The sequence below is a fragment of the Candoia aspera genome, chromosome 4 (assembly GCF_035149785.1).
Source record: "Candoia aspera isolate rCanAsp1 chromosome 4, rCanAsp1.hap2, whole genome shotgun sequence".
Taxonomy (NCBI): domain Eukaryota; kingdom Metazoa; phylum Chordata; class Lepidosauria; order Squamata; family Boidae; genus Candoia; species Candoia aspera.
The window spans coordinates 111,374,629-111,441,653 of NC_086156.1; the positions used below are offsets into that span (position 1 = coordinate 111,374,629).

Here is a 67,025-nt window from a genome sequence, read left to right on the forward strand (position 1 = left end):
TTCGGGGTCACAGAATTTTTTATCATCACTCTGATATCCTTGGACAGATACTTAGCCATTTGCCATCCTTTGAGGTATGCCACTATCATGACTTCTGGGGTCTGCCTTAAACTAGCAATAACAGCCTGGTTTGGAGGCTTTTTCTCCATCATTTGTCAAGTAGTAATGATTGCAAACTTACCCTACTGCACCTCCAACATTATCAATCATTTCTTTTGTGATGTGGGACCTGTGCTGAAGATTGCAGGAGGAGATACACGTCTTATTGAAGCCCTTGGCTTCCTAGTTTCTGTGGTTGTGATTATGTCCTCCCTGCTTTTCACCCTCATTTCTTACCTCTTCATCATCTGCACCATTCTCCGAATGCCTTCAACCACCCGACAGCAGAGGGCCTTTTCTACCTGTGCTTCCCACCTGATTGTAGTCTGCATTTTGTACGGGTCAGTCTTTTTTGTCTACTTAAGGCCAACTGTCAAGAACTCTTCCTTCAGGGTAATGAAGGTCGTCTCCATTGTGTACACTATGATCACCCCTGTACTCAATCCTTTCATTTACACCATTAGGAACAATGAAGTAAAAGAGGCTGTGCAGAAAATTGTAGGAAGAATGATTCCAGGTCTCCCAAAGCTCTAAATATTCCCTAATAATAAATAGCTGGCTTGCAGCTAAACCTCAAGAAAACCAAGATTATGGCAACCAGCTTGATTGATAACTGGCTAATAGAGGGAGGAAAACGTAGAGGCAGAGAAAATCTTTGTATTTCTAGGTGCAAAGATTACTGCAGATGCTGACTGCAGTCAGGATATCAGAAGATGTTTAACCCCTGGGAGAAGAGCAATGAGAAATCTCGATAAAATAGTTAAGAGCAGAGACATCACACTGACAACAAAGGTCCGCATAGTTAAAGCAAAGGTGTTCCCTGTAGTAACATATGGCTGTGAGAGCTGGACCATCAGGAAGGCTGAGAGAAGGAAGAGAGATGCTTTTGAACTGTGGTGTTGGAGGAAAATTAAGAGAGTGCCTTGGACTGCCAGAAGATCAAACCAGTCCATCCTCCAGGAAATAAAGCCAGACTGCCCGCTTGAGGGAATGATATTAAAGGCAAAACTAAAATACTTTGGCCACATAATGGGAAGACAGGACACCCTGGAGAAGATGCTGATGCTAGGGAGAGTGGAGGGCAAAAGGAAGAGGGGCCGACCAAGGGCAAGGTGGATGGATGATATTCTAGAGGTGACGGACTCGTCCCTGGGGGAGCTGGGGATGTTGACGACTGACAGGAAGCTCTGGCATGGGCTGGTCCATGAAGTCACGAAGAGTCGGAAGCGACTGAACGAATAAACAACAACAAAATATCCAGCTGTATATTTCAACCTGGACCAATCAAGTGATGCTGTCAAGGTCATGGCCCTGTGGAAGTGTGAATGGGGAGGAATGGACTCACATTCAATCCTAGAAAGACCAGTTGGCTGGGGATATTTGGACCATCTTGTCCCAGATTTTTTTTAGTCCCAAATGGGGTTATATTTCCATATTCTGGACTGATGAACAATCTGTATTTGCTATTTTGTTTTGAACTGTTTTCATTATTGTGTACCTCCAAGACTTGTTATGGAGTTGGGCAATCTTAGAAACTTAATAAATAAATCAATAAATACTGACTCACTTTTCCTCAAATACATGCCTTGTTCATTTGCACGATGATACTCTTTTTCTAAATAATTTCCCTGAAGTAATATATTTTTAAACAGTAGTTTTGAGAAATATCTATTTCTACAGCTATTTTCTCAATGTTTCTTCTTTTTACTTTGGGCCAGTGGAAGATGGCAGAAATTGTAACGTGTTGGTTCAAAAGTCCACAGTTGTACAAGTTTCTGGTCAAATGGACACTCCATACATTTCTTCCCCATGTCCAGGTGTTGGGGAAATGGAACAAGGACATTTCTGCCCAGGTTTGGACCTTTGGTGATTTCACATAAGATGGGCCATCATGTTCTGGGTCATGGTGTATAGACTTTGTGCTTTCAAGAAAATATATATTTTTTATGGTTTTTAATTTGCTTCTCATTTTTTGATGTTACATATACTAAAAGAGTATATATGGCTCCATGGCAAAGCAGGCGTGCCTCCTGTGACCTGCCAAATGTAAGTCCCTAGTCAATAGGACCCACAGGATGTCTATCTTCCCAGATCAAATGGGACAGGCTGATGTAATTAGGAAGAGGTAGTCCCTCAAATAACATGGTGCTATGACATGAAATGCTTTAAAGGTTAAAAACAAAACAAAATAATAATAATATAAAAGCCTTGAAATGGACCCGGAAGCAGACTGACAGCCAATCCATGGAAAAATAAATGAGGAAAAAGGGAAAGTAGGAAGAAAGCTATTATTGGACATCATCTCCAATCAGTTGAAGGCTCTTTTATTGAGCCTTCAAAGACTCTTCAACGACTTCATAATATAAAGAAAATCCAATTTCTCAGAATGGCCCTTGGAATTTGGTCCAAACAAAACCAGGCATTCATGTTAACTCAAACTGAACTATTCTGGGCATAATCTATGGATACTTATGGGAATTGAGAGACAAATATCTCTAGAGGTTAGGGTTACCCTAACCCTTTTGAAGAAAATTGACTGCTGCATCAGGGAAGATTTTCCATTTTCTCTGTTTGAAGTTGAAGAGTTGTGTGAATTAGACCAACTACAAAAGAGGTGCAGGGTTTGTTGGATTGCCTCCAGAGGACCTATCTTGGGATGGAACTTGAACTTGAACTTGAATTGAATTGAAATATTATCAGCCTTGTGTATTTTCTAGGTGTGGTGCTGGATTCTCATGGGAAGTTAAAGGCAAATATCCTTAAAGACTATATCCAAACCTTCAGTAGAGGATAAGTCAATACACTTTCTATTATGCAATCTGTTCTATGTTCTTTAAATATTAAAGAAAATATTTTTCAAGAAGTCTACAATTTTTTTGTCTTCCATTTTTTCCCCAACATCTGATGTACAATTTCTATCATTCTTCAAAACACTGTCTTAATGAATGGATACAGAGATGGAGTGAAAGGAACTTGGAGAAGAAAAGGCAGGTAATGAAGGAAGAAACAGTCAAGGTTAGGGTAGAAATATCTTTAGGTCCATGTTTTATAGAATGAGCACATGGAACAAAATTTCATTGCAGAAGTAACTATACCTTTTTAGCATATACAGACATACACACACACAACCCCCAGAGAGAGAGAAAGATTTTGTCTTTTATATTTCTATTGTCCTTTCTTTACTTACATCTCCATTTTTTAAATTATGGTATTATAAATCATGGTTCTTATGGTATAGGGATAGAGGCAAACAATCCTTGAGGGGAAAAAAAGGTGTCAGAGAATAAGCTGGTCAGTAAAAGTGATTAAATGCATCCATCATTTTTGAGGCCTTGACTTGTTATTTCCACAAAAGATTGGGCGTGTGAGTATGCAAGTGTATTCCTTGTGTTTTTTCATAAAAGGGGAAGGACAAAATCCAGGTCATTCTGGAACGATGGAGAGAAAGTAATTGACCTAATCTATTTTTCAAACCTTTTCTATTGATGGATGCTTTGGGTGACCATCTAAGAATCCCATTATCTCCATTAGGTGGGTTTATATATTTTTTTCTTGAGAATCTCAGCTCATATTCTCTTTGCTGCACAACAGAGTCTTTCATCCTTCCTTTACTCTTTCTCTATAGTTTAATTTCACTAAATCACTCACTGTGTCCCTCTTCATTTGCCCTCAACCTCCTCTCTGTGTTCCATGTCATCAAAAATATTATTCTTGTTCTTTTATCATATTTTTTCTATCACACTCTGTATTTTGCTTTTCAGTATTTTGCCATTCCAGAATTCCCACATTCCCAAGTTCAGATTTGAATCAAAATATTTTGGCTCCAGACTATGACTTCTGAAAATGTCGTTATACACTGTTTTCCAACAATGGCAAATTTCACACATCACACTAAGCTATAACAGTATTACTTTGGTTTTGGCCTCATGTTTTGTGGGATTGTGGTGATGGGTCTTTAGAAAAGGTAACTGATATTCAAATGTTTATATTGAAACATCTTATTTAAATACCAAAGCTAGGCACAACATTTGTTAACTTAATGTTATAACTCAATCTTATGTTTTCTGTGTTGCCGTCACAATAGTAGCATAGGGAAAATGTGTTTAGAAATGAAGCTAAGTCCTGATTCAATGAAGATTCCATCTTTTCTCTTTTTATAACAGAAGGGGAACATGAATTTGACCAACTGTACAAGAGCAACTGAATTTATCCTTGTTGGCTTGCCAAGTGTTTGGGGAATGCAAAATATGATGTGTGCCGGTGTCTTTCTGCTCTACCTGCTGTGTCTGATGGGCAATGGGCTCATTGTTGTGATGGTAATTGTGGACCGCCATCTCCAGACAGGGCCGCAACTAGGGCCTGTGTCACCTGGGGCAAACATGGATTCTGCGCCCATTTTTGGTGCCCCCCCCAGCACTCACTTTGGTGCCCCCCAGTGCTCATTTTGGCACCCCACCAGCATGGCACCCAGGGCACATACCCTGGTTGCCCCCCCCCCGCCAGTTGCGTCCCTGTAGTTCTTCCTTAGCAACCTTTCTGTCATTGGCATGGGACACACCACAGCCTTTATTCCTAAACTTCTGGTCAATTATCTCTCTGCCAACAATTCCATCTTTTTCTACTGCTGTATAATTACCAAGTTCTGATTTGTATCAAAATATGCTTCCAAAAATGTTCTTATACTTTGAAGAGCCCCTAAATGTGGCCACATTTTTCAGCAGTGGCAAATTTAGCAGATCACACTAAGGTATAGTCATTATTTCTTTTGTTTTTGCCTCATGTTTTGTGGGATTCCAGTGAGGGCCCTTAAGAAAGAATAACTGTTATTCAAATATTTATACTGAAATGTCTTTTTTCATGACTATCGCTACCCACAACTTTTGTTAACTTGATGTAAAAATCCAGTCTTATGTTCTCTTTGTTTCAATCACAATTGTAGTGTATAAAAATGTTTTTAAAACTTAATTCAATAAGGAATCCATCTCTTCTCTTTGTAACAGGAAAGAAATATGAATCTGACCAACTGTACAAGAGTAAATGAATTTATTCTGGTTGGATTGCCAAGTCTTTGAGGAATGCAAAATATGATGTTTGCAGTTGTATTTTTGTAGTTGAAGACAAGTGTGAATTAGACCAAATATAAAAGAGTTGCAGAGTTTATCCTGGTGGGACTACCTCCTGAGGACCTCCCGAGGACCTGTTATCTTGGATTGCCACTTAAACCTGGGTCCAAATAATATCAGCCTTGAGTATATTCTAGGTATAGTGCATGGATACTCCAGGGAAATTAAAGGAGACTGTATAGAGACTGTATCCCAAGCTTATGTAGAGAATAAGTAAATTACCTTTCCATGATGCAATCTGCTCTGTGTTCTTTAAATGTTCATAACATATTTTTCAAGAAGTCTACCATTTTTCCCCAACATAAGATGTATAATTTTCTATGGTTTTTGAAACAACTGTCTTGATGAATGGATAGAGAGATAGAGATAGAGTGAAAGGCACCTGGAGAAGACAAGGCAGGTAATGAAGGAAGACCAAGTCAAGGTAAAAGTGGGAGATCTTTAATTCCTTGTTTTATAGAATGAGCACATGGTACAGAATTTCAATTCAGAAGTGACTATGATTTACTAGCATATACACGTCCACACACAGAGAGAGATAAACATCTTGGCTTTTATATTTCTACAGCCCTATATTAATAATATCTCCATTATTTGAATTATTGTATTACAGATCGTGGTTCTTTTGGGATACAGGGATACAGGCAAACAATCCATGAGGGGAAAAAAGGGTTGCGGAGAATAACCTGGGCAGCAAAAGCAATTAAGCCTATCCGTCACTGCTGAAGTCTTGACTTGTGATTTGCACAAATGACTGGGTGTGTGGGTATGCAAGTGTATTCACTGTGTTTTTTCATACACAGCAAAGGACAAAATGCAGGTCACTGTGGAACAGGGGAGAGAAAGGAATTGACCTAATCTATTTTTCAAACCGTCTCTACTGGTGGATGATTTGGCTGACCATCAGTGAATCCCATTGTCTCTATCAGGTGGGTTGATATTCTTTTTCCTTGAGAATCTCAGGTCATATTCTATTTGCGGCACAACAGAGTCCTCCATCCATTCTTTACTCCATCCGTATAATGTGGCTTTACTAAATCATTCACCATTTCCCTCTTCATTTCATCTCAACCATCTAGCTGTGTTCCTGTCATCTATAAATATTCTTCTTCTTTTTCATCATTTTTCTATCACACTCTGGATTTTGTATTTCAGTATTTCACTGCTCTCTTCTTTAGATAACTAACAATAGAAAGAGTGTTTCTGCACGGAGGTATGGGACTCTGTCATCCCAGAATTCCCAAGTTCTCATTTTTCTCCAAATATTTCACTTCTACAGTAGACTACAGCTTCCAAAAATGTCATTATATATTAAAGAATTCCCAAATGACCTCTTATTTTCCAACAGTGGCCAATTTCACACATGACACTAAGCTATTATGGTGGTTCTTTGCTTTTGGCCTCATGTTCTCTTGGATTCCAGTGATGGGCCTTTGGAAATTCTATATGATATTCAAATACTTATACTGAAATATGTTATTGAAGTACCACAGTTATGCATAAATTTCATTAACCTGATTGGAAAATCGAGCCTATACTATATGTTACCTTGCCTAAGACTGATGGAGCAAGAGATCAGCACCCATAGCCCAGGATTTGAAACTATGATGCTAACAGCCATTACTTCAATCAATGTTGAATCCCAGGAAGGGTTTATAATGGAATGAGACCTTTTGAATATTATTCATTCATGATGAAAAAATATCAATTTTCTTCTTAATCTGCATTGGCTGTAATGTTGATCTACTCTGTGGGTTCCTGTGGTTGGAAGTTTGACCTGTGGGATCAATTTGCACCCTTTGTACTTCCTGGTATAGGTTATTGAAGGAAGATCATTGGAATCAGAGGACAATCTGTAATATGATGGTGGGAAAAATTCAGGAGATGAGTCTGTGCTGTCAATTTTTTGGAAACATTTTAGATAGTGCTCAGAAATAATTGATCATGACCTGGGATGAAAAGTAATTTTCAAAGGCATTTTGTAGTCTCCATCTTTCATCATAGGAAAGATGGAGCTTCACCTGCTGTTGATTTCGAAATACTAGGCAAGATATTGTTGTAACTTGTAAAGGGAGGGCAGAAATTGGCAACTCCAAAAATTTCACAATTTTTCTGTTTAGAGCATCAGAACTGGAGATCCATGGCTGCATATCTCATTTGCATTTTTTGTTTACTTTATAAATATTTCTATCTGCTAGAATTCCCCTCCCCTTTTTTTTTTAGCTTTAACTTAAATCAAACTCTTCAATGTGGTGCCATACCAACATCTTAGGCCTGTGACTGTCATAATTTAATACCAGCATGGGCAAATACTCCTGGAACAACCTCCTTATAATAATTTTTCACACACACACACACACAACAGCTTGGCTTCTCTCATATACTTATTTTTTGTTTATCTGCTTTGTTGGACTCAAGAATTATTTTTTTAAATTATGAACTCAAATTTATAAGAATTCAGGCACATCTTTTCCCAAATATGTATCTTGTTCATTTGGTTAATCATATACTTTTTGTTCCTGATTTCCTTAACTGATCCTTTTATGTGATATTCATGAGTATATACATTTTTACAGACATTTCCTAAATATTCTTTGCTTTTATTCTGGGTGAATGGCATGGCAAAATATATAGAGGAATATAATCTTAATAGGTATGTTTTCTTTCATGTTTTGGCTAAGAAACTGAACATTATGTAAGTTGACCATTAAATGGAGACTTATTGACAATTTCTCTTGTATATGAAGCTGAGGAAGGAAGTGATCAAGTGGATTTCCCAGCTGGGCACTTGGCCATCTGGTGACTTCAGACAAGCTTGGATTTCTTGGTTTTTGTCATACAATAAGTATATAATACTGTATGTAAGAAAATAATCTCTCTTGTCCATGGGAATTTGTCCAGTGGATTGAGATTGATTATTTGTACCTTGTGTCAGAGATATATAAAAAAACTGAATCATATGTGAGGCCATCCACAAAAGCTATGCTCTGTCTCTGGTTCACCCATGAACATTAACCATCTTTATTTTTTAATGTTTATGGGTGGTCTGGGGAAAGATAGCTACTTGCATTCATATTTATGTTCTCCCCCCATACCACCCTTACACAGGCACTTTTTTTGGTGGTGGGGGGTGTCTGAGTCAATATTGACTCCTGGCAACTGCTTGGAATAGTCATTGCCTTCTTCTTAGGGGTGAGAGAGAAAGACTGGCCCAAGGTCACCCAGCTGGCTTTGTGTCTAAGGCAGGGCTAGAACTCACAGTCACCCAGTTTTTAGCCTGATGCCTTAACCCAACTGCCACTACACCAAACTGGCTGTCATTTTTTAGGTCAGCAGATATAGTCAATTTTCATGAGTGTACCAGAGGTAGAGAAAAGCTAAATCCTCCAGAGGGAAGAGTAACAGCATCAACATCCAAGCTGAGTAAGTGTGGAGGCTATTTCTGGAGTGAGGTGGATGAGAACTATCTCTCTGAGGGGTTAATGAGAATTTTTGTGTTCTGCTAGAGAGGAAGAAACATTGCCTACCTTAACAAGAAACCTTGGTGGTCCTGTAAAGTACAGTGAGGACCCCTTGTGGTTGAAAGAAGTATAAAAAAGGTGATATTGTTAAAAAAAAAAGAACTAATAAACACTATCTCTGAACGTGGACTTTCTATTGACTTCCCAAGATCAGTGTGTCTTGTACAATAACGCTTTTAAATAAAGTCATCACCTGCACAAGTGCTATGTTGTTTGAACCCAGTTAAGAAAATAAAGCTGGAAATTAATGAAACCTCAGTATTCTGACAGAGCTGCTGAACTTTGGACTTCTAAAGTACTGCTTGTTATGGCATTTTGAGCAATGCCTGTTTCCTTTTTCCTACACTTTCTGGAGATCATTAGCATTTGAATGGGAGACAATTCAGAAATCCCAGGGCTGTGGTCTGCACTGGAAAGCTGAAAAAAATTATCCAGAAGAAAGCAGTGGCATACTATCTCCATATTGTTGCCAGGAAAACAACCTGGATATGTCCATGTGGACCTCAGGAGTTAACCAGAGGACTGCAAGCATTTATCTGTGGGGTTTTGGACCCAAGGAAGACTTGAATTTACATTGTTGACCACTCGATGGCACTAAAGCCCTAAGGAAATGAACAAACACATGCAACATGGTGAGAGACAGATGTTGTTTTTTAAGATTTTTTTCTCCTGCCTTTATTATTTTTGTATAAATAACTCAAGGGATCATGCCTAATACTCCTTCCTCCTCCTATTTTCCCTACAACAGCAACCCTGTGAGGTGGGTTGGGCTGAGAGAGAGTGACTGGCCCAAGGTCACCCAGCCGGCTTTTGTGCCTAACGTTGGACTAGAACTCACAGCCTCCCAGTTTCTAGCCTGGTGCCTTAACCAGTAGACCAAACTGGCTCTTTTTCTTTTCCTTTTTTTCCTTTTTCTTTGAAGGATCTTCTGTATAAACCACCAAGAGTTTCAATATTCTTTGTCCACTGTTCTTGCTCTGCCAACTCGACATGTAACTGTCTAAGATGACATGGCCAAGATGACATTCAGACAATAGAAAGAGTGCACATTGCAGCTCTCTTGAAAGGCTCTCTATCAGTTTTGCTTCCTTTTACGTCTATTTTTAAGAAGGAGTCAAGGTTCTTCCGCCTTAATTCAAATTCCATGGATTTCTTTTGGGGGTGTGTGAGTCAAAATAGCAAGGCTAGTTGACACAGGACCCTGAACCACCATAAACTAACCAAACAGGGTTTGTACAACATGCTAAACCACAAAAGTTGACCAAGCCTAGCTTGCTATAGGACTGCAAGCACAAGGTCCTTAAATGGCCAACTAAGTATAAGTAAAGTCATTCTATCCATAATTAATAATTACAGCAGGACTGGGGTATCTGTTGTCCTCCAAAAGTCGCCGAACTACAGTTAAGTAAAAGGTAGCAAATATTTTAATTCATCGACATCTGGAGGGCCACTTGTTCTCTGTCCTTGTATTGGTGAGAAAAATGAACAAATACTTCATAACATTGCACATTAACCACTTGATGGCAGCAAAGCCTAAGAAGAGAAAATGAGAAACAGATGTTACCCTTTATAACTTATGCAAAACCACAGCAAGTGTCAAAATTACTGGCTGGCCTGCATTTATTATTCTGTTTCTTTCTGCGGTTGGTCTTGGTTTCAGTAAGCTAGTGGTGGATTTTGTTTATTGGAGGCAAAGCTGTTATTTAGGTCCAGTGCTCTTGGTGGCGTTCTTGCACTATGGAAGACAGAACATTTAAGGCAGGACTAGAGAAAGTTTCCCTCAACCCATGGAAGAAAGCAATTTTCTATTGCTAATAGAAAGAGAAGGAGAGAAATGAAAGTTACGGGGCCCTAGCTCAGCAATGGTACTTGAAAATCAAGCTTCTTTCATTTCTTCTTGCTTGTGCAAGTTCCAAACCAAACCACTTAGGATCAGACTGCATTTTACACTAGGAGGTTCATGGTAGTGATTTGGAAGCATTAACAAGACAGTTTGGGTTAAAGACACTCAAAAACCTCTTTACTGTTTCTTCTAAGAGGAAGGCCAAGACTACCTAACAGGGCCCAGGCATCAGAATAAGCAACTTGCTAAAATACAACCCAACCTGAAGCCGAGTTCAAGAACCTGTGGTTCTACCAATGTTTGGGGCTATAATTTCCAGCATCTTGGGCCAAGCCATCTCAGGGTTTAGAGAAAAAACTAAAAGAAGGCAGATTCCCCATCCTTGGTTTAGACTAGAGAGATGACAGAAGGTTAAATTTCCCTGTTTTGCTTAGCTATCTCCTCTTTCTTTTTCTTTTACGTGTACGTGCACACACAAACACATTTTTTCCCCAGATAGTATGTGATTATTGTTCTACATTTTTGTTTGTTTGTTTTTGGAACAGCCATATTGGTTTTGCACACTGAATGACTGAAGGCATCAGCAATCAAAGCACATCTGCAAAGCATACATGTAAAAAGAGCCAATGCAGAAGAAAAGGAAGGTAGATTGGGAAGGGCCATGGAATTCACTGAGTCCAGCCATCTGCTTAGTATAGGAATCCAAGTTAAAGCATCTCAGATGTATAAATGTCTAGCGCCTTCTTGAATAGATCCAGCGAAGGGAGCCTGTCACCTTTCCGAGTAACTGATGGTTCTACCATCAAAGTATTTTTATTGTGATGATTTTCCTATTATTATTATTATTATTATTGTTGTTGTTGTTGTTGTTGTTATTATTATTACTATTCCAATTTCTATCACCACCCATCTCCCCTTAAAGGATTCCAATATTTAAGTGGAATATTTCCTCTTTCCTGACTTAAATCCATTACTCCATGCCCAACACTCTGGAAGGATAAAACAAGCCATCTTCTGTAGGGCATTCTTCTCTGAAGACTAAACATGCCCAGTTCTTCCAGTTTCTCTTTGTAATATTTCATTACTTGTCTCCTAATTATCCTTACCATCCTTCTTTGATTCTATTCCAGTTTGAATAGTCTTTAAAGTTTGCTGCCCAAAACTAGACCATGTTCTTGAGAAAAAGTCTAACTGAAACTGCGGTTTTAACTAAGCGGCACTGTTTCAATCTTGCGTATCAGAAAGGAAATTCTTCAACAATACCACACAATTGAAACTTCCTTTTTGGTATTTCTCTAGTGAAACCATCTGGTGAACAGGGAATAGAAATCTGTTTGCGGAATCTGAACCTTGAGATTGTGCACTTGGCATACATTTCTTTAAAAAATGTTAAGCCTTTTTTTAAAAAAAAAATAAGCCATTCCATTTCACAGGACAAATAATGAAACTTGGCTATGACCATTTCTCCATTAGTGGATTATCTCCATAGTATTACCTAGCCATCACCAAAGTGAAATAAAGCCGATTTTCATTTTTTGGGGAAGAATGGTAGTTGGGTGTCCCTAAATGATGCTCTAAATTGCTAATGGGGAAATGACATCCATCATCAGTTCCCAAAATACACCAGAATCACAAAATAGCATCTCTGGAATTCACAGAAATGACTAGGAGTCCAAAAATGTAAGCCAGAATGGAAGCATGTTTTTCCTTAGCTTAGAACTAATTGTACAAGTGAAGATATTCAAACCTATAACTTGAGAGATAGAGACATGGACATGTTCAATGTCCTAATAACAGTCTACAGCTGACCACTGACCAGCCTAATAGCAGTCTCTTTTTGTTTCCTTTTACTTGGGCTTCTGAGAAGATTAGAGCAAATGTACAGATCCATCTTGTGTGCCAATTGTGTCCTTGCCTGGACTGGGAGGCCTTGCTCATGGTGACTCATGTCCTGGTTGGACTACTGCAATGCATTCTGTTGTGAGTTGTGTTAAAGGAATTTGGGTACGGTGCTAGGTTTTTGTTGTTTCTAGTTTTGTTGTTTTATTGTTTTCAATTTTTTTTTGGTATGATGTATTTATATTGTGGTTGTGAGGCCATACAAGTATTTGAATGAATGAATGAATGTATCAAAGACATTTCTTGATTCCTGTTTAGGTGTGTTTGCATTGCACTGTTGAGTAGGGCTAAAGAGCAGTCTTTAAATTCTCAGAAAGCAAAATCATGTCCTTGAAGTGATCTGTTATAGCCACTGTGTAAAATTTAAGAGGACATATGCAACAAGTAGTAGTATGTATTGAACAAAGCTTGTGAAAAGCAACATTACTTTTCCTCCAAGACTTTTGTGGCACATGCAATTATTCCATTCACTGTTGTTCTTCTAGTTTTAATTACTTTAGAGATTAAAGAGATTCAAACACATATGTTTATTCAGACCTAAGCTCTTAGATTGCAGTTGCAGCTTAGTTGTACTTTGGTAGGTATAATTCCTCCTCCTCCTCCTCCTCCTCCTCCTCCTCCTCCTCCTCCTCCTCCTCCTCAGATAGGCTGAAGAAAAGGCCTGCAGGAACAGTAAGATGGGAATGTCAATCCTTCCCTTCTGCCGTAGAAATGTTAAAGAGACTATGTTTTCTTCCTGGACAAGCAGTGCTGACTGGAATCAAATAGAGATAGCCAGGAACCAAGAAAAGAAGGGAAATCTCTGAAATGCAAAATGTTTTGTTTATCCTAGATTATGTGAGAACATTCAAATGATCAACTTATCAGGGCACTATAAATACTTCACCCTAACATCTTGAACCAGAGGCAAATACTGATCCAATATTACAGAATGGATTGGTTTGCTTACATTTACACTCTCCTTCTATGTTTTCCTGGTGAGTAACAACTACAGGTGTTGGGTAAAAACTATCCCAAATAGATATGAGATGGGACATCGCTAATTCTGAAGGAGGAGAACCACAACAACCCAAGATAACTTTTTTTTTTACCCCCCAAACTGGATGCCTTTTCAGTATTAAATGTTACTTATATACAAGGATGTTTTCTTTTGTCCCTCTGGAGCTCATAATTTTGGGACAGAATGGCAGATAGCTATCATTAGCACCCATCCTTCATGAATCATTCAGCCTTTGCCTGGATTTCATTTTTTTAAAAAAAATTGAACTATCCTAAACAATCTACAAATTGTAACTTCTGTGAAATTCTCAATTCACATTCCATACTTCTCAATCAAAACCCTTATTTCTAAATTGAAACTGCTTCAAGCATTGTTTCTGATTCACTGACTCCATTCATACAGGCCTATTTAGGAATGTTGGGAGGTGTGTTTTCCCCCACAATCCAAAAATATTTTCCAGTACAGCCTTTTTATTGGAAAAGCATCTTGTATATGGAATTAACACCCCCCACCCCCCAACTCAGCGATGGTTTTTAAAGATGAGCCAAACCGTCAAACCCTATGAGGGTGCATAGGGAAAAGACATTTTGAATGGAAAATTAAAAATAAAATATTTAAAACTTAAAATTTAAAACAAAATGCCTTATTTCATTATTTTTCTCTTGCATTTCTTTTAGCAGGTTCCTTGGAATCGATTACTTTAACTCAACCAATTGCAGTAACAGCTGTTCCAGGAGCTTCTGTGACAATGGAATTCTTGGTTTCTGGATATGATATTAACTGACATCATATGCATTGGTCAACTCAATCCACTGAAAAAGGAGTTGTTTACATAGGTGGCTTCAGAACTGGGGATCTGGTTATTGTTGCTAATAAATATAAGGGACGGGTGATCCCTTTCACTAGCGGTTCTACAGGCAAACTGAGGATTGATGCTCTAACAGCTCAAGATACCTCTATCTGTTACTGTGCAAGAGGATATGCACACTGACACAGGATGATCTTTCCTTTGTTCCAGATCCATTCTGAGACTGCAAGTATTTAGCAGTGTATTTCTTAACTATAGGTGGCCTCCCGCGTCCCCTTTCTTTCAGTGCCTACTTTGAAGAGAGTTCACTGGGGGGGATCCAGAATTCCTCAGCTGAAGATTGCATGTCACTTGGATGTCAGAGATATATACATGTAATGTGTTTTTAATAAGAACAAAAGCCAAATATTATCTGTCAAGAGGAATAGATTTCAGGTCAATTTCCTGCATATTCAAATCACGTATTATAGCATTCTATTAAAATTAAAGCACTATGGAAGAACATGAACATAGTCTTTCCCATTTCATGACAATGTACTTTGGAATGGAAAGGTTGAGACTTGCAGAAATAAGCATGTGTGTGTATGTGTGTGTGTGTCTGTGTGTGTGCGCACACACACACACACACACCCCAGGGCATGAAAGGAGAATGTTGAAACTAAGGTAGGCCAAAGAAACCAACCCACATTCTAGGTGGATTTTATCTCTGCTGCTACTTGACCTTGAATATGTAAGTCTGAAAAACTGACCTTCTTTCTTCAACAATTGCTAATAGGTTATCCCTTTAAAAAAAAATGGATTATAAACCAAATCCATTCATCCACGAAATGAGCTGACATTGGCGATGAAACAATTGATTATTTCAGTACCTTTTGGGTTCCTTGACTTTCTTATTCACGGATCTCATACCACGTCAGATATCTGAAGAGGACCAACAGAATGGTGAGGGGTCCACAAACCAAGCCCTATGAGGGATGCTTAAAGGCTATGGGTAGGTTTAGCTTACAGAAAATATGACTATGGGGAGATATGATGGCAGTCTTCAAATATCTGAAAGGCTGTCATATAGAACAAGGGGTGAGCTTATTCTGTACTGACCCAGAGGTAGCAGTGGGCTAAGACTACAAGAAAGCAGGATCAGGCTAGACATGAGGAGAAGCTTCCTGACTACGTGAGCTGTCAGCTAGTAAAACAAGTTGCCCACGTTGTGATAAATTTTCCTTCAGTAGAGGTCTTCAAGCAGAGGCTGAATGATCATCTTTCAGAGATGCTACATTGAATCTTGCACTGAGTAAAGGATTAGAGGATCTCTAAGGTCCCTTCCATCTGCATGAGTCACACAAACTTATCACACAAAGAAGAAAGAGACTTTTTGCTGGCATTCCAGAGGTAACAATAGGACACAGCCTCGGAGTGTTGGGAATTGATCTGGATCCCCCTGCTTCAGTTGGTCCACCATCCGTTTGGCCTAGATCGATCACAAGCTCCATAAACCTAAATCCCATCAGAGGAGGGTTTATCCATTGTGAAGGCACCCCCTTCTGTACAAATGATCTGTAAAATAAATATTTTTTTTGAAGTGTGGGGAGTGGTGTAAGGTACCAAGTTATTTCAATTTTGGTATCAAAACTCTGGGATACAAGTTTTCTTTTCCCCCTGGCGTGCTACTACCAGACTATTGTTTAAGCATTTCGTACAATGGGGAGGATAACGCCTAGCCTCTGGGCTCCGTATAACTTCCCAAGCCCTTTATAGAAGCAACAAAAGACCCCCAAATGGTAGTGTTACATTACCTTTTGGTTGTGTGTATGTGTGTGTGTTATCTTCACAAACACCAAAAGAAAGGTGTGAGAAAACTCTGCATCCCATACACCATTGTTCTGGTGATGTCATCATGCGATTACTATGTGTGAAGTGCTTACTCCTCTCTACTCTGGACTAGTCAGACCATACGCAGAGTCAGGAGAAATAGTCAGGAAGTATTTTCCATTACCACAGAGCCAGAATCAATGGGCATAAGTTGTAGACGTCCAGCTTTTCTTTAATTATAAATTGTGTTTAATTATAAATGTCTCTTGTGCTCAGAGGCCAAACACAGTTTGAAAGAAATAAAGAGATGGGACATGAAAAAAGTGGTCCACTCTGAAGTCCCAAGCACTGATTGTGGTACACACAAAACTTTTTCCCCGTGCTCCGCTCACCTATCCAAGATGCATTTCTCATCTCCTTGTATACATACTTTATTCTTTCTTCTTAAAAAGACTTGGTTTAGTTTACATTTTGCATATCCACATATAAGTATAAAATATGAAGGCTGAACCAGCTGAAAACTTGGGACATGGAATATACAAGGAATGGGGGAAGGTGATAGCTATCTTCCCCACCAAGAAATAACATCAGGAAGTCTTTGTTTCCCCACTGATCTGAGGAATAGAGCTGACACTTCTCTATAAGTAGAGGGATGGAGGTAGAATTCAAATGAACATTTCTGAAATGAAAACTAATTTGCATGTCATGGATTACATAGGAATTAACTGTGAAACCTTCCAGTAGTTCAAACAGCTGACACTAAGTCCGTGAGTTCAAAGGAAAGATCCACCTGACATTATGAAATACTTCAATTATATTAGCTTTGCTTCTTTGCTCTTCTTGGCTGGTGAGTAATAACATTTTGTTTTGGGGGTTGTTGTTTTTTTGCTGCTGTTTTTTGCAAGCTCACTTTGTCAGTTAATAAAATTCCCAGTAAATATTATGAGTCCTCGGTAATGAAGAAAACAGTGAAACCAAAATTAAAAATACAACAAGGGTCTCATCTTCTATCTGTAGTTCTTCAGCACCTTAGAATGAAATTTAAGTGTCCATTTTGCTTCTCCAAATCTAAGGCCTCCTGTTATTATGCAAGACCTTTTTCCTTTTCTTGACCTAAATATCTTTTCCCATATAGACCTGCTGCTAGGTAAATTTAATACAGAAAATTCTCAATGGTCCTGTTATCCAACCTTGACAACTTCTCGCTGTATAAACCTCAACTCCCAGAATTTTCATCAATGGCCACACTCCCTTGGGACTTCTGGGACCTGAAATCCTCACCTCTGGAAGATGCCAAGGTTTGGAAATAGTCATCAGTGAGATTCTTCTAGAATCCTAGACTGAGGATGTAGCACATGGACAGAATAGGAATTCAGAAAGGAAGTGATACTGGAGCTACATTTCTGCATTTTGTATTATATTTCAATGGGCTTATGTTGTTCCTTTCGTCAGCAGGTGAATCGGCCACTGTCACTTTGACCCAGCCTCCTGAAGCATCTGCATTACCAGGGACCTCCATTACTCTGACTTGCCAGGTGTCAGGATATAATATCAATGACCACCATATGAGCTGGTGTCGTCAATCTAGGGGGGGAAAGCTGGTCTTTATCACATCCTTCAGGACTGGATTTGACACATACACTGCCAACGAATTTAAGGGCCGTGTAACTCCTTCCACTCGTGCTTCAACAGCACAGCTAAGGATAGATGGTCTAAAAGTAGGAGATACTGCCACCTACTATTGTGCAAGCGACACAGTGACCAAATTTGGGACAGTTGTCGCACAATATCTTGAAGGAGACCCAACGTATCTTGCTCAAGACCTCTTGTTCATGGGTTTTCCCCTCCTCATTCCATGGCTTAGTTTCACTTCCTTGTTTGAGTGAGGCACATGCTCTGTAAATTTGCTTCTTTTTGCACTGGGTTCAAAAAGGAGATATTCTTGCCACACATTTGCTTCACCAGTCATGCTGAGATGAAAACTCAGTGGTTTGCTCCCTATGTCCTGTATGAAAGGTCCCCTGTGCAAGCCCTGAGTCACGTCTGACCCTTTGGAGGGATGATGCTTTTGCGATGTTTTCTTGGCAGATTCTAGCAGGGTGGTTTGCCATTGCCTTCCCCAGTTGTCACCTTCCCCAGCTAGCTGGGTACTCATTTGACCGACCTCAGAATGATGGAAGGCTGAGTCGACCTGAGCGGGCTACCTGAGAATCCAGCTTCCTCTGGGATCGAACTCAGGTCATGGGGAGAGTTTTGGTTGCAATACTGATGCCTACCACTCTGCGCCACACGAGGCCATTCCCTTATATCCTACCAGGTTAAAAATCGTTTTGGTACTTCCAGGTTACAGATAAGAAGTATGTGGGAGTTCCTTTGAGTGCATGGCTGTGGCTGGCTAGAGGGACAAAGCTATTTACCTATTTAGCTTTATTTCTAGGACTTTTTATCTTTTTATCTTTACCTTTATTTATATTATTTATTATTGTATTTTTATACTGTGTATTTTGTGGCTGTTGTTTTTAATCGAATTTCGTAAACCAACCAGAGTCCCCCAATGGGAGGAGATGGGCAGGGACAAATTAGATAAGATAGGTAAATAAATAAATAAATAAATAAATAAATAAACAAACAAACAAACTTTTTATCCTCAGCTTGGCTTATCTTCAGTTCAACCATTTATTCCCTCATTGAGTTCCAGTGCCTTCTGCAGGTTGCAAAGGGGTGGAACCAAGGAAGGGAAGCACAAGAGGAGGAAGATCTGCTTTTCCTTCCTTCAGTTTGCCCCGTCAAGAGAAGCCCATGAAGGCCCAGATATCTCAGGGCTTCAGCCATTGGATTCTCCATTAGGACTGGAGGAAGCTTTGATTGGACAATTCAGTCTGAAGGTGATTGGATTGAATCTCCCTTTCAATTAGATTGCCCAATTAAATTCCCAAAGTGATGCCCCAAATCCAGCTAGAGGCCTGTTAATTGTTTTGATGAGCCGATGAACGTTTGTCCATATACTGAAGGCATGCTTGCAAGAGAATGGTTCCTGAAACGCCCCAGTGCAATGATTATTTTATCTCTTTTGTTGTTGTTGTTGTATTTTGTGGCTTCTCTTAGTCCAAATGATTGAAGCTGCATAAAGACTAGCTGTAAATAATCAAAGAAACAGATGCACTTGTTTTTCAGGCCCATCCAGATTCCTGAGAAATGAGGGACATTTTCCCCAGTCCAAAATGGAAAATAGCAGCTTAACTATCTGCCTCAACTATCTGCTGGGGGGTGGGGGAGGTGGGGGAACAAGCTACTGTATATTTAAAACTCAGAGAGGAAGGTTGGCCAGGTTGAAAGGAGAAAGGTAGGCCTGAGGAATCCTGGGGGTGGTAATCCAGGTAAGGGAACTCGTGGGCTTGAATTATAACATCTTGATTCAATCACAAACCAAGCCAAATATTAACCTTGGAGAATTCAGAACCAGGGGCATTTGCAGTGATGTCACTAGCTTCAAAACGGCAGGCACACCTGGGTGATCAAAGCACCCTTTTTTAAAAGGTGTCAACTGCATTGCATGCACACAAACACACACACCCACACACACACACAGAAACACAAAAGGAGCAGGACTTTGGTTGCCTGCTTGTACCCGCCATTTTGAAGCCAGTGGCTGTGGCTATGGATAACTCTGTGCAAAAGTATGAATCAGGAAAGTACTGTTGGTATATTGTTTTCTGCTACAAGAATTAAGTTACTATGGTAACAAATCACTCTGGCATGGTGAGAAGGTCAGACTTAAGTTTCCTCAGTTTTGGGTGTGAAAAGAATGACCATAAAGCTCCTGATTTGCCTAGAGGAAGCTTGCCTGGACTTGCTTCAGTTTCCTTTTTGCTGCCTTCCCTTCCAATCCTACTCAGCTCTGCGTGTGTGTGTCTATGAGCTTATAAAGCTTTTGTGCCTATCCAGGATATCTGGATATGCAACTATTTGTGTTTTTATGCTCTCTGTAAATATACTTATTTTTATAGAAATGCCTGGTGTGTTTGTTTTTTCTGTCCTCTTGGGCCAAATGCTTTCCAGAAAACTATAACAAGTACCTCACTGAAGTCCAGTTTGGAGTACTGGCTGCTTCTGAGCCAAGACTTTTGAAGAACAGAAAGGAAGGAAAACATGAACAAATAATAGACCAGACCAACCTGAAGGCCAACTGAAGACATTTAAAACTCTAAGGAAAAATGCAGAAAAGTGTCCTCTTCTATGCCACGTGCAGAACGAGACTGAACCGGGGAGCACGCATCATTTCACGATATGTGGTACAAGTCTCCCCAAAAGCTGATCACTACAAACTAGCAGAGTGCTCCTCACCAAGAGAAAGGAGAGCTAGAATGATTGTAGAAAAGACACAGAGCTGAGGGTTGGAATACTGGGTTGTAGGAATTCCTGGAGCTGGGCTTTCATTGGCAGATGTTTCATCCCTACTTAGGTATCAACTTTAGGGATAGGATCTTGGAGAACTAAGGTTTGTTGGTTAAGTATGGAACAAATCGTTGCCTGTTCTACATTCCATTAATAAGAGAATAACACCCCCTTCCCCACCTGTAGCTCTAGGGATGTGCAATGCATAAAAGGTAGATATACTGTAGGTAGGAAGGTAGGTAGGTAGGTAGGTAGGTAGATAGATATAAAAACATGAACCTCTGCAGACATGCATATATAAAGCAATGCATTATCATTTGCAAGATATTTCTGTTAGTTATAACACAGCTCGTGGAGCATTCATACATGCATATAGACGTTCATTGACACCAAACATGACCCACCACTGGAGACAGACAAGAAAGGAATGCGATTCTGTTTAGGGGAAGAAGTTGGGAGAATGCAAGATTTTTAATGAGTCACTCATTTTTCATGAGTCTTAGAAACTCATCTTTGTTTGTGTTACAGCTTTCCATAGACCTGATTTGAATTCACTGTTCCGGATTGTGTAGATGAAAGGGTTTAACATGGGTATGAAACTTGCGTGTGAAAGAGACAACATTTTATTAAGCTGGATGTCCCCATGGGTTGAAGGCCTCAAGTACATAAACATAAGTATTATATAAAAAATGCTTACAACAGTGAGATGGGAGGCACAGGTGAAAAAGGCTTTGGACCGTCCGGTGGCAGAAGGGATCTGAATTATAGTGAATATAATGTGCAGATATGAAATCAGTGAAAACCCAAAGGAACCCCACATGATAGCAGCGCCATAGATGAGACCTACAAATTCAATCACAGTTGTGTCAGCACAAGCCAACTGCAAAACTGGACCAACATCACAAAAGAAGTGGTCAATGACATTGCGTCCACAGTACGGGTATGACCACACTACTAACGATTGAGGCAGTATTAGTCCAAATGCACCAATCCAAGCCAGCAAGGACAGATTGAGACAGACTCCCCGAGTCATAATGGTTTGATAATGTAAAGGCTTGCAGATGGCTACGTAGCGGTTGAAAGACATGACGGTGAGGGTGATGAACTCCACAGCTCCCATTGTGAAGACAATGAAACCTTGGGCCATGCAGCATGCGAAGCAGATGGTGACTTCGCCAGAGAAGCTATTGACCAGCATCTTTGGTATCTGTGTTGTTGTGGAACAAATCTGAACCACAGAGAAGTTGACGAGGAAGAAGTACATTGGAGTATGGAGCCTGGGTTCCATTGAAACAACTATGATTATTAAGGAATGTCCCATAAGTGTCAGAAGGTATATCAAAAACAGAAGAGCATAAAACCCCATGTTCAGTTGATGAAATGCAGAAAATCCCAGAAGAATGAATTCAGTGATAAATGTAGCATTGGTCATCTTGTTCTTTCCTAAAACAATGACAGTAATTTATGGAAACACGATTGCTTGATGGTCCAAAAAGGAACAAGGTTTAAATAATGATGGATTGAAGCAAAGATTGATTTGCACAGATTTTGAAATAATGGCTGAACTGAATTACTTTGCATAATATTCAGCAGTATGTCTGAGCTGTTTAAGTGTCTGCTCCCTGTTCCAACCCACAAAAGTTTCATTAATTGGCTGACATTTGGAAATGTCATCATTCTGAGACAGCCTGTATCCACTGAATTTGGGGACTAGAGAGCGGAAGAAAACCACCTGGATCATGTTTTCATAAGGACCTATTGTTGTTGTTGTTTATTCGTTTAGTCGCTTCCGACTCTTCGTGACTTCATGGACCAGCCCATGCCAGAGCTTCCTGTCAGTCGTTGACACCCCCAGCTCCCCCAGGGACAAGTCCATCACCTCTAGAATATAAGGACCTATTAACATTCAATATTAATTTCTGTGACTGTGTAAGTTTAGTTAAATCTTGTCTTTTCAAATATTCATTTAACTTTTCTGAGGAGACTTCTTGTTTTTTATACAATTTTTTTTAAAAAAATGAAATGCTTTTTAAATCTTTTTATCATCCAAAACTTCTACATCTCCTTCCTGAATCTTTCATATCATTTTCTTAATATAGAATAGTCCCATAACCACCTTTGAAACTGTTGGAGCTATAAAAAGAACAAAATTGGCAAAATGCACCAATTCTTTACTCCTCTGTCTGTTGTAATATAACTCAGTGGTTGGTCATCTGTTTGGTATCAATGAACTTGTATACTGAGTTATGAATACTCCATCAGCTGTGTTTTGACTAACACATATATGTTCCATGTGATTACATGTTGCTTTATACATGCATGCCTGAAGTAGCTCACCCATTTTTAATGCATTGTAGACATGCATCCCAGAAGTCTAACAGGATGGACAGGTGTTATTGCTTAACAAAGGAAATATAGTAAAGAACCCAAAGCTTATGGTGAGTTTTGGTTAGAATAAGAAGTTGTGGGTATGGACAATTTTTAAACAGCCACACACCACCTTAGAAATTCGTCTTTGTTTTTGTTACTGCTTTCCATAAAGCTCTTTTGAAGTCATTGTTTCGTATTGTATATATAAAAGGGGTTAACATGGGTATGAGACTTGGACACACAAGAGATCCCATTTTATTTAGTTGGAAGTCACCATGAGTTGAAGGCTTCAAGTACATAAATACAGTTACTGTATAAACATGTTAACAACACTGAGACAGGAGACACAGGTGAAAAAGGCTTTGGATGTGAAGGCAGAAGGGAAGGTCTGAATTCTGGTGTCTATAAGTTACACATATGAAATAAATGAAAACCCAAAGGAACTCCACATAGTAGTTGAGGATGGATGGATGGATGGATGACAGATAGATACAGTAGATAGATAGATAGACAGAGACCTTCTCATCCAATATATTATTACATGCAAAGTGTTGAGGTTTGGCTTAACATAACAACAGAGGATTCATAAATTCGTAGAGAAGTTCATTGATATCAAAACAGTAACCGACCGCTGAGTTATAACCAGCAAACAGAGGAGTAAGGAACTCCAAATCTTCAATTTTCAGTCTTTGGTCTTCAATCTTCATTCAAATATTGTCAGTTCTGTTTAGAAATGGTGGGAATGCAAGATTTTTAAAGGCTCATCTACACCATCTTAAAAACTCACCTTCTTTTTGGTTACTGCTTTCCACAGAGCTGCTTTGAAGTCACTGTTCCGGATGGTGTAGATGAAAGGGTTTAACATGGGTATGAAACTTGTGCGCACAAGAGATACCACTTTGTTGAGCTGGGGATCACCCTGAGTTGAAGGCCTCAGGTACATAAACATATCCGCTGTGTAAAAAATGGTTACAACTGTGAGGTGGGAGGCACAGGTGAAAAAGGCTTTGGACCGTCCGGTGGCAGAAGGGATCTGAATTATGGTGCTTATGATGCGCATATATGAAATCAGTGAAAACCCAAAGGACCCCCACATGATAGTGACTCCATATATGGTCCCTACTAACTCAATCAAAGTGGTATCCACACAAGCTAGTTGCAAGACTGGACCAACGTCACAAAAAAAGTGGTCAATGATATTATTTCCACAGTATGGGAAAGTCCACAGCACTACAGACTGAGGAAATATTAGTCCAAATGCACCCAGCCAGGCTAACAAAGACAGATTGCGACACAGTCCATTGGTCATAATGGTTTGATAATGTAAAGGCTTGCAAATGGCTATGTAGCGGTCAAAAGACATGATAGTGAGGGTGATGAATTGGACACCCACGGTTGTGAAGACCATGAATCCTTGAGCCAGGCAACATGCCAGGCAGATGGTGTTTTTGCCAGAGAAGCTATTGACCACCATCTTTGGTATCTCTGCTGTTGTGGAACAAATCTCAGCCATGGAGAAGTTGAGGAGGAAGAAGTACATTGGAGTATGGAGCAGGGGTTCTACGGAAACCACTATGATTATTAAGGAGTGTCCCATAATTGACAGAAGGTACATCAGTAGTAGGACAATATAAAATGCCATGCTCAATCCATAATCAGAAAATCCGAGAAGAATAAATTCATTTAAAACTGTAGCATTTGACATCATCCTTTTTTTTTTTTCTAAAAGAATGGCAATAACATAGGGAAATAAGATTATTTGGCTGACCTAAGGTAAATGGTGCAACACAGCTGGATTGCTGAACTGTTTAATTTCTTTCCCTCACATTATTTATTGATTACTGGAGTTAATTATTAGATGATTTGGAAGCATTACTCACCTGAGACCTCTGCATCCCCAAAATTTGGGACATGCAGCGAGGTGAGAAATTGTTTTGTTTCGTTTTATTTTTACTTTCTACATTGTCTTAAAATTTACCTTTTCCTTCAGAGCAGGTTGAAACATTATAAAGTTGCATTTGGTTTGTTTCTAAATCTAATGTAGGGGAAAAAAATAAAACTGACAAACTTACAGCATTACATCAAACTTGCATCAGCATGGTTGAGAAACAGCTTGCACCGTTGTGCCTAGATTTTTAATGGAACTTCTTGTAAAAGTAAAGACTGTAGTGTTGAAAACTCAATAAATGATTGGAAAATATACAACTGAGAGATGATGATGATGATGATGATGATGATGATGATGATGATGATGATGGAGATGGAGATGAGAGACAGAGACAGAGAGAAAATTCTGTCAAAAAATGAAAATCAGAGCAATGAAATCTAGAAGGATTTGGGGGCATACCTGTAGACATTTATTTGCAGTTTGATGAGAACCACATTAATTTCTTCCTTAAACCTATGGGAAAAACAATTACATTCCATGTTTTGCATTTTATGAGAAAAGTATGTCTGGTCTTAAGTGTGAACTTTAAAATGAACATCATGCAACTTAATATTGGAAACTCCAGAGAATGCAGATGACCATGAAGATCTAATGCCAGATAATCATGATTTGAAGGTCATGAAGTCCCTCTTATGAAAACAAACTTTCCAAAAGCTCTGGAACTTAGTAACTGTGGGAATAGTTGGGACAGAAGAATAAATAAGGAATAGCCTGGGTGACAAAGGTGTTGGATCATCTTCTGAAATCCAGCAGAAGGATTAGAAAGAACCTGTACATAATATCCAAGAAAACAGATGCTAGTTATCTTCAACAGCATTGTGGTGGATGTCACTGATTCTTGAGGAAACTGTCCTAGGCAAGTGTAGGTGGTCTTCCAACAGCAGCTGGAATGGGAAGGTTCAGCCCCACCCCCAGTATTTGTCCACTAGGATGAAAGCCTAAAGTATCCTGTGAATATGGGAATACCTGCCTGAGGGCAAGAAGGTTGCATCCCAAACCAATTTGTTGAAATGAGTTATGATTATTTCTTCAGAGAAACTCAAAATGGCTAATGATTGCATTACTAAAAAGAAGGAAGAACATAGAGGAAAAATGTCTGCTAAACCCAATTTCATCAGTTTTGCTTCATTAAGGTTCCAACAACTCCACAACAGAAACTTTGCCCCAGTAGCTTAAAAACATTTGAATGTGTCTTCATTAAAAAATAAATCATTTGCACACAGAGTACTTCATTTCAATGAATACAAAGCATCAGATATGTTGACAAAATGGTCTTGGAGCAAAAATGCAGCAATATTCACATATGTCTTCTCCAAGTCCAGCTTTAAAAGTCATCACTCAGATTCAGTGCCATACAAATGTCTCAGTGTATTGAAAACCAAGCCAAAGAACATACCTTTTTAGCACTTTCACACCAATTCTGAGATCACTTTCAGTAGAAGTAATGGGGATATGAATTTTGTTCATTACATTTTGGCAAGATTCTGTTTTTGTTCTTTTGTGTGTGTTTTTTTTCCTTAGGACTTTCTTGTTGATGCTTGAAGGATTTCCTAGGAGGCCCCTGAGTGCCATATAGATCTCCATGGGCCAATCTAAGAAAACTAATTAATCTTGGAAAGTTTATGGACTAAGTTATTGAAATACATATCCATTTGTGTTTGTGCCTGTCAGTATCCTTCTGTGTATGCACACAGACATATTCAGAATATAAATATATATTGATATATTTCTCTACTAAAATAACAGGCTTTTTTTCTTTTTTTAAAGAAAAGTATGAAAGCGCACCTAGAAAAATAAACATTTAATTATCCAAATTGTTGTGGGGGTGTGTGTGATAATTTTTCTGGCAGACCATTACATCATTTTTGTAGATATTCTATTCTTTGTATTACTTTGCATTAACAGCCTTCCTATAATATTATTTATTTGATTCTCATGATTACCTCTTATGAAATACTTGACTTTTATCAACTGGCAATATCTCACATTTTGTATAACCACTCCTGTTTTTTCGTGTCAGAAATGCAGGAAATAGAAAAGGGGGAAGTATTAATTAAAAGTTAAAAAGTTAAAAACATTTAATAAAAATATAAAATTTATATAGCTCTAGCCCAATATTGGGCCACATTGATGGCAGAGGTGTTTCCGACCAGTGCGTCACTCTGTGTGCATGTCAGTCCCAAAGGGCACTGTAAAAGAGGGGTCGTTGTTTGAATATTGCCGCATTCGCACCAAATATCCTTGCCCTCAGGGAGAAACCCCCATTTGTATAACCACGGAGACGTTATTTAAAATATCTGATTTCCAAGTCATTGGCAATGAGGGCTTTTGCACCAGCTATGATGGGTTTGCAGAAAATGGTGAATTTCTCCTGGTGTGATGGCATCCCTTAAGAGATATCTATCACCTATTATCACCTATCATCACCTATTAACACCTATCTGTCATCTGTCATCTGTCATCTGTCATCTGTCATTTGCTATTTGCCATCTGCCATCTGCCATCTGCCATTTGCCATCTGCCATCTGCCATCTGCCATCTGCCATTTGCCATCTGTCATCTGTCATCTGTCATTTGCCATTTGCCATCTGCCATCTGCCATCTGCCATTTGCCATCTGTCATCTGTCATCTGTCATTTGCCATTTGCCATCTGCCATCTGCCATCTGCCATTTGCCATCTGTCATCTGTCATCTGTCATTTGCCATTTGCCATCTGCCATCTGCCATTTGCCATCTGTCATCTGTCATCTGCCATCTGCCATCTGCCATCTGCCATCTGCCATTTGCCATCTGTCATCTGTCATCTGTCATTTGCCATTTGCCATCTGTCATCTGTCATCTGTCATTTGCCATTTGCCACCTGCCACCTGCCATCTGTCATCTATCGTCTGTCATCTATCGTCTGCCAACTGTCATCTGTCATCTACCTACCTACCTACCTACCTACCTACCTACCTACCTACCTTTCTCTGATCCTGATGAAACCTAACATCTGTTCTGGAGGATCTGACTGTGTATGGAGATATAAAGGAAGCTGCCCCCATTATACAAATACAAATCCACTCATTTTCCATGAGATGTAGAGAAAGGTAGATACTAATGGAAGTTGCATGTCCATAGTTTGTCATAAAGCACAATAGTGGAATCAGAATTTATATTTCATCTATCATGTCCCTGAAATGCCCCTTTTCCTACTATTATTTTCAGGATGACTCCAACACCTAAACTCAAAAAGCTTTCTGTAGATAAGCATTGACCTTTCAGACTGTGTGGGGTGTGTGTGTGTGTGAGGGGATGAGGTGGGGTACCAACTATGATCTCCTATCTTCAGAGTTCCTGTTCATCAACAGATCAACAGATCAGCACTTATGTGTATCAAGGTCAGATTTCAGTCTGAATTCTCTAACAATGTAATTTTAGGTCAGTAATGGAACACTTTGGGCACATTAGATTTAGATCTCATTAGCTGCCACCAGCTTGTCCAATGTTCATAAATGATCTTTGCTTTGGCTTAAGCAATCTTTTTGGGCTAAGGGACTCATTTGGAATGGTGAGATTGTTATGGAATTTGGTTAAATACATGAATAAGGGTGGTACCTGCCTATTGCAACATTGCTGCCATGGGCATTAAAACAACCATTTACCTTAACCTTCTATAACCCTACAGGTTGGGCCCTCTTCTGACTTATGAAATACTTCCATTATATATTCCCTGACATATGACTGGCAAGAAAGAACAATCTTTATTGAAATCTTGTTATCTATGCAATTATTACAATATATTTAGTATGATTCCCCAGTGCAAGGGAATGTATTCAAATTAAAACTGAGCATGTATCAAGGATCCCCATGTAGCCCCATGTAGAGCTCATTGCAATAGTCTATCTGAGAGATAACAAGGGCATGAGTAACTGTTCGAAGGGCCTCCTGGTCCAGGAAGGGGTGTAACTGGTGCACAGCACGTAGCTGCACAAAGGCTCTCCTGGCCATGGCTGCCACCTACTCTTTGAGCAGGAGCCGTGAGTCCAGGAGGACCCCAAAGTTACGCACCGGGTCTGTCTGGGGCAGTGCAACCCCATTCAGAACCAGAGATGTTAATGTCCCGGATACAGAAGAACCATTAACCCACAGCCACTCGGTCTTACCAGGGTTCAGTTGAAGCCTGTTGTTCCCCATCCAGGCCCCCACAGCCTCCAGACACTTGGAGAGGGTGGTCACGGCATCACTTATGTCACCCGGGATGGAGATATACAATTAAGTATCATAAGCATACTGATGATACCTCATCCCATGGTGATGGATGATCTCGCCCAGCGGTTTCATGTAGATGTTAAAAAGGAGAGGGGAGAGTACTGATCCCTGTGGCACCCCACAAAGAAGGGGCCACGGGGCTGATCTCTCCTCCCCTATCAACACCGATGGGGATCGGCCCTGGAGGAAGGAGGTGAACCAGCATAAGACTGGTTCACCTCCTGCCCACCCCCAACTCCCTGAGCTGCCCCAAAAGGATACCATGGTCAATGGTATTGAAAGCCGCTGAGAGATCAAGGAGAACGAGGATGGATGCACTGCCTCCATCCCGCTCCTGCCAGAGATCATCCATAACTGCGACCAATGCTGTTTCCATCCCATAAACAGGCCTGAAACCTGACTGAAAGGGGTCTAGATAATCCGTTTCCTCCAGGACCCTCTGGAGCTGCAAAGCCACCACTTTCTCAACCACCTTCCCCAGAAAGGGGAGATGGGAGACTGGACAAAGATTGTCCAGAACAGTAGGGTCCAGTGATGGCTTCTTGAGGAGGGGTGTACCAATGCCTCTTTAATGTCTGCCGGAAACACCCCCCCTCCCAAGGTATTAACCATCGCATGGACCCAACCACATGTGACCTCCCGGCCTGCTTTTACCAGCCAGGATGGACATGGGTCTCAATGGCATGCGGTGGCATTTACTGTCCGTAGGATCCTCTCCACTTCCTCAGGTCCAACAGGATCAAACTACTCCCAGATAACTGGGTAAGCCTGTTCCCCTGGTATCTCTCCAGACCACGCCTCACGCCTGGAGTCCAACTTGGAGCGGATCTGAGTGATTTTGTTCTGCAGATGCTCAGCAAATTCCTCTGCACAGCCCTGTAGGTGGGTTGCTGAACCCACCTTCCCCAAAAGGGATCGAGTGATCTTAAACAGGGCCGTTGGGCGGCATTCCACATGCAGAACCAGACTGAACCGGGGAGCACACATGATTTCACGATATGTGGTACAAGTCTCCCCAAAAGCTGATCACTACAAACTAGCAGAGTGCTCCTCACCAAGAGAAAGGAGAGCTAGAATGATTGGAGAAAAGAGAGCTGAGGGTTGGAATACTGGGTTGTAGGAATTGGAGCTGGGCTTTCATTGGCAGATGTTTCATCCCTACTTAGGTATCAACTTTAGGGATAGGAACTTGGAGAACTAAGGCTTGTTGGTTATGTATGGAACAAATAGTTGCCTGTTCTATGTTCCTTTAATAAGAGAATAACACCTCCTTCCCCACTTGTAGCTCTAGGGATGTGCAATGCATAAAAGGTAGATATACTGTAGGTAGGAAGGTAGGTAGGTAGGTAGATAGATATAAAAACATGAACCTCTGCAGACATGCATATATAAAGCAATGCATTATCATTTGCAAGATATTTCTGTTAGTTATAACACAGCTCGTGGAGCATTCATACATGCAAACACAAGATCATTGACACCAAATAGATGACACACCATTGAGTTACATTACAGCAGACAGACAAGAAAGGAATGCAATTCTGTTTAGGGGAAGAAGTTGTGGCAATGCAAGATTTCTAATGAATCATGCACCATCTTAGAAACTCATCTTTGTCTTTGTTACTGCTTTCCATAGAGCTGTTTTGAAGTCACTGTTCCGGATTGTGTAGATGAAAGGGTTTAACATGGGTATGAAACTTGTGCGTAAAAGAGACAACATTTTATTAAGCTGGATGTCCCCATGGGTTGAAGGCCTCAAGTACATAAACATAAGTATTATATAAAAAATGCTTACAACAGTGAGATGGGAGGCACAGGTGAAAAAGGCTTTGGACCGTCCGGTGGCAGAAGGGATCTGAATTATAGTGAATATAATGCGCAGATATGAAATCAGTGAAAACCCAAAGGAACCCCACATGATAGCAGCGCCATAGATGAGACCTACAAATTCAATCACAGTTGTGTCAGCACAAGCCAACTGCAAAACTGGACCAACATCACAAAAGAAGTGGTCAATGACATTGCGTCCACAGTACGGGTATGACCACACTACTAACGATTGAGGCAGTATTAGTCCAAATGCACCAATCCAAGCCAGCAAGGACAGACTGAGACAGACTCCCCGAGTCATAATGGTTTGATAATGTAAAGGCTTGCAGATGGCTACGTAGCGGTCGAAAGACATGACGGTGAGGGTGATGAACTCCACAGCTCCCATTGTGAAGACAATGAAACCTTGGGCCATGCAGCATGCGAAGCAGATGGTGACTTCGCCAGAGAAGCTATTGAGCAGCATCTTTGGTACCTCTGCTGCTGTGGAGCAAATCTCAGCCATGGAGAAATTGAGGAGGAAGAAGTACATTGGAGTATGGAGCCTGGGTTCCATGGAAACAACTATGATTATTAAGGAATGTCCCATAAGTGAAACAAGGTACATAAGTAGCAGAAGACTATAAAATCCCCTGTTCAGTTGATGAAATGCAGAAAATCCCAGAAGAATGAATTCAGTGATAAATGTTCCATTTGTCATCTTGTTCCTTCCTAAAACAATGACAGTAATTTGTGGAGACACGATTGCTTGATGGTCCAAAAAGGAACAAGGTATACATAATGAGGAATTGAAGGAAATATTGATTTGCACAGATTTTGAAAGAATGGCTGAACTGAATTACTTTGCATAATATTCAGCAGTATGTCTGAGCTGTTTAAGTGTCTGCTCCCTGTTCCAACCCACGAAAGTTTCATTAATTGGCTGACATTTGGAAATGTCATCATTCTGAGACAGCCTGTATCCACTGAATTTGGGGACTAGAGAGCGGAAGAAAACCACCTGGATCATGTTTTCATAAGGACCTATTAACATTGTTTTTCTCTAAATCATATGGATAATGATAAATAAAACTTTTATAGGATATAGGAAAATGATAAGGGGTAATTTGAGGAAACCATTTGCAGGTTTCATAGGAACTGAACTAATTTCTCCCCCATCCCTACTAAACAAATTCAGATAACACATTGGTGTTTGCTTTTATCACTATTTGAGTATGTGGTTTAAGATGAAAATTATTCAGATTAATGATAAAAGGTCAATAGCAGAGACAGGATAGCTAAGACCCCACGGTACAGAATAACAATTTGCCGGAAGGGTTATACACAGAGGAAGAAGAGATGCTTCGGATACCAAAGGTCTTGGGTCTATCTCCTATAATCTCCAGTAAGGTTTGGTAAGGTTCTGTACTTAAAATCTGGGATAACTACTGCATGTTGTTTCCAACAAAACTGAGTTGGACATCGTCTCTTCTTTATGAAGCAAGTGTGGGTAACCACCCACAAACCACTGGGACAGGGAGGTTCAATCTCCTCCCTTTAGGAGCATCTGTCCCCTTCTAAGGAGAAAATCTAAATTAACCTCTGAACATGGAGATAACTACCTGAGGACCACATGATTACAGCCCCAAACCAGTTGGTTCAAAACAGTTACATTCACTTTCTCAGAGAAACTCAAGTCATGATTGCATTATCTAAAAGAAGGGAGAACATGGAGGCATGGATAAAGACTCTCTACTTAAACCCAGTTTCATCATATTTGTTTCATTAACTTTCCAACAAATCCATACCACAATATTATCCTAAATACCTGAATAACATCAGAGTGTTCTCTCATTAAAAATAAACCATTTTAATGTAGAATACATCATTTGCAAGGAGACAAAATTTGAGCGTCCTTCCAGCATCAAATATGTAGAGGAAGCACTGTTTGTTTGTTTGTTTTTTTCCCCAAAAGACATAAACATATAGATGACCTCTTCACTTAGTCCGGCTCTAAAAAATATCACTCAGGCTCAGTGCCACACAAAACTCACAACAAAGCCAAGAAACATATCTTCTTAGCACCATCCACACCATTCTGAGATAGCATTCAGTAAGTTTAAGGTGGATGTGAAATTTGTTCATTCCTCTTTTCTCCTCCCCTTTTTTTCCTGTTTAATCATATACTGTACAGTAATTAGCCTCTTACAAAAATAATATTGAGATGTTCTTTCAGGTATCTAGCACCATCCATTGATAATCTCTAGTGAGCTCTGCCTTCCAGAAATTTGGTTTCCCTGGAATCTACTGATATACTGGAGAATGTGGGAAATAAAAACATGTCTCTACTGAGCATGTCTCTTCAAAAGATTCATGTCTCTACATGTCTCTTCAAAAGATTATCAAGCAGCACGCTTGTGACTACTTCGATAGGCATTCTACAGTTCTCGGGTGCCAGCATGATTCTATTCTATTCTATGATTCTATTTTCAGAAATGGAATTTTATTTCAGCTTTTATAATTTTATTTGTTCTACCAGCAATGAATACATTATTGCTACTTCATATATCCCCTCCTTCTAGTAAAGAAAAAAAAATATATATTATATTTACAGTATGTATGTATGTATGTATGTGTAGGTATGTGTGTGTGTGTGTATGTATGTGTATGTATGTATGTATGTATGTATGTATGTATGTATGTATATATATATATATATATATATATATATATATATATATATATATATCATAAAACATTTCATTTACATTGACCACAGGAGGTCACCTTCCAGGAGAGCAGGAAGATGGATTCATGGGGTTCAGATTCTCTACTGGGAATTGACTGCACAGTTTTAGATGACCATATACAACGCATTAGGCTTAGGAGCTATCCAGGGCTTGACACTCAGTGGGAAGGGATATCTAGAAGCTCTCAGAATGTTATACACTGTCCACTTTCCCTTAAGTTCTCGGAGGAGAGAGAGAGATGTTATTTTATGACATGCCCCCATGTATGATGTTTTACAGTTTCCACAACATTTCTTGAGGGTGGAGGGGAGATTAGAAGTAATCCTACTAATAACAGTAGTTCTCACAGCCATAGTCGTAGTATTAATTAGATTTATACTCTGCCTTTCCTGCAGGAATTTAGGCAGTTCATGTTTTCCACAACTACAAGCCTTTCAAGTTGGACTCTTCAAAGGGGGCATATCTCTCCAACTCCATTAGTCAGCTTCCATTCTTGTAGGAACTGGAATTGATCTCAGTCTAATCTCTTAACTCTTTTTATCTACAACTGTTAAAAAGTACAAATGGGGGTTGGAAAAAGCTGCTCCTCCCTCAGAACAAATCAAAATTATTTTGGGGATTTTCATACTTTGAGCAGAAAGAGCTAAAAAGGGCTGATTAGTAGGTTTGGGTGAAGAGCTTAGAAATATATCCATAGTCATTCTTAATAAGGCCGGGGAGCATGGATGTATATTCACTTTTACAAGCTCACCTTCCTCTTTCAGATCTTCCTCCTAAATTTCTAAAGATTTCTAAGAGCAAGTGGGCAATATCTCCCCTTAAAGTCCAGCTGTTAACCGTTTCAGGCAGATTGTGCTTCTATATGTTAAATGTCAATATAATTGCAATGGGCATGGTGTGAACTAGATAGGTGTTGAATTCCACCTTCCCTCCCAAAATAAATGAGATCTTTGGGTGCAGATGGATTCAAATGAGAGCTACCCTAAAACTCAGCTGACCTGGACAGCTTTAATATGACATATACTCCTGTATACAATATATGTATAATAAAACTTTGCAACATTGTTAGAAAAATGGACAAGCTACTCATCTCTGTTCCTTTCTAGAACGCTTTCAAATAACCTGGCATATCATTTGGCCGTAACATACCTAGGAAACCTGAAAGATTAAATCTTCTACAGGAGAATTTCCTCCATGGGGAAGATTAGTTGCTGATGGTGATGGAGAAACCAAGCAGAGTTACAGCAGACTAGCAAGATTGAAAGACAGAGGACCATAACATTATTTCAGAGCACAGTTCATTAGTGAACCTATGTGACAATAACTTTTCCTAAAAGAAAATTCTGGCAACAACCAATTATTATAAGATCCCAAACTGAGCCATATATTGTCATGTGGGAATGGAAGTGAACTAATCAGTTAGGGACTTCCTGGGAGATGATCTGGGGAACTGGGTTGGTGCTGAGCCAAGGCTATGGAAGAACACAAAACAGAACTTGAAGAAATACAGACATCACCACCAGTAGGGCCACCTGAAGCCATTTTCGTGTCTTGGCAAAAGAGCAAGATTGTGCCCCTCCCAATTCCACATGGAAAAGCAAACTATCAGTGTTTGGACTTTATTTTGCTAGTTACAATGTGGTCAAATTCATCACAAAGTCAATGCCTTAAGCTACTTAAATACTGCCATTTTAAATCTGGTGGCTCTCATCCAAGTTATGCCAGAAGATGGAAGGAAAAAAAAATCCCTTCAAATCCTTTCAAGCACAAAGTTCATGTTGTTTTCCAGACACTGAGGTAATTTGCACGGAAGGCAGTGATCGTATGAAAGATGAAGGGAACTGTTCAGTCTTCCTTGACACATCCTAATCAAAAGTGGATAGAACAGAATAATTTTCTCAGAGTTCCTCATTCTTGCAGACATGCATTCTCTTGATGTCAGACACTGAATGTGACCTTTCACATTCGGCTATTCTATGATAAACAGAAAAAAGTAATTGAATTCAGGCTAGAATTCTTAGTGTTTTTTATCTTTTAAAATTTCTTCCACACTTTAAACCAAACAGAGCTTTCTATATTTCTTTCATTAAACAATAACAGCCCTCTCTCCAATTGCAGTTCAGGCATGGATGTCAATAAACTTCAACATGCATGAAACATGTGTAAAATATTGAGCCTTCTTCATGCATGTATATTCCAAGCTAGACATTATCAAATGGGAAAAAAAAGTCTCAAGAGTCACAAAAAGGTTCATAAAGAATTAATAGTTTCATATGCAATCTCATGGTTGCTGAGACGGATGTGCAACCATTGAATGATATTCCACCAGAGAGAGGTGGTGAGGAGCATAAACTACTTTACCAGTTCTCTTTCAGAGTGAGAAGTCATAGAGAACTCTAGATTCTTAAAGTTATGTACCATGTTAGAAACTCATCTTCTTTTTTGTTACTGCTTTCCATAGAGCTGACTTGAATTCATTGTTCCGGATTGTGTAGATGAAAGGGTTTAACATGGGTATAAAGCTTGTGCGCACAAGAGATATGGCTTTATTGATTTTGGTGTCACCATGGGTTGAAGGCCTCAAGTACATAAGCATATCTGCTGTGTAGAAGATGGTTACAACAGTGAGATGGGAGGCACAGGTGAAGAAGGCTTTGGACCGCCCAGTGGCAGAAGGGATCTGAACTATGGTGTTTATAATGCACACGTATGAAATCAATGAAAACCCAAAGGATCCCCACATTATAGTGGCACCATAAAGGAAACCTATTAGCTCAATCACACTTGTATCAGCACAAGCCAACTGCAAAACTGGACCAACGTCACAAAAGAAGTGATCAATGATATTGCGCCCACAATAAGGGTACGTCCACACCACTACTGACTGAGGAAATATTATCCCAAACCCACCAATCCAAGCCAGCAAGGACAGATTGAGACAGAGTCCACTAGTCATAATGGTTTGATAATGTAAAGGCTTGCAGATGGCTACGTAGCGGTCGAAAGACATGACGGTGAGGGTGATGAACTCCACAGCTCCCATTGTGAAGACCACGAAACCCTGGGCCATGCAGCATGCGAAGCAGATGGTGACTTTGCCAGAGAAGCTATTGACCAGCATCTTTGGTATCTCTGCTGCTGTGGAACAAATCTCAGCCATGGAGAAGTTGAGGAGGAAGAAGTACATTGGAGTATGGAGCCTGGGTTCCATGGAAACAACTATGATTATTAAGGAGTGTCCCATAAGTGACAGAAGGTACATCAGAAGCAGGAGAGTGTAAAATCCCAGGTCCAGGTCATGAAATTCAGAAAATCCCAGAAGAATAAACTCATTGAAACTTGTAGCATTTGACATTGCCTTCTTCTTTTCTAAAATGATACAATAATTTATGGAAACATTATTGTTTGTGGTGTAAAGAAGAAACAAGGTACATAGTGGGATATGAGCAAACTTTAGTTTGCACAAATTCCCAAGGAATGGCAGGAAAAAATTACTGTGCAGGGTTTCTGAACTGCTTAATTTTTTCCCCTCACACAACCATTCATTGATTAGTGGATTCAGAAATGCCACCACCACTCTGAGAGAATCTGTAGCTATTAGATTTGGGACATGGAGGGAGGCCATAAATTATTTTTCCCATAAAATGTTACCAGTATCCCCCACCACCACCAAAGTACTGCACGTTACCTTGACTCATTTTAGGGTTTTTTTTATTGTCTCTGAAATGTAATGTGGGAAAAAACAAAAGTGACAAAATCTCCCTTTTTTAGTTATGTATCTTTGGAGGATAGATGACCATGTTCACTTTTTTTAATGGAAAGAGAGAATTGAAATTTATGAACAAAAGTTTTATGACTTCTTTGTGATGTGTAATAGTATCAGGTGCCCTCCCAAGTGATTAGAAAATGTACTATCTATCCATACATCCACTCACCCATACATGCGCAGACGTGCACTATGAATTAATTTACATTAATGCAGGGAAAACAAACAAACAAAAAGATTTGGGGGAGCGATGAGGGATATTTTAGGGCAGGAGGCATTTGTAATTTGCAATAATTTCTCTTTTATTCTACTACAAAATATTTTTTTCCCCATATTTTGTACCTCTGGAAAGTCCATACTTTTAGTCCTATTTGATCTTTTAGTTCAAGGTAAGAATTGTGCTGTTTACAGCTAAAATACCGGTAGAGGAGAAATGCCACATAATAGTAATTTGGAAGCAGTGAAATCTCTTACGGATACAAAGACTTTGCAAACTTTTGATTCCTCATTCATTTGGAAAGGCCCATGGAGAAAGGATAGATGCTTTTGGATGCCAACAATCTTGGATTCATTTCCTGAAATCTCATGTTAGGGAGGCAAGACCCCTCACTTGAAATCTGAGAGGAGTAACGTTGGTCATTGTCAACAACACTGAGTTTGATCTCATTGATCCTTGATAAAATATCTAAAAGACCTTTAGATAGTATTCTACCAGCAGCTGGGCTCAGAATCTTCCCTCTGGTCCATAATATGGAGATCATAACATTCATATGAACCTAGAACATGTTTCTGAGGTCCACAGGATTGGACAGACTATTTTCATGTTCTAGGTGACTAATTATATTATTAAAAGAAGGAAGAACAACAACTTATGGCAGAACTTCTACTCAAACCCAACTTCATCGGATTCACTTTCTTCACTTTCAGATAAATCCATAACAAATCCTAGAAATGTTTATAGCCCTGTTACCTTAAAAGCATCACATTTTTTTTTCTTTCATTAAATATAAATTATTTGCACCTAGAATACTTGATCTGGAATAAAGGCAAAATCAGCATTTCCTCCTAGCATTAAATACACTGATAAATTGCTTATTGACCAACATGTACAAACAGCCATATATGATGCTGCAGCCCAAAACTGGCTCACTTAAGTAGAACAAATCACTTTGAAGATGCAACATTAATTTATTAAACCTGCAAACAACTACAGTGTACTTTGAGGTCCCAGGAATGCTTTGGCAGCTTGCTGAGCAGCTCTGAACAAAAGCAAAACCACCACTAATATCCTTTTGGCCAACTATAGTTCAAAGACAAGACAAAGGAAAAGGCAGACATGGTGTGAATTACAGCATGGCATTGGAATGTCTTCGGTAAACCCCCCTGGGTGACCTTTTTATTTATCACTTCCTACTTGTTGTAGCTTCTAGATAAAGGCGATTCAATAAAATCCAATTTTGCAGTCCCAAAAGCACAAGGACAAATCCCAATCTCACACTGTTTGCATGTGTAGAAGTAGAAACTCGGTGAGATCATGGTGCAAACTCAAAGGATTGAATTCAATGGGCATGAGACTTGCAAAGCAACAAGTCTCAGGAAGCTATAAAGCACAGTCTGCCATGGTCTTGTAAATGTCTTGGGGTGCATTCAGCTCCCATTGGTTTTCTTTGGAAGCACTCCATCTTCCATCGGTATTCCATCCTCCTCCCCTTCTTGTCCTGGTCTTCAACTGTGCTAGAGGTAGGCATGGTGTAGACAAACCTTGCACAGTCTGGGGAGAGACTTGAGTTTGGCTGAAGTAATTGCAGCAGATGAAGCACAAGGAGAGTAGGCAAACTGGAGAAACAACAGAAAAGGCTGAAGTGGAGATACAGAAGGGGGCATCCGGGTCATGAAAAGAGCCTTGGCTTGGGGTTAAGGAAAGGAAAAATGGATCATGAAACCAGATGCCAGCAACAGATGGCTGTCCTTGTAGGATCTCCTCTCTTTCTGAACACTCACAGCTGAAGCTTTTCTGGAGAGACAGCAGCCAGCCACTTATTCATGAGACACACATTTTGGCAGAGTGCAGGACCTGCCCTGCTTTTCAGCTTGGCACCCAAGTTAGTAGAAAGGCTTCAAAGCTGGGTGAGAAAGCTTGCAACCAATTAATTCATGGATGCAGACCTCTTGACCATTTTCCTATCACCTTATCCTTTCGATCTATTCACTCTTTCAACACTAGCCCTTACAGGGCATTCCCCCATGTTAGGCAACACATTTCCCTAAGCACCAAACACCACATGCCCATCATCCTTTTTAGGAGCCAATGGCTTAGGCTTCCTTTTTTTTAGGGCAATGGTTTTCCATCCCCCTCCCCCTCACTTTACCTCCTAACATGCCTCTAATGTACACTCAGCTTACACAAATCTCATCAAGTCAAATAACAAGCATGCCTGAAAGGTTGGAAGTACAGGTGGCCAGTGCCATGCATTCTAAGCCTTCCCTTTTTACTGCAGAGATTCAGCTTTCACAGGGACAGACCCACATTGCTTTCAACTTCCTCATCCCAGCTCAAAGCAGATTTTCCACCTGGCTTTTTATACACACACAAACAACCTGCAGCTGAGAATAAAGTGAAGCAACCAGCACATCACCCACTTCCCTTGACAAATGCACATACAAATATGCACAGCAAATGCTTTCACACCAAAAATCCTGGTGCCTTAATCCTACCGACATCATGGCTGACAATATCACGTATCAGTGGTGAGGAAGTTTATAAGGTTGTCAGTCTTCCTCAAGAAAATTCCCTGCTTATAAATCTTGCAGCCCTGTAAGGACACAGGAATCAAGGGCTTCCTTCCCTTTGCTTTTCAACACACTGAGGTCACTGGGACCAAAGTCCCTACCTTGGCCTATGAAGGTGGCTGGGAGAAAGAGATGCCTAGCTCTGGTATCCAGGCATGATTTGACATTCAATCAAATCATTCAATAGGGAGAGAGATTAGCAAAGACAAACACATAAGTTTCTCAATTGGTTACATATGGTCACACAGACCTGAAGCTGCCCATTACTTCTGTCCTTGCAGAGTCAGCTGGCAACAATCCAGACTTTATCTCAACTCACCCACATGGAATTTTAAACCTGGGTCTGTCTGTCCTGGCACTGGGCTGGCACTTGCAGAGACTGTCATGGTGCATTCAACTGGAACTCCGACCTTGCAAGCACTCCTTGACCTGCCTGTGCTGTGCCCTACTGGCCCACACCTAGCAGGGCTAAACCCAGACAAAAAATTCTCTGGCTAAATTAAAATTCCCCCAAGTGTACAGTATATTCAAACAAAATGGGTTCAGGATCAGATAGGAAAATGGAAGCAGCAGAAAACACAAGCCTGCAAAGTGTCAGGAGCACTCTGCAGGTGATTGACTGCTTCCCCTCTCATCCTCCCAATTTGAGTTATGGCACCAAACTGTCATGGCTAAAACCTGGCTCACTGAAATAAACCAAATCACTTTGGAGATACAACGTAAATTTAACAAGCAAGCAAACAACTACAGTGTACGCTAGACTTTTGGCAAAGCATTGGCAGCTTGCTGAACAGCCCTGATCGAAAGCAGAACCACAGTTAATATCCCTTTGGCCCACTATGGAAAAGAGCAGACACAGTGTAAGTCACAGCATTACATTGCAATGTTTTTCATAAACCCCTCTGGGTCACATTCTTCTTATTTAACCCTTCCTACTGAGTCAGCACACTAGCTATACTGTCTTTGAGATAGGGGGTTATTGGGATGCTAGTTCCTGTCTGGTTCCTCCCCCTGTCAGTCAATTCAGCTGGCTGCAAACATTTTATTATAAGGGCACTTTAAGCAGCTCACCTATAAGGGGCATCTTATAGGGTTGGTAGTAAATGCAGCTGATATGTGCTTGGTGCCTCAGACCTCCACAATGATGGTTTCCCTTAGTCAAGCTCTAAAAGTTATCTCCCACATTCAGAGAATATCCTTGCTTTCTGGTTGGCCAATTGCCAGTATGAACCAGTCACCACTGATGATTTCCTTCTCTCCTTCCCACTCCCAGCCCATTGCAAATGCCCCTTGCACCTGTGTTCTCCATGTTCAATTCAGTTCTGCTGTTGTCCAACTTGTCTTAAGCCCTTCAGAGTGGATTGTCTTGATGCTTTCTTCTGTTCTAGTAGAAACTCCAGCTTTGATTGGCTTGATTGCTGGCACCAGCACCCCTCCCTAAGCAGCTAGGCACTGTCCTAGCAGACACTTTTTCCTGGGCTGGCTCAAGCATGAAGCTGGGAGAAAAAACAAAAAACTAGAAAGGGTCTATGTTGGTGTCAAAGGGGATAATGTGAAAAAGAATGTGAGAAATAATCCAGATATGCAAGCTTCTGGGAAAGCAGAGGAAAGAGTCTAGTGAGGAAGGAACAATAGCTGAAAATGGAAGTCAGGCAGAGAAGCCAGCCACCCAGCCAGAGATGCTTTGTCTTCTCTGTATGGATGGGAAGGATAAGAGAGGGACAACCGGGGAGGTCTTGTGGTGGCCATAGTCTAAACTGAGTACCAGCCCAGCCCCAATGCCAGCCTATTTGAACCCCAACTGGAATGTCAGCAGTTGGCTTAAGGAATATCCAGGACTAGCACGATAGACCATTCATGCCACATGGGTTTCTCATTGCATTCAAAGTGAAGTCAAGGGACATACCTTCTTAGCAGAATTCACACTTATTCTGAGATACCATTTAGTTGAAATAATGTAGATAGGGATTCTCTTCATTAAGACTAAGTACATTTTTTTTTCCTTGTAACTTTCTTATTCAAAATCTCAGGGGTATCTTAGATGGCCTCTGAAGGCTTTACAGATCTTCCCATGCCACGTTAAGAAAACCAATTAACCTCCAAGAAGTCCTTTTAGAATTAGTATTTCCCTCTCTGTACTCTAACCAAACTTTGTTCAGTTGTTTTCAAGGAAAAATAATGTACGTTCTCATAGAAAAATAAACCTTTAAATTATTAAAAATATAAATAATGACTTTCTTTACATGTTCTGTTCTCCAAATAATTTATCACTGAATTTGATTCATAAAAGGCCTATTATGGAATGCTTTAATTTGGTTGATAGGCTACTTCCAGGAAATCTATCAGCATGGATTCTGCAAAAATAAATTGTGCATAAATTATGGGGTCACTCACATCCTAGAGCTCCTGTGCTTATGCCTGTGACAGGAACAAAGACAAAAATGCTCTGAGAAAATTTAATTATTTTCCTGCCAATATTTTATGGTACAGATTCAGTATGCTTAAGAGAGCAGAGGTTACACTTACCTGGCAAACACTTTCATAACTCACAATTACCCATTTTACATCTGTAAAGACATCTGTTGGGTTGGCTTAAATTTTGTTGTTTATTCGTTCAGTCACTTCCGACTCTTCGTGACTTCATGGACCAGCCCACGCCAGAGCTTCCTGTCTGTTGTCAACACCCCCAGCTCCCCCAGGGACGAGTCCGTCACCTCTAGGATATCATCCATCCACCTTGCCCTTGGTCAGCCCCTCTTCCTTTTGCCCTCCACTCTCCCTAGCATCAGCATCTTCTCCAGGGTGTCCTGTCTTCTCATTATGTGGCCAAAGTATTTCAGTTTTGCCTTTAATGTCATTCCCTCAAGTGAGCAGTCTGGCTTTATTTCCTGGAGTATGGCTTAAATACCAAATGCATAAATTTCAAAAATAATTTGAAGAATGTCTGGACACTGGTGGTTTGGGGGATCACAACAGCATTGCATTTTCTTTGCTTGGAGTTAAACGGACCTTTTTTAAAATTATACGGATAAGGGGTCTAGTGGAGATCAGTGGAATTGTCCATCCATACCATGGTGTCACAGTAGTCAACTGAATAAACCAATGTATCTTTTTTATATATAGTAATTTTATTAAAAATTACAATTAAAAAGATAACTACTAATACAAACTGAAATATATAAAATAATTTTAAAAATAGAAAGTGCAGAAAAGAAAAAAATAGAAAGAAAAATAGAAAAGAAAGAAAAATAAGAATATAATAAAGAAAAAGAAAAGAAATATATGAAGAAATGACTTCCCCATTCATCACAACAAGTATAAACAATTTTTGCAACATATCACCTTCTCTTAAAGTACAACAAATGATCTCTTCTTTCCAGATGTCTATAAACAAATCTTTAACACATCGTTCAGTCTTGATCGGCAAAAGTCCATTAAGGGTTACCAGAGATAACAACATATCTATTTTAACCTGGATCAAATAAACCAAATAAACTTTGTATTCCTTCCTTTTACTTTTTAGAATCTCAATTTTTAGTCCCTTCAAATAATGTCCTAGAATTTGATTTCTTTTCATTTTTTCTTTGTCCCTTCCCTTCCCACAAAATTCTTCAAACCTTTAACTATCTATTTTGTAAATCCAATATAGGAAAGCTATCCAAATCATTATTTTGGTTTGTTACTTAAATGTCCCTTTTAATTATTAAGATATCAGGTGGTTTCATTTGTATATCCATTGAAGCATCTTTTTCCGTATCATTCTTGTAGCCTGTCATTTTTAAATGCACTTTCAGATCAGGCTCAAACTTGTCGATTAAAATCTGTTCTTCCATAACATCTTTTAAACACAGTCTATTTATAAAGGCAGGCACTCTTAAAATTAACTTCTGGATCCATTGTTCAAAAATATCCTTCAGTATGTCCAATGATCTCCGCAAAGGATCGTTACCTTGTTGTGGTGCTGGAGCTTGAGCACCTCAATGATGCCATGAGCTAAACCGTGAAGGGCCACCCAAGACGGGAAGGTCATGACAGAGAGGTCAGACTAAATGCGATCCCTGGGGAAGGTAATGGCAACCCACCCCAGTATTCTTGCCGTGAAAACTAAATGGATCAGTACAACCAGAGATATGTCAGTATACCATCGGAAGATGAGACCCCCAGGTCGGAAGATGGTCAAAATGCTACTGGGGAGGAACAGAGGATGAGCTCAACTAGCCCCAGTTGTGATGACGCAGCTAGCTCAAAGCCGAAAGGACGGTTAGCGGCCGACGGTGCTGGTGGTGAACGGCGAATCCGATGTTCTAAGGATCAACACACCATTGGAATCTGGAATGTAAGATCTATGAGCCAGGGCAAATTGGATGTAGTTATTGGTGAGATGTCAAGATTAAAGATAGACATTCTGGGCGTCAGTGAACTGAAATGGACTGGAATGGGCCACTTCACATCAAATGACCACCAGATCTACTACTGTGGACAAGAGGACCACAGAAGAAATGGAGTAGCCTTCATAATTAATAGTAAAGTGGCTAAAGCAGTGCTTGGATACAACCCAAAAAATGACAGAATGATCTCAATTCGAATTCAGGGCAAGCCATCTAACATCACAGTGATCCAAATATACGCCCCAACCACAAATGCTGAAGAAGCTGAAGTAGAGCAGTTCTATGAGGATCTGCAGCACCTACTGGACAACACGCCTAAAAGAGATGTTATTTTCATCACAGGAGACTGGAATGCTAAGGTGGGCAGTCAAATGACACCTCGAATTACAGGTAAGTATGGCCTGGGAGAACAAAACGAAGCAGGACATAGGCTGATAGAATTTTGCCAAGACAATTCACTCTGCATAACAAACACTCTCTTCCAACAACCTAAGAGACGGCTTTACACATGGACTTCACCAGATGGACAACACCAAAATCAGATTGATTACATCCTTTGCAGCCAAAGGTGGCGGACATCTGTACAGTCGGTAAAAACAAGGCCTGGAGCTGACTGTAGTTCAGACCATGAACTTCTTCTTGCACAATTTAGGATCAGACTAAAGAGATTAGGGAAGACCCACAGATCAGCTAGATATGAGCTCACGAATATTCCTCAGGAATATGCAGTGGAGGTGAAGAATAGATTTAAGGGACTGGACTTAGTAGATAGGGTCCCGGAAGAACTCTGGACAGAAGTTGGCAGCATTGTTCAGGAGGCGGCAACAAAATACATCCCAAAGAAAGAGAAAACCAAGAAGGCAAAATGGCTGTCTGCTGAGACACTAGAAGTAGCCCAAGAAAGAAGGAAAGCAAAAGGCAACAGCGATAGGGGGAGATATGCCCAATTAAATGCAAAATTCCAGAGGTTAGCCAGAAGAGATAAGGAATTATTTTTAAACAAGCAATGCGCGGAAGTGGAAGAAGACAATAGAATAGGAAGGACAAGAGACCTCTTCCAGAAAATTAGAAACATTGGAGGTAAATTCCAGGCAAAAATGGGTATGATCAAAAACAAAGATGGCAAGGACCTAACAGAAGAAGAAGAGATCAAGAAAAGGTGGCAAGAATATACAGAAGACCTGTATAGGAAGGATAACAATATCGGGGATAGCTTTGACGGTGTGGTCCGTGAGCTAGAGCCAGACATCCTGAAGAGTGAGGTTGAGTGGGCCTTAAGAAGCATTGCTAATAACAAGGCAACAGGAGAAGACGGCATCCCAGCTGAACTGTTCAAAATCTTGCAAGATGATGCTGTCAAGGTAATGCATGCTATATGCCAGCAAATTTGGAAAACACAAGAATGGCCATCAGATTGGAAAAAATCAACTTATATCCCCATACCAAAAAAGGGAAACACTAAAGAATGTTCAAACTATCGAACAGTGGCACTCATTTCACATGCCAGTAAGGTAATGCTCAAGATCCTGCAAGGTAGACTTCAGCAGTTCATGGAGCGAGAATTGCCAGATGTACAGGCTGGGTTTAGAAAAGGCAGAGGAACTAGAGACCAAATTGCCAATATCCGCTGGATAATGGAAAAAGCCAGGGAGTTTCAGAAAAACATCTATTTCTGTTTTATTGACTATTCTAAAGCCTTTGACTGTGTGGACCATAACAAATTGTGGCAAGTTCTTAGTGGTATGGGGATACCAAGTCATCTTGTATGCCTCCTGAAGAATCTGTATAACGACCAAGTAGCAACAGTAAGAACAGACCACGGAACAACGGACTGGTTTAAGATTGGGAAAGGAGTACGGCAGGGCTGTATACTCTCACCCTACCTATTCAACTTGTATGCAGAACACATCATGCGACAAGCTGGTCTTGAGGAATCCAAGGCTGGAGTTAAAATCTCTGGAAGAAACATTAACAATCTCAGATATGCAGATGATACCACTTTGATGGCTGAAAGTGAAGAGGAACTGAGGAGCCTTATGATGAAGGTGAAAGAAGAAAGTGCAAAAGCTGGCTTGCAGCTAAACCTCAAAAAAACCAAGATTATGGCAACCAGCTTGATTGATAACTGGCAAATAGAGGGAGAAAATGTAGAAGCAGTGAAAGACTTTGTATTCCTAGGTGCAAAGATTACTGCAGATGCTGACTGCAGTCAGGAAATCAGAAGACGCTTAATCCTTGGGAGAAGAGCAATGACAAATCTCGATAAAATAGTTAAGAGCAGAGACATCACACTGACAACAAAGGCCCGCATAGTTAAAGCAATGGTGTTCCCTGTAGTAACATATGGCTGCGAGAGCTGGACCATAAGGAAGGCTGAGCGAAGGAAGATCGATGCTTTTGAACTGTGGTGTTGGAGGAAAATTCTGAGAGTGCCTTGGACTGCAAGAAGATCAAACCAGTCCATCCTCCAGGAAATAAAGCCAGACTGCTCACTTGAGGGAATGATATTAAAGGCAAAACTGAAATACTTTGGCCACATAATGAGAAGACAGGACACCCTGGAGAAGATGCTGATGCTAGGGAGAGTGGAAGGCAAAAGGAAGAGGGGCCGACCAAGGGCAAGATGGATGGATGATATTCTAGAGGTGACGGACTCGTCCCTGGGGGAGCTGGGGATGTTGACGACCGACAGGAAGCTCTGGCGTGGGCTGGTCCATGAAGTCACGAAGAGTCGGAAGCGACTAAACGAATAAACAACAACAACATGTCCAATGATAAAATATTTTCCTCCACTCTGTATTAGTAAGTAAAATTTAAGAGTTCTCCTTTAATTGCAATCTTTAGTTTCTTCTTGTTCCTTCTAGTGCCCAACCTTGAAGGTCTCATGCTATCATGTTTTTTTTTTAAGAGAATTAAAAAAAAAAAGCATTTTCCCATGGGAAGGATTCTTATAATTAATTCCAAAACCTTATTTCAAATACAATTGGACCCTTAGTCCATTTGTAACTTTCCACAATCAAAGTTCGAATCACCCTTTTGCTGTTTATTCCAAAAGAATTTTTTTCTAAGTCCTTAAACTTGTATTTAAAAATTCATTCACTGAGGATTGAAGGAATTTTACTCAGCGCTGTAAAACTTTTTGATCCAAAGGTTCCTAATAACTGAAAAGCAGTTAACAAGCCATTTCCAAAAATGATTAGAAAAGGAAATACGTGAACCCAATGTCCTTTTGAAGGCGCCGACTGAGATTTGAGCAAAAATATGGCTATTTCCTCATCTGCAGAGCTCTAAACCTGCTGGAGAACTCTGTGTGCAGTCTCCTTGCAAGGAGCTACTGCACGGAGCACTTGTGGGTGATCTCAAGTGCTCTCCTTGACTGGGGGGGAATTCCAAACAGTCGGTCTACTCACCAGCTCTTCATTCTACCACAGTTCTTGACTCTGCTTTTACCAGAGCTGTCTTCAGTTCATCATTTCTTCCATGGAGGTCTCTGAATGAACCATTGTATCTGATGTATAACCCTCAGTACAGCATTATCCATCATTGATTGAAACACATATGCTGCCACACCAGCCAAAGACTTTGCTATTGTATCCAATTACACCTGTGTTCTTATTTGCATAATGTTGTATAGATGGGTTGCATCCTTGCCCCTTTTGAGGTTAGCTTCTGCTGCCACCAGTACTGTAATAAACACTTTGTGCTTCAGTGAAAGAGTCTGTGTGATTCTCATTCTTAAGGAACTCTTTAGAGATATTTCTCATATACAATGTATTGCCTATTCATGTGGTGATGCAACAAAACCCAGAGAAAAAGGCACAGTTCCTAAATATCTTTCAGGGTGTCAAGGATGTTGCAGCCTATAGTTTGATCAACAATCTATATCTTTACCTAACCCAGATGTCATGCTGTTGAAAAACAAAGAAAATAAGTAGAGAATCAGGGTGTCCTCTTCAGTTGCAGGTGTAAATGTTAAGATGAAACTGAAGATTTCAGACTTCTAAAAGGTGCTCTCAGGGACATCAGTGGAAGGGCTCAAAGAACAGGGATCCCATGACTATATGATCAAAGCCTCACCCTTTTTCTACCCATTTCACACATGTAACACTCTTAAAGAGGAGCAGGGGGTTTAATCATATGGATTCAGTTGCTTCCTGGTTTCTTTGACCCATTCTGCAGATACCCTTAGCAGACCCCAAGTTTTTGTTTTGTTTTGTTTTGTTTCATGTTGTTTTGCTTTGCTTTGCTTTGATTTTTGTTTTGAATGAGATTTACACTATCTTCTCAGGAAATTAATTGTACATTATATCTGTCTTGTTGTTTACAGATTAATACTAATAGTTGTATAAAGCCACAATAAATCACCTTCTTGGTTACTTTAAAAAAAGAAAAGAATTTCTAAATCCTAGATAACCCACCTCCATCTCAGTGTTTTCCCTAGAGCTCTCTTGAATTCACTGTTCCGGATTGTGTAGATGAAAGGGTTTAACATTGGAATAAAACTTGTGCGCACAAGAGATATCACTTTATTGAGTTGGGTGTCACCATGGGTTGAAGGCCTCAAGTACATAAACATGTCAGCTGTGTAAAAGATGATTAGAACAGAGAGGTGGGAGGCACAGGTGAAAAAGGCTTTGGAACGCCCTGTGGCAGAAGAGATCCGAATTATAGCAACTATAATGTACATGTATGATATCAGGGAAAGACCAAAGGATCCCCACATGATAGTGGCACCATAGATGAGACCAATTAGCTCTATCAGAGTTGTATCAGCACAAGCCAATTTCAGAAGAGGTCCCACATCACAAAAGAAGTGGTCAATGAAGTTGTCTCCACAATAAGGGAATGTCCATATGACTACTGCCTGAGAAAAGACAATTAGGAACCCACCAGTCCAAGCCAACAAAGCTAAGTGAAGACTGAATTGATGGGTCATGACTGTTTTATAGAGTAAAGGTTTACAAATGGCCACATAGCGATCAAAAGACATGATAGAGAGCATAAGGAATTCAACAGCTCCCATTGCAAAGACAGTGAAAAACTGTGCCATGCAACATGCAAAGCAGATGGTATTTTTGCCCAGGATGATATTGGTCAGCATTTGGGGGACTTCTGCTGATGTGGAGCAGATCTCAGCAATGGAGAAGTTGAGGAGGAAGAAGTACATTGGTGTGTGGAGCATGGGTTCCATGAGAACCACAGTGATGATTAAGCTGTTCCCCAGAAGTGATAGAAGATACATCAGTAGAACTACGGAATAAAACACCATCATCAGTTCATGTAATTGTGGAAATCCCACAAGAATAAACTCAGTGACCAAAGTTACATTGGCCATCTTCTTCTTTCCTGTAATAAAAATGTAAGAAGAAAATATGTAAGGAGAAAAATACCTGGTTGAATAAAGGAGGGCATTTTTTGACTGTTGCATAACTTTTTGGTACACAGGATTAATGTCTGAAATTTCATATGGGAATAGTTTTTACAATGTGATAAAAATAAGTTTCCAGATGAATGGTCCCCTTTAAACATCAAGGAATATGGCAACAACCTTGGAAGCTCTCTCACACCAGCTTCTGCAGCTTTTGCTAACTTTTATCAGGACATTCCTATAGCAACCCATGAATCTCTGTGTTCATGAAGTTTGCTCCCTCTCTTCTTCCCACTAAGACAATGGCTTCCTTTTGAGTAGACAAGTAAGGCAGAAAGTAAATTGCAATCTATTGCTTATGAATATGTATGTATGCCTGCATCATGTATAAATATCCGTGCATTTCTTTTTTCTGCAAAAAGAGGTATGATCCCCCCAGTATGCACTATTTAATAAATACTGCAGTTCAACCTTGATTATTTGCTTTGGGTCCTGCATTTGATTCCATAACAACATCAGATTATTATCTTTCAATTGCCAAAATAAGATGTAAAAACTTAATATAAGTTGTATCTTAATTTTATCTAAATAATCAGGCACTTTTACCAACACCATGCCTTTCATTGAATCTGTTGCAAATCTCTGCAGCTGTCTCCATCTTGTGTGGGTAGCAATCACATCAAAGAAAATGGAAATCAAATTCTCCAGTCCCCATGCTTATGCGATTTGCTGTATGTGCCAAATGATAAATGTTTGCAATATCATTGTGGGGAAAAGTCATAACATCTTCACCCTGTCCCTTAAGAAAACATGTGTATATTCAAAGGGTCTAAAGACTTGGGAGGGCCTACTGTCACAAGAGCACAGGAGGTTTAATGGTCAGCTCTACCATCAAACAGCCTCTGTGTTGGGACTAGACATCAGGGTCATTGGAAGTTCCTAGTAAATTAGCTGTTAAACCTAGCTTCTAATAGCAAACATCTTGGTCTCATCTAGCAGTTGCCAGAAATGGAGAAGGAGCAGAGGGTGAGAGGAGAGGAGAAAGTGATCAAAGAAGCAGAGGGGAAGATGAATTCAAAGGGATGTGCTGTGCTAGGAGTATAAAATGACAAGGCGGTCTGGATCATCTTTTGGGGCTCTGAATGTTGTACTTGCTTCCCTTGACTCACAGCACATCAAATATATGCTTTGAGTTTCTGGAACATAAATCAGATAAGTAATTAGGTGATCTTTCCTGATGCCTCTCAGATCTGTTACCTTTCAAGTGCCCAGATTCATGCTGAACTTCAAAAGAGAAGTGCAAAAGATTTTTCCTACCTTTTAAGATGTTCACCCCAGCTTACAAACTCCTCATGACAACACGGTCATTTTAAGAGAATCACCTACATTCTACAATATCTAAATATCATCTATAGGCCTATCTCTATCTATCAATCTATCATCTATCCATCCATCCATCCATCCATCCATCCATCCTCTATCTGTATATGAATACTCTCTTAGCATTTAACTTTCTACATGTAAAGATTACCCCCTCAAGCAGAGAAAAAGTTGAACTTTTCTCAGAATCATCAGTATTTTAGATATTGGTAAGAGTCACAGAAAATAACCATGATTGTGAACAACAATTACAGCCCTTATCAAATATGGAATCTTTGTTCTTACCTTCTTAGTCACCTTCTAACATGTTCCGGAGACCATATTAACAAAGAAAGGCTCTACATATAACTCTGTTTAGTAAGAGTGAATAGCTGGAATATTTTTTTCCCCCCTCATGTGATCTTCTTACAGTTCCTCAGGGATACTGCAAGTTATGTAAAAGGTTCCTTCATGCCAATTAGTAATTCATGTACAGATGTTTTAAAAGAACAACTTTCAAATAATGGAAATGGGTCATCTGAAAAATTCATGGTCAAATGGAGAAGTACAGATTGGTGATTGGGATGAACAGACTAATTAGAAGCTTTTGCTTTCAGGTGTAACGCTGGGCCACCAAACCTTTCAAGTGTGACTTGGGAAGGAAGGAAGGAAGGAAGGAAGGAAGGAAGGAAGGAAGGAAGGAAGGAAGGAAAATTCTATAAAGAACTTGGCATACACTGGTACATAACAGAGGGTTGAGATTAATACAGCTTCCCAGAGCCTGAATCAAGAATGAATGGGAATTAAATAAAGATGGTCTGAACGGAAAAGTGAGCAACTGGTACAAGTGAAGTATATTGTGGTGGTTTGGTCTTGACTGAGAGAATGGATGATGATTGAACTGCAAACGAAATATGTGAGGAAAGAGTGAATGCATTGAGACTAAAGAAAGACAGAATGAAGTGGTTGGATGGAGCTGATGCAATCCTCAGAAGAAATTAGTGACAAGCCTAAAGAACAAAAGGCAATATCTAAGCCTTATATGGACATCATGAAAGCTAGGATGACTAGCTAGGATACAATGGGATGGAGAAGAATGATGAATGAGGTTGATGCAATCTAGCCATTTTTTTCTTTTTCCTGTTCTTACCAAAAGCCTTTAATGAGTTTGAATTACTATGTTTAGGTTTCCCCCCTCTTCATGATGTTGTTTATCTCAAAAATTAACTTTGTGATGGGTTGGTATGCATGTTTGTATGAGAAAACCAAGAATCTCATGACAGCTTACATCTCATAAACAAACCAGAAGACTACAATGTTTGTCGCTGACGAGAAAGCAGACTGACTCTTCTGATCTACCAGTAAGCTACAGGAGGCCATCCAGAAACATGGTGCGAATCCTGAGATTAACTGGAATTAAGGAATGGCCAATTACATGCAATGTAGAGAAAGACAAACCACACACTGTGTTTGGTGCATGCAGATGTTGGTTCTGAGGACATCAAAATGCTACATTCTATGCCACTACTGTGGCAGAATCAATCTTGATATATTTGCTAATACTACTCCTATATACATTCTTTTTTTAAAAAAAATCTCCCTACTCCCAGGAATGCATGACAAATAAAAAATGACCATTGCTTAAAAACATCATACCATTACTTGGCTAGTCTTCCTAAATGGTACTATCACAATTGCAACACATGCAGTAGCAACCATATCTAATGCTACAGTATTTTTTGAAAATCTTGGGTATGCCTAGTCAAGTCAAGTCAAGTCTTGCATACCTAGAATAGTGTTTTCTCTTTTTTTGGAAATAGACTTTCATGTTTAGGTATTGAAGGAGTTTGCAGAGGTCCAAATGGTGGTCAAAAGCCATTGTTGTGAGGATGAAGAGTTCTCTACTGCCAAAGACAAAGTGAAAAAAATTGTTGAGGAAGGCAGGCAGAGAAACAAATGGTGGTCTGAGTTTGTACAAGTGTCTGCAACAATCTGGGTACAACAGCAGATCTCCAGGAAAACAAGGGTGCTCAGGGAAATGTATGTTAGTATCTAAAGTCTTGGCTCAGTTGCCACAATGATGAGGATGAATCGATTCCCCAGGATGGTTGCAAGGTACATCATCACCACCACCACCACCACCACCATCATCCATTATTTATTTAAATGTATTGGCCACCCAACTCCAGAGGATTTTTAACCCACAACAAGGAAGAATTCATGGAGCTTGTGTAGAAAGGGTATACCCAGCAGGATAAATTTAGTCACAGTTGATATATTCATCACCTCAGTTTATACCCAAAAATGTTTACCTATGTTTGCTGTAGGAATCTCTATTTTTCCCCCAAAGTTCTTAATGACAGGTCTTAAAACAAAACAGAAGCAAACTTTGGGAGAGTGAAATAAATTGAAACCTTTCTTATTATTTTTTTTTTGTATTAACGTTCCTTCATCTATTAGAACTGCAAGTGAAAATATAGCATTTATATATGATGTGCCTGAGTGATACTTTCTAGAAAAGGGAAGATAGCAGAACCAAGACCAAAATTAAATCTATTTAATCCAATCCATGAAGATGACTTGATTGCTTCCAGCATAGTTTATAATTCCTCCTTTCATCAAGTTCAAAATTACATTTCAGCTATAACTTTTTGGAACTTTGGTTCTAGAATAAGCCTTGATGCTGCCAAGCACAGCATAAAAAAACTGTTGCCTTGTCTCAGTTTCTCACTTTAGGAGCCCTTCCTTTTTAAGGGCTGCTGTCTAGATAAAAGACAAGCATGTCAAAGTCATATTACCGTTTGATCTGAGCTTTGCTGATTGTTCTGGACATTTTTGTTGCCTTATAAAAATGCTTGAATAGAGTGATTTTTTCCCCCTTTAATTTAATTGATTTAGTTTTGGAGTGCCACTCAAAAAGAAAGATGGGATATACATTCCAACAAATGCAGAAAAAAGCACACTTTCCTTTTAAAAAAAGTTAACTTCAACTATAAATTATGATTGCAAGCAAAAGAACCACAACAAATGTTACTAAGATGTACAGGATTTGTAAACCTTGTGCATCTATATTGTAAAGTATTTAATCTCATGGTCTTTTTAAGTCTGAAACTGCCAAATGAATTCTGACTGCATCTATCCACTTAAAATGGCATCCAGGCCTCAGTGCTCTAAATTTTACCTCATTGATAGAACATATGAGTGTCCTGGAACTATTTTTCCCTTCACTGTCTCACTTTAAGGTTCCTTTCCTTTTATGGATTACATTCTGGACAGCCTTTTTGACCTCGGCATTCCGGATTGTGTATATGAAAGGATTCAGCATTGGGGTAAGGGTGGTGTTGAGGACTGCCACAGTCCTTGTCAAGCGGGATGAGGACTGGATGTTGGGCCTCACGTACATGAAGGCAAGAGCACTGTATAATATGGACACTACCACCAGGTGAGATGTGCAGGTGGAAAAGGCCTTCCTCCGCCCTACAGCAGAGGGAATGCGCAGGATGGTGACAATGATGAAAATGTAGGACACAATCATGAGGAGCAAGGTCATAATAACAACTAAAAAGGCTGTCAACAGTCTGAGAGATTCAATGAGATGGGTATCAGCACAGGCAAGGTTCAGAAGAGGACCAATATCACAGAAGAAATGGTCAATAATATTAGACCCACAGAATGGCAATGTCCAAACAATAAAATAATGAAAAAAGATAACCACAAATGCAGCATACCAAGTGGCCAAAGACATTTGAATGCACACATGCTTGGACATAATGATGGGATACTGAAGGGGCTTGCAGATGGCCAGATAGCGGTCAAAGGCCATAGCTGTGAGGATGAAGAGCTCGGTACTGCCAAAGCAGAAATGGAAAAATCCTTGGGCCAGGCAGCGGTGGAAACCAATGGTGGTCTTTGTTTGAATAAGTGTCTGTAGCAATTTGGGTACAACAGTTGTGGTATAGCAGATCTCCAGGAAAGCCAGGTTGCTCAGGAAGATGTACATGGGTATCTGAAGCCTTGGCTCAATTGCTACAATGATGAGGATGAATCCATTCCCCAGGATGGTTACAAGGTACATGAATAAACCCACCACAAAGAAGACTTGGTGAAGGTCATACAGAAAAGGAATCCCCAGTAGGATAAATTCAGTCACTCTGGACATATTGCTAGACTCCATCATGGCAAAATTGTCAGTGATTTCTCTGCCATAGCTCAGATGACATCTAGCATTTCCAAAATCAGTCCTAATGTGTGGATGAGATAAGAAAGGAAAGAGATAAAGAAAAGAAAAATCCCAAGGGAGGAAATCAGGGTGTTGGAAGGAAGCACAATGTATTTTAAACTCCTAAAATTTTATCTTTATCTAAATGTGTATGTCTTGAAAGTGACTGTTTATCAATGTGACAACATCTACAAATTTAAACTAAATAGGTATTGTATTTTATTATTTTTTTAGGTCACACATCTTTTAATACCAGTCAGATCAGTTTCTGAATGCTTTAGAAGCAAAGTGAAACAAAGACCAAAGTATTAGGCGAAACATCACTATGATAAGGCCAAAATTCAGGTGCATAACATACTATATTTCACTGTTTGGACAGTTATTTCAGAAGTGACATTGACCATCTTCTTCCTTCCTGAAATAGAAAAAGAGCATAATTAAGGAGAAAGATATCTCACTGAATAGAGGAGGGTGGGCTATTTTTTGAGTGTGGCATAACTTTTTGGCATACAGGATTGATATCTAAAATCTCAGATGGGAATAGTGTTTACCTGCTCAGATTATGATGAATAAAAAACCAAAATAAAGAGTAAAAAAGTATACTCCTGCCAATAATAATATACTTCTTATATTAATTTAATCTAAATAATTGGGAAAAATCCAAAGGATTCCCGAATTCCTAAACATTATCTGCTCAAGTCGTCAACAGGTTGCAGACAGTAGCCCACTTTAAGTTTTCAAAGAGTAACTATTTTCTCTCACTTCACAGCAGCCTTTCTCAACTTTTTGACCCTGGAGAAACCCTTGAAATACCTTTCAGGCCTCAGGGAATCGCTGCACATTCAGCCTCAAATATAGCCCAGAATTTACAAAATTACTACATTTGTTTCATGTGTAGGCCTGTATATATGTACTAACAGTGTTCTTAAACTAAACAATAAAGAATGAAACTTACCTCTTTAATGTGAAGTTGCCCAAATTTGAAATATTTTTTTAAATAAATTGTGATCTTCCAGGGAACCCCTAGCTACCTCTTGTGGAACCCAAGGGTGTCACGGAACCCTGGCTGAGAAACCCTGCGTTACTGGGATATTCTTTAAAAAGGACAAGCATGGATTTATTTATCTGTAGTGCTCCATCAATCAAATAGGCCAGCCAATCCCAAATTGTAGGCTCTTCAAAAGATGGAGCAGGCTGGATCCTTCTTCTCTCTGTGTGTCTCTCTGCCTCTCAGACCGTCACACCCACCAATGCTGGAATGAGTGTGCCTATGGAATTCCTGCTCCTCCTGGCTAGATCCTTGTGGAGGGATCTCTGTGGTAGACCTTAGGGGAACAGTGCAATGCCCCTTGCTTCTTTGCCCCTCTCAGTTCTACAACCTAAATCCCAAGCAATTCCCATGTTTCATCTGAAGTGGTACCACTTTACTTCTCCTGAACCAGATTTTTTAAGATTTTAAATTAAACTGAAATTTGGAAATTTTTTCAAGGAAAGCTTTTTAGTCTTAGGGTGATACTGTAGACTCAACTGGAGAAAAAAAATACTAATCTTGCACTCATTTGATGTAGAAATGTACTTACAATGAAATTTCAATAGGATTTATACCAAAATCAGAGGAAATATATATATATATACATTTCAGAGTAAATGTATATATATTTACATATCTCTCTATCTCTCTATCTATATATCAGAGTAAATGTAAATATATATATATATATATCAGAGTAAATATATGTATCTCTGAGTAAATGTATATATATATTCAGACATATATATATATATATATATATATATATAAATATATATATATCTCAGAGTAAATATATTTATATATACATTAAATTATATATATATAATTCAGAATATATATATATATATATATATCAGAGTACATGTATATATATAGACACACACATATATATATATACACACACACAAACACAAACACACACACAGATGTATATATTTATCAGAGTAAATATATATGTATACATATCAGAGTGTGTGTATGTGTTTGTGTGTGTGTGTGTATATGTATATATATCAAAGTATATATATATATATATATATATATATGTATATATATATATATAAGATTATATCAATCATTATATTGATAACAATGATTATATCAATCATATTTATAAGGGACCTTACTTTGTCTAATGCGCAACATCCTTTTTGTTTTCATTCAGCATTTTGAATTTGCAAGCTCTTCTTCGGCAGCGGCAAAAGATGCATGCTAATAAATTGGCATGAATAAATGTTATGTTTGTTCATTGATTAATTATCCATAGATTATAGTTCATATAACAATATTACTTTTTATACGCTGCATAGCAGGGGGATATGAATAATTCTGTGATTATCTGTGTCTTTTTGGAGTATATAGCAGGAAGCCTCTTTAAAAATCTCTTGAAAAGGTGAGTTCCTCACATGATTCCTCTACTACAGCTAGAGGGGCAGTCTGGAGCGGTGATTACGGCATGAGACTGACGCAAGAAAGATCAGCGTCCTACTCTGCCTTTAGCCACAGAAGCTCAGTAGACGATTTGGGGCGAGTCAAGGTTCTCCTTGTGGGGGAAATGGAAAGAGGGAGGACCATGAATGTCGCTTTCTGAACTAAAATTTTTGATATGCAGTAAGCCAAGCAATCAATAAATGGTCTTACAGTATCTGAGGTTGTCAGAACTATTAGCTTTCAACAGCTATGATTTACGCTGAACATCAAAAGTGAACTGTAATAGGTTATTCCTATTTTGTACGATGCTCACCCTAGTTAACAACACTTCATGGCAACAGTATAAGTGAGCATCTTTTAATTATCATCATGAGAACAGGTCCCATAATTTCATCACTCGAGCAGGATGCAATCTCTCCTCTTCTGCATGAGCACAAAATGTCCATATACAGCTGGGAAAGACGGAGGCAACCTCTTGCTTTTTATGGTTCTTGTTCTAAAATGCCTCAGAGTTCGCTAGTCTAGGGTGAAGAACTAACTTTGGGAGAGCAGCTGTTTTTCTCAGAAGCTAAGGATGCACAAACAGAGGTGGCCTGGCTACCAATGGTTCCACAAAGTCTTATCTGCGTCCCTTCAATCCTTCCAAAACTCAAAATCAAAATGGTTAATAACACATAAGAGAAACTCATCCTTGCATTCATTGTGCTTACTGTAAATTAATTGAAATGAAATAAAGTTAGTTTTGGGTCTGCCCCACCTGTATCTTTGTACCAGCATATCCATTATTGTATTTTGGTTGCTGGCATGCTGTTCAGGATCAAATGTAATTTTGGAACCCAAAACTCAGCATGTCTGTCTGTCTGTCTGTCTGTCTGTCTGTCTGTCTGTCCGTCCGTCCGTCCGTCCGTCCATCCATCCATCCATCCATCCATCCATCCATCCATCTATCTATCTATCTATCTATCTATCTATCTATCTATCTATCTATCTATCTATCATCTTTCTATCTCTATCTCTATCCATCCATCCTTTCTGAACATTTAGCTTTCAACGTGTAAAATTTTCCCCTCCAAGGACAGAAATAGTTGATCATTTCTGATGGCTGTTAGTACTGCAGATATTGCTAGGTGTCCATTTGAAGCTTAAAAATGATTTTCCATTTCTGTGAAATATATTTACACTCCATATCAAACATAGAATCTCCATTCTTACCTTTTTAGCCACCTTCCAACATGTTCTGGAGCTGATATTATCCCACAAAAGCCCTAAATATAACTCTATTCAGTACCACTGAAATATATATATATATATATATATATATATATATATTCATGTGACATCTTATGTGACATCTTAACCATTCTTCAGGGATACTGCAGCTGATGCAATAGTTTCCCTCGTGCCAATTAGTAATTCTTGTATAGATGTTTTGAAAGAACAAATTTCAATAATGGAAATGGGTCATCAGGAAAAAAAAATATATATAATAAAATTGATAGGAAAGGATTGGTGAATGGGATCTACAGTTTAATTAGAAGTTTTTTGCTTCTGGAGGTAACTGTCTGATACACCAGAGACCTTGAATGAGACTTGTGGAGGAAGCGAGGGAGGACAATTCTCTTAAGAATGTGGAGTACATTGGTGGATAGAAAAGAAACGAGACTGATCCCTTTTCTTACATTTCGGATCAAGAATGAATGTGTACTAAATACAGATGGATGTAATACAGAAGTGAGCAGCCAGCACAAATGAAGTCTTCTATGGACATGGTGGAAGGATGACTAGCTAGGATAGAGCAGGATGGAGAAATATGGGGAATGATGTTGATGTGATTTATTTATTTATTTATTTGTATTTCAAATTTCTTCACTGTCACTTCCATCTCACTCAAAGAGCAACTCTGGGCAGTTTACAATAAAACTAAAAATAAATACAGATTAAAATACAATAAAAACAGTACTGTGTAAATGTAAATGTAAAATATCAAATCCAAGATAAGAATATTAAAAGTTCCTCCTTTAAACTCTTGAATTCATGGGGGCCTCTTTAGGGTGCTAACTACCCCCAGGATTGATTACCCCTCCTCCCACCCCTAGCAAGATGGCAGAGCCAGGCCTTTACCCCTTTCTGGAAGGCCAGGAGAATGGGGGGCTGCCTCACCTCTGGGGAAATAGTGTTCCATAGGGTGGGGACCACGGCAGAGAAGGGATTCTTCCCGGGAACAGCCAATCGACAATCTTTCATGGGCAGGGTCCATAACATGCCCTCTCTGCCTGACCTGGTAGGATGGCTCAATGCAATGGGGGTGAGATGATCCCTGAGGTAGCATGGCCCCTTGCCATAGAGGGCTTTAAAGTTGATAACCAACACCTTGAATTGGACCTGGAAGTAAACTGGCACCCAGTGCAGTTCCTGCAGCAATGGTGCTGCATGTGCCATCCTTGGGGCACGAAGACTGCTCTCATGACCACATTCTGAACCAGCTGTAACTTCCGGATAATCTTCAAGGGTAACTCCATGTAAAGCGTGTTGCAATAGTCTATAAGGGAGATGACCAGGGCATGAGTGACTGACTGGAGGGCTTCTTGCTCCAGGAATGGGCATAACTGGTGCACAACCTGAAATTGAGCAAAGGCCCTCCTGGCCATGACTGCCACCTGCTCCTCGAGCAGGAGTCCTGAGTCTAGAGGACCCCCAGATTCCACACCAGGTCTGTCTGGGACAGTGCAACTCCCTCCAGAACCAAAGATGGCAAATTCCTGGATACTGAGGAGCCCCCAACCCACAGCCACTTCATCTTACCAGGCTTCAGCTAAAGCCTGCTGTTCCCCATCCAGACCCCTACAGCCTCCAAGCACTCAGAGAAGGTGGTCACAGCATCACCTCAATCACCTGGAATGGAGATGTACTGTATAATTGGGTATCATCTGCATATTGATGATACCTCCTCCCATGGGAATGAATGATCTCACCCAGTGGTTTCATGTAGATGTTAAAAAGGAGTGGGGAGATGTTAAAAAGATGGTGTGAAAAAGGATTGGGTTTGATGGGACAAGAGAGGTCACCTGAGCGCAATCCTGTCCAAGGACCCAGCTGCCTCCCTATTCCCTTTAGCCATGATTCCCTTTCCTTTTCTTATCAAGAGCCTTTAATACTGTTGAGTTACAATTTTTTCTCCCTTTTTAACACTCTGTATAACATTCTTTACATCAAAAATGAACAGTGTGATGGGTAGGTATGCACATATAGTATGTATGATAGAACCAAGAGCCCTATGACACCTTGTTCTGTTCTGTTCTGTTCATGACACCTTACCTCTAAGAAATAAACTGGGGTAGACAATATTTTTGGCTGATCAAAATTCACTCTTCTAATCAAACAGTGAGCCCCAAGAGGCCCTCCAGTAACATGGTGAGATCATTGGTGGGTTGGGGATAAAGTCCATTTTTAATGGATTATGTCCAGTTGAGATTTTTCAGGATAATAGGCGGGTCACTCCCATCTGAGAGCTCTTGTGCTTATGCCTATAACAGGAACTAGGACAAAAATGCTCTGAGAAAATTTAATTATTTTCCTGCCAATTTTTATGGTACAGATTCAGTATGCTTATGAGAGCAGAGTTTACACTTACCTGGCCTAAATTTTCATAACTCACAGTTATCCATTTTGCATCATGGCATACCTTAAATACCAAATGCATAAGTTTAAGGATGTCTGGAAAAAAGGTCAATATCAAGAAAAAGCATTTGTATGTTTTCCTTAACTGGGTGTCAAAGGTTCAGGGTTGGTGACACAGCCAGCCAACAGACAAGCCAGACTTTGGTTGGAAAGCCCCTTTAAAAAACAAAGGGATTGTTGTTTAAGTTGTGAAGTCACATGCAAATTATTATTTAGAGTGACTGTGTTTTCCCTCGATACGTTCCCTTTCATGAGTGGTGATCTGGAAACCTTGACTGATTATTTGCCATCAAGTCAATGTCATGATCAGAGAAGCCCAGTTTAAGCCCATCCCAAATGGATCGTCCTAGTTCATGCAAAGATAAAGTGAAGGAGGAGAGAAGCACGTTCTGACTTGCAATATTCTGTTACTATAGCTGTTCCTCAGTACAGTGCAATATAATGAAAGTAGTTTTAGACCTATATGGCTTTGGTTTCTCAACCTGGTCTACACTATAGGGGTGAGAGTGTTCAATCAGAACATCCACACAGACAGTGGATGTTTTGGTATGTCCTGAATCTGGCCCTTTAGGTCTGCCAACCATTCTCCCATCACCACTGCAATTAATTCCACCCACCCTGCTCCTGCTGATCCTCTTCTTCACTTTCGTTCCATCATTCCCAGTGTTATAGACTTCTCAAGAAGAATAGGTCTTCTTTGCATATTCCCATTGTCTTGCAGATGGACTGGTTACAGACCCTTAGCTCTGACATTGACTAAAATCAAGCAATGCTGTTATCAAGGCTACATTTGGCCGTGTAAAGCATGTCAGGAGGCAAAATACAATAATGGATATGCCGGTACAAAGATATGGATGGGGCTCCTTTTTAGGTTATCTTCTGCTCTCTCTGGTACTATAATAAATTCTTGTGCTTCAGTCAAAAAATGTGTCAAATTCCCATTATTAAAGAATTATCTGCAGACATTTCTCGTACACAATGTATTATCTACACACGTTGTAACACAACAACATCCATAGAGAGCAGAATGCTTCCTAAATCTCTTTTAGGACCTCAAGGAAGTTGACAGTGTATAACTTGATAAGAATTTATAGATTTACCCAAACCAGATTTATTTATTTAGTTATTTATTTTTCAAATTTGGCCGCCACCCATCTCCCCCCAGAAGAGGGACTCTTCAGATGCCTCTCCTTAAAAACAAACACACGGACAAACAAAAAACAAGAATATAAGTAGACAATCAGAATACACTCTTCCACTGCAACTGTAAATGAGAAGATGAAGTTAAGCATTTTATTTTTTTTAAAAGCTGCTGTCAGGGGCATCTGTGGAGGGGGATCAAGAAAGATGAAAGTTTATTGTGTGATTGCAGCCCCATCGCTTTTTACCAGGGTCAGGCATGCAATACCCTGAAAAGGGGGGCAGGGCTTTGACTGCATGACCACTCCTGTTATCCTGGCCCTTTTGACCCCTCCTCCAGATACCACTATCTGGGGTCCCACGGTTGTTGTTTTTTTCCATTAAAAAGAGATTCAACTTCTCAGGAAAATAACTGCACATTATATGTGCCTTGAGGTGATATTGATATTGAGATACACACACACACACACACACAGACACAAACACATAAACATAAACATACATACACACATACATACATACACACAAACACACACACATAGAACTAATCGTTGTATAAAACCATGATAAACAACACCCTTCTTATATATTTTTTTTCTTTTGAACAACTTCCAAATCCTAGAGAACCAGCTTCCATCTCATTGTTTTTGCTAGAGCTATCTTGAATTCACTGTTGCGGATTGTGTAGATGAAAGGGTTTAACATGGGTATCAAACTTGTCCGCACTAGAGATACCACTTTATTGAGTCGAGTGTCACCATGGGTTGAAGGCCTCAAGTACATAAACAAGTCAGCTGTGTAGAAGATAGTTACTACAGTGAGGTGGGAGGCACAGGTGAAAAAGGCTTTGGACCATCCAGTGGCAGAAGAGATCCGAATTAGGGCAGCTATAATGTACATGTATGATATCAGAGAAAGACTGAAGGATCCCCACATGAAAGTGGCACCATAGATGAGACCAATTAGTTCCATCACACTTGTATCGGCACAAGCCAATTTCAGAAGGGGTCCGATATCACAAAAGAAGTGGTCAATGATGTTGTCTCCACAATAAGGGTATGTCCAAACTACTACTGCCTGAGAGAAGACAATTAGGAACCCACCGGTCCAAGCCACCAAAGCTAAGTGAAGACTGAATTGATGGGTCATGACCGTTTTATAGAGTAAAGGTTTGCAAATAGCTACATAGCGATCAAAAGACATGATTGAGAGCATAAGGAATTCAACAGCTCCCATTGCAAAGACAGTGAAAACCTGCGCCATGCAACATGCAAAGCAGATGGTATTTTTGCCCAAGATGATATTGGTCAGCATTTTGGGGACTTCTGCTGATGTGGAGCAGATCTCAGCAATGGAGAAGTTGAGGAGGAAGTAGTACATTGGTGTGTGGAGCATGGGTTCCATGAGCACCACAGTGATGATTAAGCTGTGCCCCAGAAGTGATAGAAGATACATCAGTAGAACTGCGGAATAAAACACCATCGTCAGTTCATGTAACTGTGGAAATCCCACAAGAATAAACTCAGTGACCAAAGATACATTGGCCATCTCCTTCTTTCCTGTAATAAAAAGAAAAGCATATGTAAGGAGGGGAAAAAAAATCTTGCTGAATAAAGGTGGGTGGGCTATTCTTTGAGTGTGGCATAATTTTTGGCATACAGGATTAATATCTGCAATCTCATATGAGAATAGTGTTGTAATGCTCAGATTATGATGATTAAAAAAACCAAAAGGAAGAGTAAAAAAGTATACTCCTGCCAATAATAATACAGTAATATACTAATAGTAATATATTATTATTAATAGTCCCTCTTTAGGGGGAGGTGGGCGGTAGCAAAATCTGAATCATAAATAATAAATAAATATATTAATTTTATCTAAATAATCAGGCAACCTTTTACCAACACCAGTGTCATACTTTGAATCTGGAAAGTGCTACTATAAACCTTTGCATCTGTCTCAGTCTTTGTGGGTGCCAATCAGGTTAAACAAATTCAGATTAAATTGTTTAGTTAGCTCAAATCTTGAACAAGTTGCGGATAGTAACCCACATTAAGCTTTCAACAAGTAGCTATTTTTTCTCGCTTTAGAGGGATAGTCTTAAAAAAGGACAAGCATGGATTTATTTCTCTGTAATGCTCTATCTATCAAATAAGCCAGCCAGTGCCAAATCGTAGGCTCCTCAAATGATGGAGCAGGTGGGATTCTTCGCTCTCCCTCTGTCTCTCTGCCTCTCAGACCTTACCTGAAGCCTCTCTGATCTATCAGCCTTCAAGTACCATAACTCATGCTGAACTTCAGAAGAGAAGTGTAAAAGATGCCACTTAAGGTGCTTACCCCAGTTTACAATTCCCTTGTGAATGTGGCCATCTTAATGATCATCATGAGAACACTTTCCATCAACTCACTATTGATCAGAAGGCAATTTCTGCTTTTCTGCATGAATACAAGCGGCTTCCATATAGAGCCATGAAAGAAGGTGCCCACCTCTTATGGCTCTTCTTCCAAAAAGTACCACATGTATTATTGGCAGCTTCTCTAGCATGAAAACTAACCTTGGGAGAGAAGCTACCTTTTTTGAAGTTTGGGATGCAGAAATCAAGGCTGGTGGCCACCAATGGCCCTGCAAATTCTCCCATGGGTCCTGGCATGCTTTCCAAGGCCGAGTGTCATCGGGAACCATAAAATGTGCTGCACTTTGTGGCTATAATTTTAAGAGTATTACATGCATCCAACAATATCTGTCTACCTCTCCCTTTTCTCTCTCCCCTCTCCTCTATTTACCAGGATATCTGTGCTTTCTGAGCATTTAGATTCCTTCATTTAAAAATTTTCCTCTCCAAGCACAGAAAAATGGTCTTTTCTCACAGATGTTGCAGACAAGGGTCCATCGGAAGTCGAAAAACGATTTCACCCAAATGCAAAATTACTGTGTCTGTGAAAGATATTACAATCCACATCAAATATAGAATCTCCTTTCTTACCCTTCTGGCAAGCCTCAAACACATTCTGGAGATAATTGTAACAAAGAAAGGCTCTCCATATAACTCTGTTCGGTAAGAGGGAATCGGTGGAAGAATTTTTTCCCTCATGTGGTCTCTTTGCAGTTCCTCAGGGATATTGCAGCTGATGTTATAGTTTCCCTCGAGCTTTAGTAGTTCATGTATAGATGTCTTCAAAGAACCACTTCGAATAGTGGAAAGGTGTCCTCTGACAAAATCCATGATCAAGCTGAGAAACACGGATTGATCGTTGGGATGGGCAGATTAATTAGAAGCTCTTCCCTTTGGAGATAACTCTGTCAGGGCTCCAAACCTCTCAAGTGGGACTTAGGAAGACTTTGGATAAGGCTCAGAGATTTTCTTGTAGGTAAAGGTGGTGCTGGAGACTGGGGGTTTGGGGGATCACAACAGCATTGCATTTTCTTTGCTTGGAGTTAAAAGGATCTTTTTAAAAATTATATGGATAAAGGGCCTAGTGGAGATCAGTGGAACTGTCCATCCTTACCATGGTGTGACAGTAGTCAAATGGAAAGAAATTGTGTCACCTAAGGCAAGTAAATCCCTCCCTCCCTCCCTCCCCCAACCTGAATTGTTAAGGAAAGGAAAATGCCAACTCCCCCAAAGAAAGATGTAGACGTAAGAATATAGATTAGGGCAGGAAGTACAGGAAACACGGGAAGCCAAGCTACTAGAAGGTAACCTCTTGAGAAAACAACAGATGAACAGCAAATTTTATTCAAAGAATACAGCTGTTGTCTATCCGAATGAACCATGGTATCTGAAGTACAACCCTCAGTACAGCATTATCCTTCATTCATTAAAGCAAATATGCAGCCACACCAAACTCAGACTTTGCTATTGTATCCAATTACACCTGTGTTCTTATTTGCATAATTTTGTATAGATGGGTGGCATCCTTGCCCCTTTCGAGGTTCGCTTCTGCTGCCGCCAGTACTGTAATAAACACTTTGTGCTTCAGTGAAAGAGTCTGTGTGATTCTCATTCTTAAGAAACTCTTTAGAGATATTCTCATACACAATGTATTGCCTATTCATGTTGTTGTTGTTGTTGTATATTGTATGGCATAGCAGTTCGGTGTTCATGTTGTTTTTTCTTGCTGGGAAATCCTTGTGAGGCCCAGCAGCCAGATGTGTAGACTATTTAGCCGTGACAAGTCATTTTGCCCGGGGTGCACCATGACGAGGCTAGTCTGCATTGCACCGAG

At 39.8% G+C, this 67,025-nt stretch overlaps 8 protein-coding genes and 1 gene segment (V, D, J or C); 2 read left to right on the forward strand and 7 right to left on the reverse strand.

The window, feature by feature from the left end:
* Positions 1 to 633, forward strand: part of LOC134497097 (olfactory receptor 6X1-like) — an 885-nt gene extending 252 nt beyond the window's left edge. Inside the window, exon 1 of the mRNA XM_063302809.1 lies at positions 1 to 633. This exon is cut by the window's left edge and continues 252 nt beyond it. Coding sequence (XP_063158879.1) covers positions 1 to 633 — 633 coding nt within the window.
* Positions 634 to 16,861: 16,228 nt separating this feature from the next.
* LOC134497459 (igW heavy chain V region W26-like) lies at positions 16,862 to 18,011 on the forward strand. The segment is given in 2 exon segments: positions 16,862 to 16,949; positions 17,558 to 18,011. Coding segments are annotated over 2 exon segments (480 nt in total).
* A 2,985-nt stretch (positions 18,012 to 20,996) lies between these two features.
* Positions 20,997 to 21,929, reverse strand: LOC134497099 (olfactory receptor 6X1-like). Its single transcript, XM_063302810.1, has one exon. The coding sequence runs from the start codon at positions 21,927 to 21,929 to the stop codon at positions 20,997 to 20,999; it is 933 nt and encodes a 310-aa protein (XP_063158880.1).
* A 1,713-nt stretch (positions 21,930 to 23,642) lies between these two features.
* LOC134497100 (olfactory receptor 6X1-like) lies at positions 23,643 to 24,572 on the reverse strand. Its single transcript, XM_063302811.1, has one exon. The coding sequence runs from the start codon at positions 24,570 to 24,572 to the stop codon at positions 23,643 to 23,645; it is 930 nt and encodes a 309-aa protein (XP_063158881.1).
* Positions 24,573 to 30,664: 6,092 nt separating this feature from the next.
* On the reverse strand, positions 30,665 to 31,597 carry LOC134497101 (olfactory receptor 6X1-like). Its single transcript, XM_063302812.1, has one exon. The coding sequence runs from the start codon at positions 31,595 to 31,597 to the stop codon at positions 30,665 to 30,667; it is 933 nt and encodes a 310-aa protein (XP_063158882.1).
* Positions 31,598 to 36,048: 4,451 nt separating this feature from the next.
* LOC134497103 (olfactory receptor 6X1-like) lies at positions 36,049 to 36,981 on the reverse strand. The gene has a single exon (XM_063302815.1). The coding sequence runs from the start codon at positions 36,979 to 36,981 to the stop codon at positions 36,049 to 36,051; it is 933 nt and encodes a 310-aa protein (XP_063158885.1).
* Positions 36,982 to 48,975: 11,994 nt separating this feature from the next.
* Positions 48,976 to 49,905, reverse strand: LOC134497104 (olfactory receptor 6X1-like). The gene has a single exon (XM_063302816.1). The coding sequence runs from the start codon at positions 49,903 to 49,905 to the stop codon at positions 48,976 to 48,978; it is 930 nt and encodes a 309-aa protein (XP_063158886.1).
* Positions 49,906 to 54,529: 4,624 nt separating this feature from the next.
* LOC134497105 (olfactory receptor 6X1-like) lies at positions 54,530 to 55,471 on the reverse strand. The gene has a single exon (XM_063302817.1). It carries the CDS (start codon positions 55,469 to 55,471, stop codon positions 54,530 to 54,532), a length of 942 nt encoding a protein of 313 aa, XP_063158887.1.
* A 7,945-nt stretch (positions 55,472 to 63,416) lies between these two features.
* Positions 63,417 to 64,346, reverse strand: LOC134497106 (olfactory receptor 6X1-like). The gene has a single exon (XM_063302818.1). The coding sequence runs from the start codon at positions 64,344 to 64,346 to the stop codon at positions 63,417 to 63,419; it is 930 nt and encodes a 309-aa protein (XP_063158888.1).
* Positions 64,347 to 67,025: the final 2,679 nt, after the last annotated feature.

Bases quoted from the DNA above. Each gene is read 5' to 3' on its own strand.
- LOC134497101 (XM_063302812.1), bottom strand. From the start codon at position 31,597: ATGACAAATGGAACATTTATCACTGAATTCATTCTTCTGGGATTTTCT.
- LOC134497099 (XM_063302810.1), bottom strand. From the start codon at position 21,929: ATGACCAATGCTACATTTATCACTGAATTCATTCTTCTGGGATTTTCT.
- LOC134497105 (XM_063302817.1), bottom strand. From the start codon at position 55,471: ATGGAGTCTAGCAATATGTCCAGAGTGACTGAATTTATCCTACTGGGG.
- LOC134497106 (XM_063302818.1), bottom strand. From the start codon at position 64,346: ATGGCCAATGTATCTTTGGTCACTGAGTTTATTCTTGTGGGATTTCCA.
- LOC134497104 (XM_063302816.1), bottom strand. From the start codon at position 49,905: ATGGCCAATGTAACTTTGGTCACTGAGTTTATTCTTGTGGGATTTCCA.
- LOC134497100 (XM_063302811.1), bottom strand. From the start codon at position 24,572: ATGTCAAATGCTACAGTTTTAAATGAATTTATTCTTCTCGGATTTTCT.
- LOC134497103 (XM_063302815.1), bottom strand. From the start codon at position 36,981: ATGTCAAATGCTACAAGTTTCAATGAGTTTATTCTTCTGGGATTTTCT.